General features: G+C 47.9%; 3 protein-coding genes, 1 long non-coding RNA gene and 1 pseudogene across 11 annotated transcripts in view; all 5 read left to right on the top strand.

The window, feature by feature from the left end:
- LOC136337520 (DLA class II histocompatibility antigen, DR-1 beta chain-like) overlaps positions 1-7,104 on the top strand; it is a 17,157-nt gene extending 10,053 nt beyond the window's left edge. Inside the window, exons 3-5 of the mRNA XM_066278801.1 lie at positions 4,291-4,572; positions 5,237-5,347; positions 6,095-7,104. Of these exons, the coding sequence (XP_066134898.1) occupies positions 4,291-4,572; positions 5,237-5,347; positions 6,095-6,108 (407 nt within the window). The 3' untranslated portion in view covers positions 6,109-7,104. The remainder of the gene's footprint in view (positions 1-4,290; positions 4,573-5,236; positions 5,348-6,094) is intronic.
- A 2,969-nt stretch (positions 7,105-10,073) lies between these two features.
- Positions 10,074-18,569, top strand: LOC136337468 (DLA class II histocompatibility antigen, DR-1 beta chain-like; annotated as a pseudogene). The gene is made up of 6 exons (XR_010731839.1): positions 10,074-10,221; positions 14,080-14,349; positions 16,047-16,328; positions 17,001-17,112; positions 17,549-17,572; positions 17,866-18,569. The product of XR_010731839.1 is annotated as a DLA class II histocompatibility antigen, DR-1 beta chain-like (transcript).
- Positions 18,570-20,666: 2,097 nt separating this feature from the next.
- LOC136337560 (DLA class II histocompatibility antigen, DR-1 beta chain-like) lies at positions 20,667-29,603 on the top strand. Of its 2 annotated transcripts, XM_066278944.1 has the most exons (6): positions 20,667-20,827; positions 25,572-25,841; positions 27,549-27,830; positions 28,474-28,584; positions 29,026-29,048; positions 29,340-29,603. In XM_066278944.1, the coding sequence occupies exons 1-6, from the start codon at positions 20,773-20,775 to the stop codon at positions 29,346-29,348; spliced, it is 750 nt and encodes a 249-aa protein (XP_066135041.1). In that variant the 5' UTR covers positions 20,667-20,772; the 3' UTR covers positions 29,349-29,603. The 2 variants fall into 2 exon arrangements, with proteins under 2 accessions (XP_066135041.1, XP_066135133.1); XM_066279036.1 differs by lacking the exon at positions 29,026-29,048.
- A 3,316-nt stretch (positions 29,604-32,919) lies between these two features.
- Positions 32,920-41,641, top strand: LOC136337215 (DLA class II histocompatibility antigen, DR-1 beta chain-like). Of its 2 annotated transcripts, XM_066278605.1 has the most exons (6): positions 32,920-33,060; positions 36,600-36,869; positions 38,781-39,062; positions 39,724-39,834; positions 40,278-40,301; positions 40,605-41,635. In XM_066278605.1, exons 1-6 carry the CDS (start codon positions 32,961-32,963, stop codon positions 40,616-40,618), a joined length of 801 nt encoding a protein of 266 aa, XP_066134702.1. In that variant the 5' UTR covers positions 32,920-32,960; the 3' UTR covers positions 40,619-41,635. The 2 variants fall into 2 exon arrangements, with proteins under 2 accessions (XP_066134702.1, XP_066134712.1); XM_066278615.1 differs by lacking the exon at positions 40,278-40,301 and having other exon boundaries at positions 40,605-41,641.
- A 20,675-nt stretch (positions 41,642-62,316) lies between these two features.
- LOC136319778 (uncharacterized) lies at positions 62,317-65,186 on the top strand. Of its 5 annotated transcripts, none has more exons than XR_010728215.1 (4): positions 62,317-62,414; positions 62,742-62,904; positions 63,350-63,518; positions 64,494-65,186. It is a non-coding gene; the product is annotated as an uncharacterized lncRNA (long non-coding RNA). The 5 variants fall into 5 exon arrangements; XR_010728217.1 differs by lacking the exon at positions 62,317-62,414 and having other exon boundaries at positions 62,680-62,904; positions 64,494-64,608; positions 64,707-65,186; XR_010728216.1 differs by lacking the exon at positions 62,317-62,414 and having other exon boundaries at positions 62,680-62,904; positions 63,429-63,518.
- Positions 65,187-69,797: the final 4,611 nt, after the last annotated feature.

The following is a 69,797-nucleotide window of genomic DNA, read 5'->3' as shown; positions in this document are numbered from 1 at the left end:
TTTGTTTTTATAGTTTCAATTTCCTTGGTAATATATTCTTTGTGTTCATTGAGTTGTTTTCTGATCTCCCTATATTGCCTTTCTGTGTTTTCTTGTATATCTCTGAGTATTTTTAAGATTTCTATTTTAAATTCTCTGTCATTTATCTCCAAGGCTTCCAATATGTTAAGTCTTTTCTCCATCGATTTTTCCACATCTATTTGTGTTACCTCTCTTTCTTTTGTATCCATAATATTCGATTTCCTCTTTCTTATCGGCATCTGAGGGTGGTCTTATTGATAGCACTAATTAGAATTAATAAAGAGTAAAAAGTAAAAAAAGAAAAAAAAAAAAAAAAGGTAAAACACCCCACAAAAAAAACCAGTAATAATTTATTATTTCCCCCTTTTTTTCTCTCTTCTCTTTCCCTCCTCTCCCCTCCTCAGGGAAATATCGTGCCTATAATGGAGGGCCTGATTTGGGGTGAAGAGTTCAAGGGGCAAAAAAAAGGGAGTAGGGACCTACTAAATGCAAAAAAAAAAAAAAAAAAAAATGAAGAAAATCTTAGACAAGCATAAGATGATTTGCTTGTATGTGATGGTCAACTAAGAGATATAATGAGAGGGATAAGAGGGAACCAGAAAAAAGGACCAAAAAAGAATAATAAAGAAGAAAAAATAAAAATAATAAGTAAAAATCTGTTGTATTAAGTGGAGCAAAGACTAAATACAATGGAGACCTTGGGTTGGGAGGACCCAAAATGCCACAAAAATAAACAAACAAGAAAAAAAAAATAAAAACAAAAGCAAAAAAGAGAAATAAAGCCAAAAAAAGCCTTGAGTCCCAAATTAACTAATTTGTTCGTGATTGAGGATTATATGGGAGGAAAGTAAAATGAGAAAAGAAAAAACGAATAGAAAGGAAAAAATAAGAAAAAGAGAAAAACGAAGGAAGAAATAAAATAGGAAGAGAAAAAAAAATAAAGCAAGACAAAAAAAAAAAAAAGGAGAGAGTGAGAGTTAAGTGTTTTGGAGTATAACCTTAAAGGAGGGTGAGGATGAAGAAGAAAAATAAAATGCAACACTCATGGGTAGTGTAGTTCTAGAAAGGGGAAGCATAAGATGGGCAGAGAATAGAAGGACCGAGGTGGAGGAAATAAAGGCAAAAAGATAGAAGAAACAAACAACAACAACAACAACAACAACAACAACAAAAAAAATAGTGGATCAAGTTGTAAAGTCTGGGTTTTTCTTGATTTTGAGAGGTTAACTTCTTCCTTTTTCTTTTCTCTCCCTCTTCCTGGTCGGTGACTCTGTACCCCAGGCTCTGCCCCTGTGTCACTCTTAGGTAGGGATTTGCAGTTGATGGGATTCTATGGCAATGTCATATAATTGGCTTTAGTCTTGCTGGAAGTAAAGGCTTGTTGGCGTTTGCAGGGTCCAACGATGAGAGAGTTTGCTTTCCTGGATTCTCTCTCCTAGTCCCCCCTTTCTGAATTAGCAGCCTGGTGATCCAGCTATAAGGCTGCAACTGCTTCTGCCTGGGGAGTAAGAGGCTCAAAGAGCTGGGAAATCCCCACTCTATCCCCACTCAGTGCAAGGCTTTGGGAAAGGCTCTGAGAGTCAGGTCCTCCAGTGTAATCAGGCGGGGGTGGGAGTCAATTGTTGTCAAGGTGACTGTTCAGCGCCTATCATTTAGTTGGACCTCTCAACCCAGGCTTTCCACACTTTGTAGCCTGTTTTTGCAGGGAAGAAGAGGCACTAGTCTCTGCTTACGACTAGTGTAGTATAGACCTTATTATCTGCCAAGTCCTTCTTGTTAGCGTTTATCCCTAAATATAGAGGCTCTATCAATCAGAAGTTGCCCCCGCCCCTTTAGCGAGAGGCACTAAAAAATATCACGCCTCTTGTCTTCGAACGCTGAATTGAGAGAGATCTTATCAATTAGAACCGAGGGTGCGCAGATTTCATGGGTTAAGCTAATTTCAGTGATTGGGTCGCAGCTGTGCTTCCGAAGGTATTTTAGGCTGCCTGCGCGCGCCCCTCCCCCAACGCTTGATTGTTAGCTTGAATGGCTGGGTGAGGTGCCCCGCCCACGGAGAGAATCTCCCAAGCCTCTCCCGCTCGCCCCGCCGCTGGCGGCTGGACCGCGCCAGGCGCAGGATAATGGAGCCCCCTGGGTGTGCGGGCCAGCAGGGCGCCCTGGGCGCGTGGAATGCCCAAGGCACGCGCACGAATGGGGCGCTCCGGGCACCGGTGGCCGGGGACCCCCACTCGCAGTGTGCGGGCCGCTGGGAACGTCAGCGGTGCTCAACCGGACCGGGCGCGCGCGCGCGGCGGTTCGCAGCGGCCGCTCCGCTCGCGGCGGCGGCTCGCGGGGGCTCGCGGCGGCTCTCGGTGGCAGCTCGTGTTGGCCGCTCGCGGCGGCTCGCGGTTCCCAAGTATATGGGCTGACTCACCACAGGCGCACTTCCTTGCGGTTTGAAAGAACGTCCCTGTGGTAGATTCCTCCACACCCTCGTCTCTCAGATTCAAGTGATAACAGTCCTTTCGCTATCAGGTTGTGTGGAACTCCGGAATGTTCCGAGATTAAATTTTTCTGTTTCTAGTTGATAAATTTGTTGTGATTTAGGGGAGAGCTGTCGGATGCGCTGCTCACGGCGCCATTTCCGTGACGTCACTCCTCGGGAAAGCGCCACGTCTTTTTAGTGGAATAAAAAACTGTTTCATATAGCATGACCCTGACCTAGCTACATTATTTCCAGTAGGCCCCGGTTCTTTCATTCCGACATGTTTGCAATTCCGGGAGACAGTGTATACTCCAAATGTTCTTTAATATTACCAAATACTGAATTGAAATTTTGTTTTTTTTTATTTTTAACTTATACTTCTTTGATTTCTAGGTTTCTTTTATTTATTTATTTTTTTACAGAGACAGAGAGTCAGAGAGAGGGACAGACAGGGACAGATAGACAGGAACGGAGAGAGATGAGAAGCATCAATCATCAGTTTTTTGTTGCGACACCTTAGTTGTTCAGTGATTGCTTTCTCATATGTGCCTTGACCGCGGGCCTTCAGCAGACTATGTAACCCCTTGCTGAAGACAGCGACCTTGGGTCCAAGCTAGTGAGTTTTTTGCTCAAACCAGATGAGCCCGCGCTCAAGCTGGCGACCTCGGGGTCTTGAACCTGGCTTTTTCCGCATCCCTGTCCAACGCTCTATCCACTGCGCCACCACCTGGTCAGGCAGGTTCTTTTTTATTTTAAGTTAGAGGAGGAGAGACAGACAGACTCCCCCATGTGCCCTCGACTGGGATCCAGCCGGCACCACCTGTCTGGGGCTCATGCTGGAACCAGCCAAGCTCTCCTCAGTGTCTGAGGTGGACTTTCGGGCCAATCCAGCCACTGGCTGGGAGAAGGGAAGAGGAAGAGAGGGGGAGAGAGAGGGCAAGAGAAGCAGATGGTTGATTTGTATCTGTGCTTTCACAGGGTATTGAAACCGGGCAGTCCATACGCTGGATTGACTATCCACAGAGCAAACAGGCCAGGGCCTACAAGTATTTCTAATGAATGACTCCCCGGGCTCCTCCCTCTCTCCTTCAGGACTCAGCCTTTCTGGGCTCAGATCTTAGTCAGGGAACCACCTGTCTTTCCTGCTGCCCAGGTGGGACCATGTCTGTGGGGTTCTCAGGTGTGGGTGTCACATTCCCAGGATGTCATACCCTGTGTCCCCATCTTTCCCACACTGTTTCTCAATGTGTCCACACTGCATCAATTAATCTTTTATCGCCAAAGGAACAAAAAATAATAGCTAGCTAACACATATTGGTTGGTGGGTTCCAGGTGCCACTTTACATATTTAGGTCCATTGATCCTCCCATATCCCTAAGAGGGAAGTTAGTATTCCTGTCCCCCTTTATAGGTGAGAGAGCGGAGGCACAGAGGAATGTAAACATTCTCCCAGGAGCAACCAGTAAGAGGCAGAACCAGGATTTGAACCCAGGAAGCCCTGCCCCAGAAATCACACTTTAATACCTACAGGCCTTACAAAGATTTGTAGACACGTCAATAATGAATAACTGTATCAAGATGTGGAAAAATCTCCCAAATCTCTGTAGTATCTGACAACTGTAATGAGCCACAGCTTTAGGGATGGATTCAAGGCTCAGAGCACTTCTGCTGCTGGGCCACAGGACCAGCTCTGAGGGAGCTGCCCACGGACAGAGCCTGGGACTGGGGACTGGAGGCCGACAGGGAGCCAACCAAGGAGCCTCCCTCTGTCTTCCTCACGTTCCCCCCCTTTTCTCTCCCAGCTGCGCCCACAGTGACTGTGTATCCTGCAAAGACGGTGTGCTTGCAGCGCCACAACCTCCTGGTCTGCTCTGTCAGTGGCTTCTATCCAGGCCACGTTGAAGTCCACTGGTTCCGCAACGGCCAGGAAGAGGAGGCTGGGATGATCTCTACAGGCCTGATCCGGAACGGGGACTGGACCTTCCAAATAATAGTGATGCTGGAAATAGTGCCCCAGAGTGGAGAGGTCTACACCTGCCAAGTGCAGCACCCCAGCCTGACGAGCCCTGTCACCGTGGAATGGCGTGAGCAGCTTTCTGACCTCACCCGTGTCTCACTCAGCACAGGGGACCTTGCTTTTCTCTGAGGGTCGGGTTCTCTCCCCACACCGTGTTCTCACCGTGTTTTCTCCTTCAGCACAGGTCCCTGGGGTAGCCCTATGGTAATTCTATAAATAGCTATAGCCCTGGTGGAGGCCATTATTACTGTCCCAGTTCTGAACTTTCACATAATTTCCCAGGTCATAGCTCCCTTGGCCCTGGAAACCAGTCCCCTGCAGTGGCCTAGGCAGATCCTTCCACACTGCTGCTCTGAGTTGTCCTCTGTGATGTGAGAAGAGGCACATCCTCTACAATGTTGGGCCCCCCTGACATCAGGGGAGCAGTCCCTGCTCTGTGTCTATTAGCTCTGTCCCCCTGGACGACGGCTCCACCTCACGGAGTCCCAGGCTCCACATCCGTCAGATCGTGAAGTAGTGGCCTGATGTCAGGGCTATGATGGTTAAATGAGTTCAGTGCCTGAACCTTGTATCTACTCGGTGTGAGTTTTAGGTCTCTTCTCCACAAATGGCCAGTTGTTCTGGTCCTTCTGGGGCTGACTTGTCCCCTTACTCTCAAAGCTCAGTCCCAGAGTTTCAATTAGAAAAGTTGGATTTGGGATCAAAATCACTAAAATAGCTTCTTCTCTCAGGGCCACAGCCTGAATCTGCACAGAGCAAGATGCTGATTGGAATCGGGGGCTTCGTGCTGGGCCTGCTCTTCCTTGAGGTGGGGCTGTTCATCTACTTCAGGGGTCAGAAAGGTAAGGCGCCTGCTGGCAGCTGAGGATCCCCGCAGACTCTATGGGGGAAGAAGTGACTTTGCTTGTTATTTCTCTGTTTTCAATGACCCCGTATAAAGCCCTTCTTTTCCTGGTCGATCTCAAATTTTCCAGAAGTCCGGAAATAAGAGTAGTTATGGTTGAAACATAAGGAATTATGGCCTGAAGAGGAAGAGAAGGGTTAACATGCAGGAGACTTGGGTCACGACCCTGGAGTAAATGAGGAGCAGACACTGGATGTGTGTGAGGGGAGCTTCATAGGTCACTGCTCTCAGTGTCTGCTCCCCTGTCCTCTCCGGTGTTGGGTGAGGTGGGTGGTGGGGTAGAGAAATCTCAGGTGCTCTGGGGCTGGGGACGATGTGTTTGGGGACAGATTTACCTTCATATCTTTGAGTGTGTGTCTTCCTTCTCTTTCCCAGGACACTCTGGACTTTAGCCAAAAGTAATGCTCTTTAATCCTCCTTTAGAGTCACAGTCCCTAGCACAGGATGTGGAGGTGACAGGACAGGGACAGAATAATGGGAGGACTCTGGCTGTGACTTGTGGTCAGGCAGTGTGCACTAAATCCTCTTCTCACCATTTAGGAAAGTCCCACTGTGCAGGAGCTTTGGCTCAGGGTGACATAGGAGCATTTCTCTCCTGACTTCAGAGCTGTGACAAGAGGACCGGGCGGGAGGGAATGAACCTGCCTGTGGCTGGGACTGGACACAGCATCCCCTCTGTCTGCAGGGCTCCTGAGCTGACGTGACCACGCTGACACGGAGGATAAAGAGCCCCTGTCCCAGCGTCATCGCAGCGTGAGGTTTCCTGCTCGGCTCTTATTCCACAGAGAGCGCTTCCTCGGGCTCTGGTTTGTCCTGGGTCAGTGACCCTGCAGAACACGTCCTCCCTGACGGCCTCCTCAGCCTGCAGTTGACCCGGAAGTCCCCATGCTGATAGCAGTACCTGATCTCATGCCTTCCCTGGTCCCTGTGTGGTCACCCTACTGTCCCCTGTGCCCCTGAATCCACCTTCTGCCCACATTTATTGTTATTATTATATCTATTGATTTCAGAGAGAGGAGAGGGAGAGAAAGGCAGAGGAGAGAAGCAGCAGGAAGCAGAGTTTCTTCTCTTGGGTGCCTTGACCAGGCAAGCCGGGGATCTTGAACCAGCAACCTCAGCATCCCAGGTCGCCGCGCTATCCTCTGCACCACCCCAGGTCAGGCTGCCCACATTTCTTTATAAATTTTTTTCAATTAAGTACAGAGTGGCTTTACCTGGATAGCTGTTAGTTAGAACCCTGCCCGGAAGCAGAGTTACTGGTTCAATCCCCAGTCAGGGCACACACAGAGACAGATGAATGTTCTTGTATCTCTCTCCTTTCCTCTCTCTAAAATCAAGAAATAAAAATTTAAAATAAATATATAAACAGTAAATCTAGAGTGAAACTCATTAGCTGCACACAGCTTCCCGGACAGGACTTAGAAAGAAGAGAGAAAGAAGGTGTCATCACTGTACAAGGACACTGTTCACTTCCACGCCTGCATTGTGGCCGCAGGGGGATCTGGAAGGTGTCCTTGTTTCCCTCCGTGCTTTTTCCTGACCTTTCTGGATTCTGTAACCAGGCCCGGCTCCCTGAGCTGGGAGGAGCCTGCACTGAACACAGACATGGTGTCTCCTACGTCTGTGTTTCTCACACACAGACACACGATTCCACTGCCCCGTGGGGACAGAAAGGGGACAACAACAGTATGAAATACAGTCACCTGTAAGGAAGTGGTGTCCTCATGGTTTTTATATCATGTTCCTTCGCTTCCTTTACTCTGATTTTTTAAAATAAAATATAAATCTGAGTATTTCTTGAAGTCCCCTTTTATTAGACTAATGGTGGGCTTCCAGATTTAATCCTTTCCTGTCTCTCAGATACAATCAGTGCCATGCTGACTCCTTGCCCTGAGATGTCCCCTTTCCCATAAACAGGACTCAGAGGCCATCAGGACAGAGCGACAAGTAAATGGCCTCTGGGGTTTCAGGCACAGCACCTCTCTGCATGCGTCTCTTCTTTCCTGTTGTCAAATCCAGAAACCTGACTTTCTAAAGCTTCTCAGAAGCTGGGGGGAAAAGAACGGCACTTGGAAGGAGAAACAAGACAACATTTCCTTTCAGAGACAGTCAGATCCCCGGGCCCCACGGCGACTCCTCAGTAAGAGAAGCAGGGACCGCTGAGGCTCTGAGATAGTCGGCTATGGGCTCAGGCCCTGCCCATGGTCTGGGCAATTCAGCTTGTACAATGAGACAAGAGACTTCAGGTTTCTACGGTGCCTCTTGTCCAATAATTAGTATTACATGGATTCTGAAACACACTTTTAGTTTGTTTTTATTTTTTTTTTGTTGTTGTTGTTTTTGCAGAGACATAGAGAAAGTCAGAGAAAGGGATAGATAGGGACAGACAGACAGGAACAGAGAGAGATGAGAAGCATTAATCATCAGTTTTTTTGTTGTGACACTTTAGTTGTTCATTGATTGCTTTCTCATATATGTCTTGACCGTGGGCCTTCAGCAGACCGAGTAACCCCTTGCTTGAGCCAGCAACTTTGGGTCCAAGCTGGTGAGTTTTGCTCAAATCAGATGAGCCCGCACTCAAGCTGGTGACCTCGGGGTCTCGAACTTGGGTCTTCCGCATCCCAGTCCGATGCTCTATCCACTGCGCCACCACCTCGTCAGGCACACTTTTAGTTTTTTAAGGAAAAGGAATTCATCTAAACAAGTTCTTTGTGAGATGAAATTCTTTTTATTTTATTTTATTTTTTTATTGAGTGAGTAGAGGGGAGGGAGAGAGACATACTCTCACATACACCTTGACCATGAGCCACCCTGCAAGCCCCACTAGAGGGCAATGCTCTGCCATCTGGGGCATTGCTCTGTTGCTCAGCAACCGAGCTCTTCTTAGCACCTGAGGCAGAGGCCATGGAGCCATCCTCAGCACCCAGGGCCAACTCACTCCAATCAAGCCATAGCTGCAGAAGGGGAATATATATAGAGAGAGAAGTGAGAGGGGCAGATGTGGGGAAGTAGATGGGCACTTGTCCTGTGTGCCCTGAGGATCAATCCTGGGACATCCACACACTGGGCTGACACTCTACCACTGAGCCAACTGGCCAGGGCCTAGCTGAAATTCTTAAAGTATCACTTGCAAAGGAAGAGAGGGAAATGTCTATTTCTGAACTGATTCCTAAATACTTTCTCATGTTAGATTATTTGAGGAAGTGCATGGAACCACGAAGGGAAAGTTACCTCATTTCTCCAAAAGACGTTAAAAAATGACAATTCATTTTTAACTTTATTTTTTGTATTGAAGTTGTCAGTGACAAATATAGATATTTTGATAAACTTTTATATATATTTCTAACTTAACACTATTACTTTATTCTTCAAAGAACAAATTACAAATTAAAATAGAGTGTTAAGATACAAATCACTCATTGTTTATTGAGAATAGGACCAATGAGAAAAAGTAAAGACTGAAACAGTGAAGAAAGGTCCCATGTGCAGTGTCTGTTATATGATGTGTGTTCAGATTGGCTAAAGCTCTTGTATCTCTTTGGCTGGCCATGTCTAGCGTAAGATGTGATCCACAGAGATGTGGAACCTGAAAAGGAAATATATAGCAAAGTGATGTAATATTTACCATTCCTTTCTTTTTTTTTCCTTACTGCAATTTTGGGAATTCTATACTGTTTCTGTTCTTCAGTGATCACTCTAGAACAGAGAACATACATCCTTAACTCCTAAGTTAATCAGTCTCTTTACCCAACCCCTGGGTAGCCCACACGGCTCTTACCTTTTATACTGAAGTGTAATCGACATGTGGCCTCATACTAGTTTCAGATACACATCATAATGACTGGACATTGCTGTACACTGTGAAACAATCACCGCAGTAAGTGTAGTTAACGACTCACCACACGCTGTTACAAACATTTTTTTTGTCATGACATTTAAGACCTACCCTCTGAGCTGTCCCTTGCATTCTCCTGACTGACTTATTTTATAATAGAAAGTCTGTACCTTTGACCGTCTCCACCCATTCCACCCATGGAATCGCGGTCACTCTTACGGCAGCATGGGAGGGGTCCCCTCACTGGGAACATGACAGCACGGGTCAGCAGGACTGCGGGTCAGAACCGTGGTGGAGTCAGAATTAGTACAGAACTTTGGGTAGAGAGCTGTCCTCTAACGTCCACTCAGGCTCTGAGCTCTACTCGCATTAAAATGACATGTAATGATTATACAAAGTAGTACCATGTGTGTGAAACCGTATGGTTACAGCCAGAGAGCAATGCCCGTTTCCCCACAGGGCTCCATCTCCTCCACCCTCACTCCTAGCACACACACTCAGACATCTGTCACAGCAGCTCGTGCTCAAGAAAGACAGACGAATGCTCCTAAAAGTCTTCAACTTGTGTGCTTGTCACCGACCTGCACGGAGTGGCTCTCCATAGGGACCCAATTAAATGTTTTCAATACAACCCAGCAAACTTTTAAAGCACTAAATTAAAACAAGTCTTTTAATGCAGGGAAATTTAAGTTTCACAAGACCTTCAGACAAAATCTCTGACCAGCAACTGATGACACTATTTTCTCTGATGCTGATTGGTTCTCAACACTGAAGTCACCCAATCAAGGAACAGAAAACGAGTTCCTTAGTTCATATTATGTGGGATCCTCACAGAGTGGGACTCCCCGCTCTCTGCACCCCTCCTCTCTGTTCCAGCATGGCATGTCTGTGGTTCCTCAGAGGTTCCTGGGTGGCAGCTCTGATGGTGACAGTGACAGTACTGAGCCCTCTCCTGGATGGGGCCAGGGACACACCACGTAAGTGCACCTCCGGGGTGAGCTACTGTGGGTGAGAGAAGGAAGGGATGAGCTTTGTCACTGTGTCCAGGCCATGTCCCTTAGAACACTGTGACATTCTCTTCAGTGACCCCCTGTCTACATCCTGTGGATCCTGATTCTTTCCACAGCAGAAGGAGCGTGGGTGCTCGTCCTACGAGATCCATGTCAGGGCTCCCTGTGTAGAGACCGTTTCTTCTCCACTCTCCTCCAATAAACCTCTCCAGCCTCGTGTCCCATTCCCTCAGGGTCTTCATGGGATTCAGAAATAATATTGTCAAAATAATTCCTTATTAAATGGTTTTATTTATTATATTGAGTTATCCCAAGGAAAAGAAAAGTCTCTGAAGCTTTATGGGGACTCAGAAGGAATTAGAAGGGTCTCTACTAAGAATCCGCTGTGATGTTCTGGACAGCATCTGAGATGTGGTGTCTCTCCCTAATAGGTGAGGATGTATCAAGGGGCCTCCCCACCGCCTCCCTTCCTTCCCCCTGAACCCAGGCCTGGCCCCTGTAACTGCGGTCCCCTGACGGAAGCTGGGTTCAGTGCCCTCCATTCCTCCTGAGGAAAGTCCCCGGGGCTGAAGCAGAGACTCTCAGTACTTAGAGTGACCCCGCAGACAACCAGCATCAATGGGGTCAGTGTCTCTGATGTCTTAGAGAACTCAAAGCTTCTCTGAACACCTGGCCAGGCTCGTGTTCATTGTGAATCTATCTTGAACCTTTCTGTACTATCAGATTCTCCTACATTGCTTCCTTATTATATCATGAGCACTAGGAAGAATCACTATTTGATTCCACACTTAACAATATCCTGGGAGGGACATACTATCATTAAATCCATTTTACAAATAAAGGAAAAATATCCTATGGATGTTAAAATCTGACCTAAGTGGAAGAGTTAACATTAAAATATATATTTTCTAACTCTAGAGCTCGGGCTTCTAACCTCCACTGGTGACAGTGGCTTGGCTGAGTCTGAATTACTGGGGAAGTATCTGATGCTCACATGTGCCAGGGTGTCTTCGGGTCGGGGGTAGGGAGATGCATGGTCTCTTGGTTCCAATATAGGACAGATTTACATTCACATTCATTTGCATTTCTGATTTGAGAAGTCCCGTCTGGACTCACACTAGTGCAGACTGTCGTGGGCACATGAGGAAGAACACAGGAAGTATTAACTATGCTCCTCTGTCTCTGGTCTTGTTAGCGTGGGGCTGGGGCTCCCAGATAAATACAGGATGCCCGACTGAATCTGAATCTCAGAGAAACAACAATAATTTATCTGAAATTCAAATTTAACTGGGCACACTATTTATTTTATTTGAAAACTTTAAATAGGGCCGTGCACGTGGACGGACAGTGCTAACCCCACAGGCTGCAGCAGGTTCACACGTTTTCATTTTTCAACTCTCTCATGTGTCAAGAAGGTTTAGAGAATTTTTGCATAGACCTCATCTGACCATATCCCCAATCTCTGTCATCATTTATAAGTGAAGGTCTCTGTTCAGAGTCTGTGGACCTGCACATTTTGGTGAACTGTCCACATGAAATGTCATCTTACTTTCTCCCTTCTGACGGGACCTGAAATGGGGTCCCACACTGGGCCGAGGCTGCTATGCTGAGGCCGACTGGTCTTACTGGCAGCGGGAGACAGTTAGTGAATTATTTCGAACACTGAACAGGAGTCAAATGGCTGTGCTGCAGTTTCCTCCTGTAGATAATAGGGGACCAGTGGCAGGGAAGGGAAGAGAGAAGACGATGTGAAGGATAAATTGTCTGACTTGGTGATTGGTCAGCAAGGCCAAGAAACAGGTCAACCTTGGTCCTGAACAAATGTATTTTTCTGGAAAAATAGTCTGCACTCAGATGACATTCCTAAAAAACACAAATGTCATGTAGGACCTACATCCTCCACAGGTAGAACTACCTAAGCAATTCTCAGCTGCTCTATAAATATCAATGGCTTTTCACCACAGGTGTTTCAGATGGCTCATACTGCTGGAGCTCACCCTGGGAAGGTCACCACCCCTCCCCCCTTCTTCCCACCCCTGGAACATCTGGCAATATCTAGAGCCAGGTTTGTTGTCACATTGTGGTTTCTTCTGACTAGTGTGTAGAGAGAACAGAGACACTGAGTACAGAACAGCCCACCCACCCCCAACCACAAGGAATTACCTGGTTCCATTGAAGTTGAGAACACTACTCTATACTCACTGTTCCTAAAATTCTAGACTTACACTTTTTACACACACTCGCCTTCCAATTCAGTTCTTTCTGGTTTATTTTAGCTTGTTTTATTACAGACACAAAAATGTCAATTGTACAAATGCACTACTTTCTTGTGTGATCAATTCAATCAACTGAAGTTTAAAATATTCATTTTCTTTTCTTGCCTTATGCATGTTTTTCAAAATTTCATGAGTTCTTAGTCATCACATCTCTATTAACTTTTAACAACTTGTCTTTAAAAAGTCAAGATTATTTTTCAGTAAAGTGTCTTAAGTCTCTGCAATTCTTCTCTCCACACTTGATGACACCAGAAACTTCCATTCATTCATCTCACTTTTAACCACAGGTTTATTCTGGTTTTCTGAGCTTTCTGGATGTGGAAATGCAGAAAGGAGATGCGGCCCTGTTGGGATTGGGGTTTAGTCTCCCTAAAACCCGTCCGTGGTCTCCCGTTACATTTAGAATAAAGTCCCATTCTAATCCCCCCACCAGGCTTTCAGTACCTGCTCCACCTGACCTGCCTGTCCCCTCCCCTCCCCTGTCACTGTCTGTGCCTCAGGGCACTGTCCCCTCTCCTGTCTGGAGGACGCTCATGGTTCTCTCAGGCTTTTGCAGGGGGTGTTACCTTTACCTGAAATGTGTTTTTCTTCCCCAAACACACACACCTGTCTTTTTCCAGCTCACACCAACCAAACTTTCCTGTCACATCTTAAATGTCACCCAGAAGCTGCTTTTTTAATTTTTAATTTATTTATTATATTTTTATTTTTTATTTTATTTTATTTTTTTTTAGTGAGAGAAGGGGAGATAGACTCCAGCATGCACCCGGATGGGGATTCACCCAGCAACCCCATCTGGAACCAATGCTCGACTGAACTGAGCTATCCTCAGTGCCCAGGGCTCGCCAAACCAACGGAGCCTCTAGCTGCCAAAGAGAGAGAGAGAGAAGGGGGAGAGGAGAGGAGGGGAAGCAGAAGGTCGCCTCCATGTGACCCCTGACCAGATGGGAACCAGGACTTCCACAGGCTGGCCACTGCTCTACCCTCTGAGCCAACGGGCCAGGGCCACAGAGGTGGCTTCAAGGCCCCTAATGTAACTTAGATCAGGTTATTCCTCTCTGTTCTGGACTCCACACTTCTCCTCTGACATCTCTCACTCCTGTATGAACTCGGTTCCCCTGGGCTGCGACAGTCACTGTCACTAAACTTTAAGCTCCAGGCAGAGGAGAGAGTCTGTTCTCCTTCTGTGGACGCCCAGGCAGCAGGGCGGCAGGAGGTCCCATCAACCACGTGTTCACAGGAGAAGGAGGTGGTGTTTAAGGAAAGGGGAAGGGGTGGGTAAGAGGAGGGAGGTGGAAGCTTCCAGAAGGAGGTGAAGATGAGGCAAATCCTCATGCAGCTGGGGGTCTCGCAGACCTGCAGGGAAGCCCAGGGGATCCTCAGAGACATAGGCCCCGGGGTCTTCTCTGTCCTCGGGCCCCAGAAGAGAGGGGACCCCGGATGCGGGCAGTCGGGGTGCCCGGGTCCTCGTTTCCCTGCCGGCCTGAGCACCCCGCACTGAGCGGGGTCACCGTCAGTCTCTAACCAGTGTGGCCGGATGTCCCCACAGCACATTACTTGGAACAGCTTAAGGGCGAGTGTCATTTCTACAACGGGACACAGCGGATGCGGTTGCTGATCAGATACGTCTACAACGGGCAGGAGTTCGTGCACTTCGACAGCGACGTGGGGGAGTTCCGCGCGGTGACCGAGCTGGGGCGGCTGGACGCGGAGAGCTGGAACCGGCAGAAGGACATCCTGCAGCGGATGCGGGGCCAGGTGGACACGGTGTGCAGAGTCTGGTACCTGATTTACGAGCCATTCCTGGTGCATCGGCAAAGTGAGCGCGGTGGGGGACGTGGTGTGTGTGTGTGTGTGTGTGTGTGTGTGTGTATGTGGGGTGTGTGTGTGTGTGTGTGTGTATACACGCATGTGTACGTGCGTGCGTGTGTAAGAGGGAGGAGGGAGAGCGAAGGCCCGGGGAGGGCAGCTGTCGGGACACCGTGTGGCCCCGGCCTGCAGAGGGGACATTTCGAGGTTGTGGGGCTGGGGTGGAGGCTCGGGGAGCAGAGGTGACAGAGGTGACTGGATGTGAGCATAGAATCACTGTCTGGTCTGTCCCAGCAAGCCCTCCTTACCCGGGACAGTCACGTGTTTGTGCAGGAGCGTGTTGTGGGTGGGGCTTGTCTGAGGGGCGTGGCTCCCAGGAGCCTCTGCTCTTTCTGAGGCTCCTTCTACGTCGCAGTTTCTTCCTTTCCTTCCCTTACTGTCTGTATTTTTACATAGTTGACGTGATTGTGAAACTAGGTTTATAAGTTATAATTTCGTTACTTGACATTTTGATGTTACTAGTTTTATAATGTTAACAGTATTTAAAAACTAGTTCCATATTATCTTTTTACAGTTGTAACAATTTACCTCACATTACAAATTTTCATCACTATTACCAAATTATCCACTGAAATTTTGTTTTTTATTTTTAACTTATACTTTTTTAACTTCTAGGCTCTTTTTTATTTTCAGTTAGAGGACAGGAGATAGACTCCTCCATGTGCCCAGACTGGGATCCAGCCAGCAACACCTGTCTGGGGCTAATGCGGACCCACCTAAGCTATCCTCAGGGCCTGAGGTGGACTTTCGGGCCAATGGAGCCACTGGCTGGCAGAAGAGTAAAGGGAGAGGAGGGAGGCAGAGTGGGGGAGAGAAGCAGATGGTCCCTTCTCGTGTGTGCCTTGACAGGGTATAGAACCTGGGACTATCCACTGAGCCAACAGGCCAAGGCCTACAAGTATTTCTAATGAATGACTCCTTCTTTCTTAAGGACTGATGCCTTTCAGAGACTCAGCCCTCAGAGTCAGGGACCCACCTGTCTTTCCTGCTGCCCAGGTGGGACCATGTCTGTGGGGTTCTCAGGTGTGGGTGTCACGTTCCCAGGATGTCATACCCTGTGTCCCCATTTTCCGTACGCTGTTTCTCAATTTGCTCACACTGCTTTCAATTATATTTTCTCTCCAAATGAACAAGGATAGTAGCTAGCTAACACGTATTGCTGCTAAGTTCAAGCCATTGTTTTACCTATTTAGACCCATTGATCCTCCCATATCCCTAAGAGGTAAGTAACTATTACTATCCCCCTTTATAGGTGACAGAGCTGAGACACAGAGGAATGTAAAATTCTGCCAGAAGCAACCAGTAAGAGGCAGAACCGGGATTTGAACTCAGGAAGCCCAGCCCCAGAAATGATGCTTTAATACCCTATATGCCATGCAAAGATTTGTAAACACGTCAATAACAAATAACTGTTTCAAGATATGAAAAAGTCTCCCAAAACTCTGCAGTATCTGTCAACTCTAGTAAGCCACAGCTTTAGGGATAGATTCAAGGCTCAGGGCACTCACTTCCGCTGGGCCACAGGGCCAGCTCTGAGGGACGCTGCCCAAGGACAGAGCCTGGGACTGGAGACTGGAGGCTGACAGGAAGCCAACCAAGGAGCCTCCCTCTGTCTTCCTCATGTTCCCCCCCCCTTTTCTCTCCCAGCTGCGCCCACAGTGACTGTGTATCCTGCAAAGACCGAGCGCCTGCAGCACCACAACCTCCTGGTCTGCTCTGTCACTGGCTTCTATCCAGGACACGTTGAAATCCGCTGGTTCCGCAACGGCCAGGAAGAGGAGGCTGGGGTCAGCTCCACAGGCCTGATCCGGAACGGAGACTGGACCTTCCAGATGCTGGTGATGCTGGAAACAGTGCCCCAGAGTGGAGAGGTCTACACCTGCCAAGTGCGGCACCCAAGCCTGACGAGCCCTGTCACCGTGGAATGGAGTGAGAAGCTTTCTGACCTCACCCGTGTCTCTCCCAGCACAGGGGACCTTGCTTCTCCCTGAGAGTGGGGTTCTCCCTCCCCACACCGTGTTCTCATTTGTTCATGTCCCTCCTTCAGCACAGGTCCCTGGCGTAGTCCTGTGGTAATTCTATAGACAGCTATAGCCCTGGTGAAGGCCATTATACTGTCTCTGTTTTGAACTTTCACATAATTTCCCAGATCGTGGCCCCTTGGCCCTGGGTACCACCAGTCCCCTGCGACGGCTGAGCTTGTCCTTCCACACTGCTCTCTGAGTTGTCCACTGTGATCTGAGCAGAGGCGCATCCTCTACAATGTGGGGGCCTCTGACATGAGGGGAGCAGTCCCTGCTCTGCGTCTGTAAGCTCTGTCCCCCTTGACGAGGGCTCAGCCTCATTGAGTCCCAGGTTCCGTATTCGTCAGATCATGAAGTAGGGGCCTGATGTCAGGGCTGTGATGTTTCAATGAGTCCAGTGCCTGAACCTTCTACCGTATCCACTCAGTGTATGTTTTAAGTTCCTTTTCCAGAGATGGCCAGTTGTTCTGATCCTTCTGGGGCTAACTCCTCCCCTTACCCTCAAAGCTCAGTCCCAGAGTCTCGATTAGAGAAGCAGGATTTGGGATCAAAATCACCAAATTGTTTCTTCTCTCAGGGGCACAGTCTGAATCTGCACAGAGCAAGATGCTGAGTGGAGTCGGGGGCTTGGTGCTGGGCCTGCTCTTCCTTGGGGGCGGGGCTGTTTGTCTACTTCAGGGGTCAGAAAGGTAAGGCGCCTGCTGGCAGCTGAGGATCCCCATAGACTTTATGGGGGAAGAAATGACTTTGGTAGAGTTAGTTCTCTGTTATCAGTGGCCCTGTATAAAGCCGCTGGTTAATCTCAAATGTCCTGAAATTCAGAAATAATACTTCATGGTGCTTATGGTCGAGACATAAAGAATTATGGCCTGAAGAGGAAGAGAAGGGTTAACATGCAGGAGACTTGGGTCACGACCCTGGAGTAGATGAGGAGCAGACACTGGATGTGTGTGAGGGGAGCTTCACAGGTCACTGCTCTCAGTGTCTGCTCCCCTGTCCTCTCCGGTGTCGGGTGAGGTGGGTTGTGGGGTAGAGAAATCTCAGGTGCTCTGGGGCTGGGATGATGTGTTTGGGGACAGATTTACCTTCATATCTTTGAGTGAGTGTCTTCCTTCTCTTTCCCAGGACACTCTGGACTTCTGCCAACAGGTAATGCTCTTTGATATTTTTTTAGAGACACAGTCCCTAGCACAGGATGCACAGGTGACAAGACAGGGACAGAATAATAAGAGGATTTTGGCTGTGACTTGTGGTCAGGCAGTGTGCACTAAAGCCTCCTCTGTCCACTTAGGACAGGCCCGCTCTATAGTAACTTTGGCTCGGGGTGATACAGGAGCATTTCTCCTTCTGACGTCAGAACTGTAACAGGAGGACCTGGTGTGTGGGCGGGGGGCGAAGCTGCCTGTGGCTGGGACTGGACACAGCGTCCCCTCTGTCTGCAGGGCTCCTGAGCTGACGTGACCACGCTGACATGGAGGATAAAGAGCCCCTGTTCCAGCGTCATCACAGGATGAGGTCTCCTGCTCGGCTCTTATTCCACAGAGAGCACTTCCTCGGGCTCTGGTTTGTCCCCGGGTCAGTGACCCTGCAGAACACGTTCTCCCTGATGGCCTCCTCAGCCCACACTTGACCCGGAAGTCCCCACACTGATAGCAGTACCTGATCTCATGCCTTCCCTGGTCCCTGTGTAGTCACCCTACTGTCCCCTGTACCCCTGAATCCACCTTCTGCCCAAATTTCTTTATAAATCTTTCTTTATTATATATGGAGTGGAACTCATCACCTTCACACAGTTTCCAGGAAAAAAATTAGAAAGAAAAGAGAAAGAGGGTGTCATCACTGTACAAGGACACTGTTCACTTCCACGCCTGCATTGTGGCTGCAGGGGGATCTGGAAGGTGTCCTTGTTTCCCTCTGTGCTTTTTCCTGACGTTTCTGGATTCTGTAACCAGGCCCGGATCCCTGCGCTGGGAGGAGCCTGCAGTGAACTAGACATGGTGTCTCCTACGTCTTTGTTTCTCACACACAGACACACGGTCCTCTGCCCCGTGGGGACAGAAAGGGGACAACAACTGTATGAAATACAGTCACCTGTAAGGAAGTGGTGCCCTCACAGTTATATTTATATCATGTATTTTTGCCTCCATTAGTCTGATTTTTAAAAATAAAATATAAACCTGGTTACTTCTTGAAGTCCCCTTTTATTAGACTAATGGTGGGCTTCCAGATTTAATCCTTTCTTAAGGAAAAGGAATTAATCTAAACAAGTTGGTTGTGAGATGAAACTCCTCTTTCTATTTATGTTTTATTCAATGAGAGAGGAGGAGGAGGAAAGACAAACGCCCACATATGCCCCAACCAGGATCCTCCCATCAAGTCCACTGAAGGGCAATGCTCTGCACATTTAGGGTGTTGCTCTGATGTTCAACAACCAAGCTCTTCTTAGCACCTGAGGCAGAAGCCATGGAGACATTTTCAGCTTCCCGGGCCAACTCACACAAATAGAGCCAAGGCTGCAAGAGGGGAAGAGAGAGAAAGAGAGAGAGAAGAGAGATGGGGAAAGGGTGGAGAAGCAGATGGGCGCTTCTCCTGTGTCCTGGCCAGGAATCGAAAATAAGACATTCACATGTTGGGCAGACACTCTACCACTGAGCCAACTGGTCAGGGCCTAGCTGAAATTCTTAAAGAATCAGTTGCAAAAGAGAAAGGGAAATGTCTACTTCTGAACTGATTCCTAAATACTTTGTCAAGTAAGATTATTTTTAAAAGTGCATGGAACCACGAAGGGAGAGTTACCTCATTTCCTCAAAAGAGTTTAAAAAGGGCGATGAGATTAACACTTTATTTTTTTGTTTTGAAATGGTCAGTCACAACTATAACTATTTTGATAAACTTTTATGTTTTTCTAACTTTACATGTTCACTAAATTCTACAAAAAAACATATTATAAATGATAATAGAGTGCTAAGATACATATTTACTCATCTTCTATTGAGAGTAGGGACCACTGGGCAAAAGTAAAGACTGAAACAGTGCAGAAAAGTTCCCACGTGTAGCATCTGTTCTGGGATGGGTGTTAGGTTGGCTAAAGCCACTGGATCCCTCTGGCTGGACATGTCCAATGTAAGGTGTGGTCCACAGAGATGTGGAGTCTGACAGGAAATATAGACCTGAGTGACGTGAATATTTATCACTTCTTTATTTTTTCCCTTACTGTAAGTTTGAAAATTCTACACTGTTTCTGTTATTCAGTGATCATTCTAGAACAGACAACATACATCCCTAAGTTCGTAGTGAATCAGTCTCTTTACCCAACTCCTGGGTAGCCCACACGGCTCTTACCTTTTATACTGAGATCTAATCAACATGTGGCATCATATTAGTTTCAGATACACAACATAATGACTGGACATTGCTGTACACTGTGAAACGGTCACCACAGTAAGTGTAGTTAACGTCTCACCACACACAGTTTCAACAATTTTTCTTGTCATGACATTTAAGACCTACCCTCTGAGCTGTCCCTTGCATTCTCGTGACTTACTTATTTTATAACAGAAAGTCTGTACCTTTGACCGTCTCCACCCATTCCACCCACAGAATCATGGTCACTCTTACGGCAGCATGGGAGGGGTCCCGTCACTGGGAACGTGACAGCACGGGTCAGCAGGACTGCGGGTCAGAACCGTGGTGGAGTCAGAATTAGTACAGAACTTTGGGTAGAGAGCTGTCCTCTAACGTCCACTTGGGCTCTGAGCTCTGCTCGCATTTAAATGACCTGTAATGATTATACAAAGTAGCACCATGTGTGTGAAACCGTATGGTTACAGCCAGAGAGCAATGCCCGTTTCCCCACAGGGCTCCATCTCCTCCACCCTCACTCCTAGCACACGCACTCGGACATCTGTCAAAGCAGCTCGTGCTCAAGCAAGACAGACGAATGCTCCTAAAAGTCTCCAACTTGCGTGCTTGTCACCAACCTGCACGGAGTGGCTTTCCATAGGGGCCCAATTAAATTTTTTCGATACAACCCGGCAAACTTTTAAAGCACTAAATTAAAACAAGTTGTTTAATGCAGGGAAATTTAAGTTTTACAAGAGGACTCTGAGAAAATCTCTGACCAGCAATTGATGATGCTATTTGTCTCCTCTGATGCTGATTGGTTCTCAACACTAAATTCACCCAATCAGAGGACAAAGAAATGAATTCCTTAGTTGGTATTATGTGGGATGTGGATGAGGAAGGGTCATAATCACCAATGAGTGAAACTCCCTGCTCTCTGCATCCGTCCTCTCTGTTCCAGCACGGTGTGTCTGTGGTTCCCTGGAGGCTCCTGGGTGGCAGCTCTGATGGTGACAGTGACAGTACTGAGCCCTCTCCTGGATGGGGCCAGGGACACACCACGTAAGTGCACCTCGGGGGTGAGCTACTGTGGGTGAGAGAAGGAAGGGATGAGCTTTGTCACTGTATTCAAGCCATGTTCCTTAGAACACTGTGACATTGTCCTCAGTGACCACCTGTTTTTATCCTGTGGATCCCAATTCTTTCCACAGCAGAAGGAGCCTGGGTGCTCGCCCTACGAGAGCCGTGTCAGGGGCTCCCTGTGTAGAGACCATTTCTTCTCCTCTCTCCTCCAATAAACCTCTCCAGCCTCCTGTCCTATTCCCTAGGGGTCTTCATGGGATTCAGAAATAATAATGTCAAAATAAATCCTTATCAAATGGTTCCATTTATTACATTGAGTAATCCCAAGAAAAAGAAAAGTTCTCTGAAGTCTATGGGAAATCAAAAGGGATTAGAAAGGTCTTTCTGAAGAAATTCTCTGTGATGTTCTCGACAGCATCTGTGATGTGGTGTCTCTCCCTAATACTCGAGGATGTATCAAGGGGCCTCCCCACTGTCTCCCTTCTTCTCTCCTGAACCCAGTGTTCATAAGGCCCGGTCCCTGTAACGGAGGTCCCCTGACAGAAGCTGGGTCAGTGCCCTCCATTCCTCCTGTGGAAAGTCCCTGGGGTTGAAGCAGAGACTCTCTGTAATTAGAGTGAACTCGCAGACAAGCAGAATCTATGAGGTTAATAATGTCTCTGATGCCTTAGAGAACTCAAAGTATCTTGAACACCTAGCCAGGCTCGTGTTCATTGTGAATCTGTCTTGGACCTTTCTGTACTATCAGCTTCTCCTACATTGCCTCCTTATTATATGATGAGCTCTAGGAAGAATCACTATTTAATTCCACACTTAACAATGTCCTGTGAGGAATATACTATCATTAAATCCATTTTATAAATAAAGGAAAGAGGACCCATGGATGTTAAAGTCTGACTAAAGTAGAATACCTATTGTTCAAATGTAGATTTTCCAACTCTAGAGCTCGGGCTTCTGACCTCCACCAGGACGGAGGCCGCTTGGGTCTGAATTACTGGGGAAGTATCTGATGCTGACATGTGTCACTTTGTCTTAGGGTTGGAGGTGGGGAGATGCAAGGGCTGCTAGTTCCAGTACAGGGGAGATTCACATTCCTTTGCATTTATGATTTGCAAAGTCCTGTACGGACTCACACTAGTACAGACTGTCGTGGGCACATGAGGAAGAACACAGGAAGTATGAACTATGCTCCTCTGTCTCCGGTCTTGTCAACGTGGACTACGGCTGCCGGAGAAACACAGGATGTCCGACTGAATCTGAATCTCAGAGAAACAACAATAATTTGTATGTAATCCAGATTTAACTGGCACACTATTCAGCATATTTGGAAACCTTAAATTGAGCCATGAACGTGGACCGACAGTGCTAACCCTGCAGGGTACAGCAGCTTCACACATTTTTATTTTTCAACTTTCTCATGTGTCAAGAAGGTTTAGAGAATTTGTGATGAGACCTGATATGACCATAGTCCCCTCGTCTCTGCCATCATTTGTAAGAGAAGGTCTCTGCTCAGAGTCTGGGGACCGGCTCGTTTTGGTGAACTGTCCACATGAGAATGTCATCTTGTTAGTTTCTCCCCTCTGAGGGGACCTGACTATAGAAATGGGAGTTCCGCTCTGACCGAGGCTGGTATTCTGAGGCCGACTGGTCTTACTGGCAGCGGGAGACACAGCTAGACGGTGAATTATTTCAGGCACTGAACAGGAGTCAGACGGCTGTGCTGCAGTTTCCTCCTGTAGATAATAGGGGACCAGTGGCAGGGAAGGTAACAGAGAAGACGATGTGAAGGATAAATTGTCTGACTTGGTGATTGGTCAGCAAGGCCAAGAAACAGGTCAACCTTGGTCCTGAACAAATGTATTTTTTTGGAAAAATAGTCTGCACTCAGATGACATTCCTAAAGAACACAAATTTCATGTAGGACCTACATCCTCCACAGGTAGAACTACCTATGCAATTCTCAGCTGCTCTATAAATATCAATGGCCTTTTCACCACAGGTGTTTCAGATGGTTCATTCTGCTGGAGCTCACCCTGGGAAGGTCACCACCCCTCCCCCTTCTTCCCACCACTGGATCATCTGGCAATATCTAGAGCCAGGTTCGTTGTCACATTGTGGTTTCTTCTGACTAGTGTGTAGAGAGAACAGAGACACTGAGTACAGAACAGCCCACCCACCCCCAACCACAAGGAATTACCTGGTTCCGTTGTCAACAGTGTTGAGGTTGAGAACACTGCTTTCCACTGGCTGTTCCTAAAATTCTAGACTCACACTTGGTACACACACTCACCTTCCATCTCAGTTCTTTCTGGTTTATTTTAGCTTGTTTTGTTACAACAACAAAAGAGTCAGTTGTACAAACTCACCACTTTTTTGTGGAATCCATTCAATCAATTGAAGTTTAAGAAATTCATTTTTTTTTTTTTCTTTTCATTTTTCTGAAGCTGGAAATAGGGAGAGACAGTCAGACAGACTCCCGCATGCGCCCGACCGGGATCCACCCGGCACGCCCACCAGGGGCGAAGCTCTGCCCATCAGGGGGCGATGCTCTGCCCATCCTGGGCGTCGCCATGTTGCGACCAGAGCCACTCTAGCGCCTGGGGCAGAGGCCACAGAGCCATCCCCAGCGCCCGGGCCATCTTTGCTCCTATGGAGCCTTGGCTGCGGGAGGGGATGAGAGAGACAGAGAGGAAAGCGCGGTGGAGGGGTGGAGAAGCAAATGGGCGCTTCTCCTGTGTGCCCTGGCCGGGAATCGAACCCGGGTCCTCCGCACGCTAGGCCGACGCTCTACCGCTGAGCCAACCGGCCAGGGCCAGAAATTCATTTTTATTTTTTGCTTTATGTAATGTTTTTTAAAATTTCATGAGTTCTTGGTCATCACATCTCTATTAACTTTTAACAACTCGTCTTTTTAAGTCACAATTATTTTTCAGTTTCTGCCGTAATTCCCTTCACACTCTTGATGATTCCAGGAACTTCCTTTTATTCATCTCACTTTTTTTTTTTTTTTTTTTTTTTCTTTTTTCTGAAGCTGGAAACAGGGAGAGACAGTCAGACAGACTCCCGCATGCGCCCGACCGGGATCCACCCGGCACGCCCACCAGGGGCGGTGCTCTGCCCACCAGGGGGCGGTGCTCTGCCCATCCTGGGCGTCGCCATGTTGCGACCAGAGCCACTCTAGCGCCTGAGGCAGAGGCCACAGAGCCATGCCCAGCGCCCGGGCCATCTTTGCTCCAATGGAGCCTTGGCTGCAGGAGGGGAAGAGAGAGACAGAGAGGAAAGCGCGGCGGAGGGGTGGAGAAGCAAACGGGCGCTTCTCCTATGTGCCCTGGCCGGGAATCGAACCCGAGTCCTCCGCACGCTAGGCCGACGCTCTACCGCTGAGCCAACCGGCCAGGGCCGGGAATCGAACCCGGGTCCTCCGCACGCTAGGCCGACGCTCTACCGCTGAGCCAACCGGCCAGGGCCTCATCTCACTTTTAACCACAAGCTTATTCTTCTGCTTTCCTGAGCTTTCTGGATGCAGAAATGCAGAAAGGAGATGTGGTCCTGTTGGGATTGAGGTTTAGTCTCTCTAAAACTCGTCCATAGTCTCCCGTTACATTAGAATAAGGTCCCATCCTAACCCCCCACCCACCCCGGCGTTCAGCACGGGCTCCCCCTGACCTGTCTGGTCCCATCTCCCCTCCCCTGTCACTGTCTGTGCCTCGGAGTGCTGTTCCCTCTCGTGTCTGGAAGGTGTTCATGATTCTCCTAGGTTTTTGCAGGTGGTATTACCTGTACCTGAAATGTGCTTTTCTTTCCCCAAACACATACAACACCTGTATTCTTCCAGCTCACACCAACTAAACCTTCCTGTCACATCTTCAATGTCACCCAGAAGCCGCTTTTTTAATTTTATTTTAGTGAGAGAAGGGGAGATAGACTTCATTATGCACCCAGATAGAGATTCACCCAGCAACCCCATCTGGAACAAGTCTCTCCTCAACTGAGCTATCCTCAGTGCCCAGGGCACACCAAACCAACGGAGCCACTATTTGCGAGAGAAAGAGAGAAGAGGGAGAGGAGAGGACGGGAAGCAGAAGGTCGCCTCTCATGTGAGCCCTGACCAGATGGGAACCGGGACTTCCACAAGCTGGCCACCGCTCTACCCTCGAGCCAACAGGCCAGGGCCACAGAGGCGGCTTCTTGGCCCCGAATGTAACTTAGATCCTGTTATTCCTCTCTGTTCTGGATGCCACACTTCTCCTCTGACATCTCTCACTCCTGTATGAACTCTGTGCCCCTGGGCTGCGACAGTCACTGTCACTAAACTTTAAGCTCCAGGCAGAGGGGAGTCTGTTCTCCTTCTGTGGACACCCAAGGCAGCAGGGCGGCAGGAGGTCCCACCATCCATGTGCTCACAGGAGGAGGAGGATGTGTTTAAGGAAAGGGGAAGAGGTGGTGAGAGGAGGGCAGTGGAAGCTTCCAGAAGGAGGTGGACATTATAGAAATCTACTGCAACTGGGGGTCTCGCAGCCCCACAGGGAAGCCCAGGGGATTCGCAGTGACTTAGGACCCGAGTGGCCTCTGCTGCCCTCCAGCCGCAGACGAGAGGGGACCCCTGGGTGCAGGTAGTCGGGGTTCCCGGGTCCTCGTGTCCCCTCCGGCCTGAACACCCCACACTGGGTGGGATCACCGTCTGTCTCTAACCAGTGTGACCGGATGGTCCCTGTCCCCACAGCACATTTCTTGGAGCAGCATAAGGCCAAGTGTCATTTCTACAAGGGGACGCAGCGGACGTGGTTGCTGAGCAGATACATCTACAACCGGGAGGAGCACGTGCGCTTCGACAGCGATGAGGGGAAGTTCCGCGCGGTGACCGAGCTGGGGCGGCCGAGTGCCAAGTACTGGAACCGGCAGGAGGACATCCTGGAGGACGAGGGGGCCGCAGTGGACACGTTCTGCAGACACAACCACAGGGTGTATGATGGGTTCTTGGTGCATCGGCAAAGTGAGCGCGGCGGGGGGCGTGTGTGTGTGCACGTGTGTCCGTGCAAGTGCGTGCCTACATGTGTAAGGGGGAAAGGGAGAGGAAACCGGGGCCGAGGGAGAGCGAGGGCCCTGTGAGGGCGACTGTTGGGACACCATGCAGTCCTGCCCCGCGGAGGGGACATTTCCGGGGCTGTCGGGCTGGGGTGGAGGCTGCAGGAACAGAGGTGACAGAGATGACTGATGTGAGCATAGAGTCACTGTCCCGGCAAACCCTCCTTACCAGGGACAGTCACGTGTTTGTGCCACGAGTGTTCTGAGTGGAGCTGGTGTCGGGGGCGTGGCAGGTGTCTGGGGCAGGGCTCCCAGGAGCCTCTGCTCTTTCCCAGGCGCCTTCTAGGTCTGAGCCTCCTCCTCTCCTTCCCTTACTGTTCGTATTTTTACATAGCTGAAGTGAATGTGAAACCAGGCTTATAAATTATAATTTTGTTGCTTCATATTTTGATGTTACTATTTTTAGAACGTTAATAGTATTTAAAAGCTACTTTCATATAATCTTTTAATAGTTGTAACCAACTACCTCACATTCCAAATGTTCTTCAGTTTTACCAAATGCTCAAATGAAATTTTGTTTTTTATTTTTAACTTATACTTCTTTGATTTATAGGTTCTTTATTATTTTAAGTTAGAGGAGGAGAGATAGACAGACTCCCCCATGTGCCCTCGACTGGGATCCAGCCGGCACCACCTGTCTGGGGCTGATGCTGGAACCAGCCAAGCTATCCTCAGAGCTTGAGGTGGATTTTCGGGCCAATCTAGCCACTGGCTACAAGAAGGGAAGAGGGACAGAAAGGGGAGAGAAAAGGGAAGAGAAGCAGATGGCCCCTTCTCATCTGTGCCTTCACAGGGTATTGAAACCGGGCTGTCCATACGTGGATTGACTATCCACTGAGCCAACAGGCCAGGGCCTACAAGTATTTCTAATGAATGACTCCCGGGCTCCTCCCCCTCTCCTTCAGGACTCAGCCTTTCTGGGGCTCAGCTCTTAGTCAGGGAACCACCTGTCTTTCCTGCTTCCCAGGTGGGACCATGTCTGTGGGGTTCACAGGTGTGGGTGTCACATTCCCAGGATGTCATACCCTGTGTCCCCATCTTTCCCACACTGTTTCTCAATGTGTTCACACTGCATCAATTAATCATTTCTCGCCGAAGGAACAAAAAATAATAACTAGCTAACATTTTGCTGGCTGGGTTCCAGGTGCCACTTTACATATTTAGGTCCATTGATCCTCCCATATCCCTAAGAGGGAAGTTAGTATTACTGTCCCCCTTTATAGGTGAGAGAGTGGAGACACAGAGGAATGTAAATATTCTCCCAGGAGCAACCAGTAAGAGGCAGAACCAGGATTTGAACCCAGGAAGCCCTGGCCTAGAAATCACACTTTAATACCTACAGGCCTTGCAAAAATTTGTAAATATGTCAATAATGAATAACCATTGCAAAATGTGAAAAAGTCCCCAAAATCTTCATAGTATCTGACAACTCTAATGAGCCACTACTTTAGGGATGGATTCAAGGCTCAGGGCGCTAACTCCTATTGGGCCAGAGGGCCAGCTCTGAGGGAACTGCCCACGGACAGAGCCTGGGACTGGGGACTGGAGGCTGACAGGGAGCCAACCAAGGAGCCTCCCTCTGTCTTCCTCACGTTCCCCCCCTTTTCTCTCCCAGCTGCGCCCACAGTGACTGTGTATCCTGCAAAGACCGAGCGTCTGCAGCACCACAACCTCCTGGTCTGCTCTGTCAATGGCTTCTATCCAGGCCACATTGAAGTTCGCTGGTTCCGCAACGGCCAGGAAGAGGAGGCTGGGGTCAGCTCCACAGGCCTGATCCGGAACGGGGACTGGACCTTCCAGATGCTGGTGATGCTGGAAACAGTGCCCCAGAGTGGAGAGGTCTACACCTGCCAAGTGCGGCACCCAAGCCTGACGAGCCCTGTCACCGTGGAATGGAGTGAGAAGCTTTCTGACCTCACACGTGTCTCACTCAGCACAGGGGACCTTGCTTTCCCCTGAGGGTCGGGTTCTCTCCCCACACCGTGTTCTCTCCTTCAGCACAGGTCCCTGGGGTAGTTCTGTGATAATTCTATAAACCGCTATAGCCCCAGCAGAGGCCATTATTACTGTCCCTGTTTTGAGCTTCTCCACGATGTCACAGGTCATAGTCCCCTGGGCCCTGGACACCAGTCCCCTGCCACTGCAGTGGTCTAGGATGGTCCTTCCACACTGCTGCTCTGAGTTGTCCTCTGTGATGTGAGAAGAGGCACATCCTCTACAGTGTGGGGTCTCCCGACATGAGGGGAGCAGTCCCTGCTCTGTGTCTATTAGCTCTGTCCTCCTGGACGACGGCTCAACCCCATTGAGTCCCAGGCTCTGCATCCGTCAGATCGTGAAGTAGTGGCCTGATGGTTAAATGAGTTCAGTGCCTGAACCGTGTATCTACTCAGTGTGAGTTTTAGGTCTCTTCTCCACAAATGGCCGATTGTTCTGATCCTTCTGGGGCTGACTTGTCCCCTTACTCTCAAAGCTCAGTCCCAGAGTTTCAATTAGAAAAGCTGGATTTGGGATCAAAATCACTAAATAGCTTCTTCTCTCAGCGGCACAGTCTGAATCTGCACAGAGCAAGATGCTGAGTGGAGTTGGGGGCTTTGTGCTGGGCCTGCTCTTCCTGGGGGCGGGGCTGTTTGTCTACTTCAGGGGTCAGAAAGGTAAGGCGCCTGCTGGCAGCTGAGGATCCCCACAGACTCTATGGGGGAAGAAGTGACTTTGTTCCTTAGTTCTCTGCTACCAATGACTTCATATAAAGTCCTTCTTTCCCTGAATCTCAAATTTCCAGAAAATCTGAAAATAATAGTTCACAGTACTTATGGTTGAAACGTAAGGAACTATGGCTTGAAGAGGAAGAGAAGGGTTAGCATGCAGGAGACTTGGGTCACGACCCTGGAGTAAATGAGGAGCAGACACTGGATGTGTGTGAGGGGAGCTTCATAGGTCACTGCTCTCAGTGTCTGTTCCCCTGTCCTCTCCAGTGTCAGGTGAGGTGGGTTGTGGGGTAGAGAAATCTCAGGTGCTCTGGGGCTGGGGACGATGTGTTTGGAGACAGATTTACCTTCATATCTTTGAGTGAGTGTCTTCCTTCTCTTTCCCAGGACACTCTGGACTTCAGCAACAAGTAACACTCTTTAATCCTCCTTTAGAGACACAGTCCCTAGCACAGGATGTGGAGGTGACAGGACAGGGACAGAATAATAAGAGGATTTTGGCTGTGACTTGTGGTCAGGCAGTTTGCACGAAAGCCCCTTCTCACCACTTAGAAAAGGCTCACTCACTCTGCAGTGGCTTTGGCTTGGGTTGAGAAAGGAGCATTTCTTTTCTGACGTCAGAGCTGTAACAAGAGGACCAGGGGGCAGGGAATGAACCTGCCTGTGGCTGGGACTGGACACAGCGTCCCCTCTGTCTGCAGGGCTCCTGAGCTGACGTGACCACGCTGACACAGAGGATAAAGAGCCCCTGTCCCAGCGTCATCGCAGCGTGAGGTTTCCTGCTCGGCTCTTATTCCACAGAGAGCGCTTCCTCGGGCTCTGGTTTGGCCCCGGATCAGTGACCCTGCAGAACACGTCCTCCCTGGCAGCCTCCTCAGCCTGCACTTGACCCGAAAGTCCCCATGCTGATAGCAGTACCTGATCTCATGCCTTCCCTGGTCCCTGTGTGGTCACCCTACTGTCCCCTGTGCTGAGTCCACCTTCTGCCCACATTTATTATTATTATTATTATCGTATCTATTGATTTCAGAGAGAGGAGAGGGAGAGAAAGGCAGAGGAGAGAAGGAGCAGGAAGCAGCGTTTCTTCTCTTGGGTGCCTTGACCGGGCAAGCCGGGGATCTTGAACCGGCAACCTCAGCATCGCTGGTCGCCGCGCTATCCTCTGCACCACCCCAGGTCAGGCTGCCCACATTTCTTTATAAATTTTTTCCAATTACATACAGAGTGGCTTTACCTGGATAGCTGTTAGTTAGATCCCTGCCCAGAAGCACAGAGGTTGCTGGTTCAATCCCCAGTCAGGGCACACACAGAAACAGATGAATGTTCTTGTTTCTCTCTCCCTTCCTCTCTCTAAAATCAATAAATAAAATATATAAATAAATAAATAAACAGTAAATCGGGTGAAACTCATCATCTTCACAGTTTCTGGACAAGAATTAGAAACAAAGAGAAAGAGAATCTCATCACTGTACAAGGACACTGTTCACTTATGCACCTGCATTGTGGCCGCAGGGGGATCTGGAAGGTGTCCTTGTTTCCCTCTGTGCTTTTTCCTGATGTTTCTGGATTCTATAACCAGGTCCGGCTCCCTGAGCTGGGAGGAGCCTGCACTGAACACAGACACGGTGTCTCCTACGTCTGTGTTTCTCACACACAGACACATGGTCCACTGTCCCGTGGGGACAGAAAGGGGACAACAACAGTATAAAATGCAGTCACCTGTAAGGAAGTGGTGTCCTTGTGGTTTTTATATCATGTTCCTTTGCCTCCTTTACTCTTATTTTTAAAAATAAAATATAAACCTGGTTACTTTTTGAAGTCCCCTTTTATTAGACTAATGGTGGGCTTCCAAATTTAATCCTTTCCTGTCTCTCAGATACAATCAGTGCCATGCTGACTCCTTGCCCTGAGATGTCCCCTTTCCCATAAGTAGGACTCAGAGGCCATCAGGACAGAGCGACAAGTAAATGGCCTCGGAGGTTTCAGGCACAGCACCTCTCTGCATGCGTCTCTTCTTTCCTGTTGTCAAATCCAGAAACCTGACTTTCTAAAGTTTCTCAGAAGCTGGGGGGAAAGGAAGGGCACTTGGAAGGAGAAACAAGACAACATTTCCTTTCAGAGACAGTCAGATCCCGGGGCCCCACGGAGACTCCTCAGTAAGCGAAGCAGGGACCGCTGAGGCTCTGAGATAGTCGGCTATGGGCTCAAGCCCTGCCCGTGGTCTGGGCAATTCAGCTCTGTACAATGACACAAGAGACTTCACGTTTCCTTAATGCCTCTGTCAATTAATTGGTATTAAATGAATTCTGAAACACACTTTTAGTTTTTTAAGAAAATGAAATTCACCTAAACAAGTTCTTTGTGAGATGAAATTCCTTTTTTATTTTATTTTTTATTCAGTGAGAAGAGGGGAGGCAGAGAAACAGACTCCCACATATGCCCTGACCATGATTCACCCTGCAAGCCCATTACAAGGCAATGCTCTGCCCATCTGGGGCATTGCTTCGTTGCTCAGCAACTGAGCTCTTCTTAGCACCTGAGGCAGAGGCCATGGAGCCATCCTCAGCACCTAGGGCCAACTAGCTATGGCTCCAATAGAGCCAGAGCTACAGAAGGGGAAAATATATAAAGGGAGAGAGGCGAGATGGGTAGATGTGGGGAAGCAGATGGGCACTTGTCCTGTGTGCCCTGAGGATCAATCCTGGGACATCCACACACTGGGCTGACACTCTACCACTGAACTGGCCGGGGCCTAGCTGAAATTCTTAAAGTATCACTTGCAAAGGAAGAGAGGGAAATGTCTATTTCTGAACTGATTCCTAAATACTTTCGCATGTTAGATTATTTGAGGAAGTGCATGGAACCACGAAGGGAAAGTTACCTCACTTCTCCAAAGATGCTAAAAAACGACAATTCATTTTTAAGTTTATTTTTTGTATTGAAGTTGTCAGTGACATAGATATTTTTATAAACTTTTATATATTTCTAAGTAAATGCTATTTATTCCTCAAAGAACAAATTACAAATTAAAAGAGAGTGTTAAGATATAAATCTACTTATCGTTTAGCGTCTGTTATATGATGGGTGTTCAGATTGGCTATAGCCACTGGATCCCTTTGGCTGGACATGTCTAGCGTAAGGTGTGGTCCACAAAGATGTGGTATCTGAACAGGAAATATATAGTGGAGTGATGTAAATATTTATCATTCCTTTATTTTTTCCCTTACTGCAAGTTTGGAAGTTCTACACTGTTTCTGTTATTCGGTGATCACTCTAGAACAGAGAACATACATCCCTAAGTCCATAGTGAATCAGTCTCTTTACCCAAGTCCTGGGGAGCCCACACGGCTCTAACCTTTTATACTGAGGTATAATCGACATGTGGCATCATACTAGTTTCAGATACACAACATAATGACTGGACATTGCTGTACACTGTGAAATGATCACCGCAGTAAGTCTAGTTAACATCTCACCACACACAGTTACAACAATTTTTCTTGTCATGACAACATTTAAGACCTATGCTCTGAGCTGTCCCTTGCATTCTCGTGACTTACTTATTTTATAACAGAAAGTCTGTACCTTTGACCGTCTCCACCCATTCCACCCACAGAATCATGGTCACTCTTACGGCAGCATGGGAGGGGTCCCGTCACTGGGAACGTGACAGCACGGGCCAGCAGGACTGCGGGTCAGAACCGTGGTGGAGTCAGAATTAGTACAGAACTTTGGGTAGAGAGCTGTCCTCTAACGTCCACTCGGGCTCTGAGCTCTGCTCGCATTTAAATGACCTGTAATGATTATACAAAGTAGCACCATGTGTGTGTAAAACCGTATGGTTACAGCGCAGAGAGCAATGTCCGTTTCCCCACAGGGCTCCATCTCCTCCACCCTCACTCCTAGCACACACACTCAGACATCTGTCACAGCAGCTCGTGCTCAAGAAAGACAGACGAATGCTCCTAAAAGTCTCAAACTTGTGTGCTTGTCACCAACCCGCACGGAGTGGCTTTCCATAGGGGCCCAATTAAATGTTTTCGATACAACCCAGCAAACCTTTAAAGCACTAAATTAAAACAAGCCTTTTAATGAAGGGAAATTTAAGTTTCACAAGAGGACCTTCAGACAAAATCTCTGATCGGCAACTGATGACACTATTTTTCTCTGACGCTGATTGGTTCTCAACACTGAAATCACCCAATCAAGGAACAGAAAATGAGTTTTCTTAGTTCACATTATGCGGGATGTGGGTGAGGAAGGCTTATGATCCTTACTGGGTGGGACTCCCCGCTATTTGCACCTGTCCTTTCTGCTCCAGCATGGTGTGTCTGTGGTTCCCCGGAGGCTCCTGGGTGGCAGCTCTGACGGTGACAGTGATGGTACTGAGCCCTCTCCTGGATGGGGCCAGGGACACACCACGTAAGTGCACCTCGGGGGTGAGCTACTGTGGGTGAGAGAAGGAAGGGATTAGCTTTGTCACTGTGTCCAGGTCATGTCCCTTAGAAAACTGTGACATTCTCTTCAGTGACCCCCTGTCTTCATCCTGTGGATCCCGATTCTTTCCACAGCAGAAGGAGCCTGGGTGCTCGCCCTACGAGAGCCGTGTCAGGAGCTCCCTCTGTAGAGACCGTTTCTTCTCCACTCTCCTCCAATAAACCTCTCCAGCCTCATGTCCCATTCCCTCAGGGTCTTCATGGGATTCAGAAATAATAATGTCAAAATAATTCCTTATTAAATGGTTCTATTTATTATATTGAGTTATCCCAAGAAAAGGAAAAGTTCTCTGAAGTTTTATGAGGAGTCAAAAGAAATTGGAAGGGTCTCTACTAAGAAATCCGCTGTGATGTCCTTGACAGCATCTGAAATGTGGTGTCTCTCCCTAAAAGGCAAGGAGGTACCAAGGGGCCTCACTTCTGTCTCCCTTCCTTCCCCCCTGAACCCAGTAGCGGAAGTCCCCTGACAGAGCTGGGGTCAGTGCTCTCCATTCCTCCTGTGGAAAGTCCCCCGGGGCTGAAGCAGAGACTCTCAGTACTTAAAGTGAACCCGCTGACAAGCAGCATCTATGGGGTCAGTGTCTGTGATGCCTTAGAGAACTCAAAGCTTCTCTGAACACCTGGCCAGGTTCCTGTTCATTATAAATTCATCCTGTACTATCAGATTCTCCTACTTTGCATCCTTATTATTTGGTGAGCACTAGAAAGAATCACTATTTGATTCCACACTTAACAATATCCTGTGAAAAATATATTATCATTAAATCAATTTTACAAATAAAGGAAATTGGGCCCCTGGATGTTAAAACCTGACCTAAGTGGAAGAGCTGACATTAAAATGTAGATTTTCTAACTCTAGAGCTCGGGCTTCTAACCTCCACTGGTGACAGTGGCTTGGCTGAGTCTGAATTACTGGGGAAGTATCTGATGCTCACATGTGCCAGGGTGTCTTAGGGTTGGGGGTAGGGAGATGCGTGGTCTCCTAGTTCCAATATAGGAGAGATTCACATTCACATTCATTCGCATTTATAATTTGAAAAGTCCTGTCTGGACTCACACTAGTGCAGACTGTCGTGAGCACGTGAGGAAGAACACAGGAAGTGTGAACTATGCTCCTGCGTCTCAGGTCTTGTTAGTGTGGGGCTGGGGCTCCCAGAGAAACACAGGATGCCCGACTGAATCTGAATCTCAGAGAAACAACAATATTTTGTCTGAAATCCAAATTTAACTGGGCACACTATTCATTATATTTGAAAACTTTAAATAGGGCCGTGCACATGGACGGACAGTGCTAACCCCACAGGCTACAGTGGCTTCACACGTTTTCATTTTTCAATTTTGTCACATGTCAAGACGGTTAGATCATTTGTGAACAGACCTGATCTGACCATAGTCCCCTCGTCTCTGCCATCATTTCTAAGTGAAGGTCTCTACTCAGAGTCTGGGGACCGGCTCGTTTTTGTAAACTGTCCACATGAGAATGTCATCTTCTTAGTTTCTTCCCTCTGAGGGACCTGATTATAGAAATGGGAGTTCCACTCTGGCCGAGGCTGGTATTCTGATGCAGCAGGAGACACAGCTAGACAGTGAACTATTTGGGACACTGAACAGGAACCAGACGGCTGTGCTGCAGTTTCCTCCTGTAGATAAGCGGGGGACCTGGCAGAAAAGGTAAGAGAGAAGATGATGTGAGGAATAAATTATCTGACTTGGTGACTGGTCGACAAGGCAAAGAAACAGGTAAGCCTTGGTCCCGAACAAATTTATTCTTCTGGAATAATAGTCTGCATTCAGATGATATTCCTAAAAAGTACAAATTTCATGTAGGACCTACATTTTCAGTAGGTAGAACTACCTATGCAATTCTCAGCTGCTGTATAAATATCAATGGCTTTTTCACCACAGGTGTTTCAGATGGCTTATACTAGTGAGCTCACCCTGGGAAGGTCACCATCCCTTCCCCTCTCTTTCCACCCCTGGAACATCTGGCAATATCTAGAGCCAAGTTGGGTGTCACATCGTGGTTTCTTATGCAATGTTTTTTCAAAATTTCATGAGTTCTTGGTCATCACATCTCTATTAACTCTTAACAACTCATCTTTTTAAGTCACAATTATTTTTCAGTAAAGTGTCTCAAGTTTCTGCAGTAATTTTCCTCTCCACACTATTGATGACACCAGAAGCTTCTTTCTATTCATCTCACTTTTAACCACAGGCTTGGTCTCTGGTTTTCTGAGCTTTCTGGATGTGGAAATGCGGAAAAGAGATGCGGCCCTGTTGGGATTGCAGTTTAGTCTCCCTAAAACCCGTCCGTGGTTTCCATTACATTTAGAAAAAGGTCCCATCCTAACCCCACCCCCCAGGTTTTCAACAAGGGCTCCACTTGACCTGTCCTGTCCCCTCCCCTCCTCTGTCACTGTCCGTGCCTCAGGGCACTGTTGCCTCTCCTGTCTGGAGGACGTTCATGGTTCTCTCAGACTTTTGCAGGTGATGTTACCTTTACCTAAAATGTGCTTTTCTTTCCCCAAACACACACACCTGTCTTCTGCCAGCTCACACCAACTAAACCTTCCTGTCACATTTTCAATGTCACCCAGAAGCCGCTTTTTTTTTTTTTCTTTTTTTTGGTGTGAGAAGGGGAGATAGATTACAGCATGCACCCCGACGGGGATTCACCCAGCAACCCCATCTGGGATGGATGCTTGACTCAACTGAGCCATCCTCAGTGCCCAGGGCACACCAAACCAACGGAGCCACTGGCTGTGAGAAAAAGAGAGCGAGGAAGGGGAAGAGAAGGGGAGAGAAGGGGAGAGAAGGGGAGAGAAGCAGAAGGTCGCCTCTCATGTGAGCCCTGACCAAAAAGGAACCAGGACTTCCACAGGCTGGCCACCGCTCTATCCTCTGACCAACGGGCCAGGGCCACAGAGGCGGCTTCTTGGCACTCTGCTGTAACTTAGATCACGTTATTCCTCTATGTTCTGGACGCCACACTTCTCCTCTGACATCTCTCACTCCTGTATGAACTCTGTGCCCCTGGGCTGCGACAGTCACTGTCACTAAACGTTAAGCTCCAGGCAGAGGAGAGAGTCTGTTCTCCTTCTGTGGACGCCCAGGGCAGCAGGAGGTCCCACCAACCACGTGCTCACAGAAGGAGGAGGACATGTTTAAGGAAAGGGGAAGAGGTGGTGAGAGGAGGGCGGTGGAAGCTTCCAGAAGGAGGTGGAGTTGAGACAAATCCTCAAGCAGCTGGGGGTCCAGCAGCCCTGCAGTTAAGCCCAAGGGGATCCCCAGTGACTTAGGACCTGAAGGGACTCCCTTGACCCCGGGTCCCAGACGAGACAGGACCCTGGGTGCAGGCAGTTGGGGTGCTGGTGTTCACGTATCCACTTGGGCCTGAGTGCCCCGCACTGGGTGGCGCCACCATCTGTCTCTACCCAGTGTGCCCACACTGTCCTGTCCCCACAGCACATTATCTGATGGAGTATAAGGGTGAGTGTTACTTCTACAACGGGACGGAGCGCGTGCGGCATGTGGAGAGATACATCTACAACGGGCAGGAGTACGTGCGCTTCGACAGCGACGTGGGGGAGTTCCGCGCGGTGACCGAGCTGGGGCGGCCGGACGCCGAGTACTGGAACCGGCAGAAGAATATTCTGGAGGACTCTAGGGCAGATGTGGACACGTTCTGCAGAGTCTGGTACCGGATTGCTGAGCCATTCCTGGTGCATCGGCAAAGTTAGCGCTGCCGGGGTGTGTGTGTGTGTGTGTGTGTGTGTGTGTGTGTATACACGTGTGTCCGTGTCCGTGAGTGTGTGAATGTATGTCTGCGTGCATGTGTGCGTGCCTGTGCGTGCATGTACATGTACGTACGTCCATGTGTTCGTGTGCGTAGGATGGGGAGAGGAAGAGGACCATCAAGGGGCGCGGGAGCGCGAGGCCCTGAGGGCGGCTGTCGGGACACAGGACACCGTGCAGTCCTGTCCTGCGGAGGAAACGTGTTTCCGGGGCTGGTGGGCTGGGGTGGAGGCTCTCGGGAAGCAGAGGTGAGGGAGGTGATCGAGTGTGAGCAGAGTCACGACTGCCCCGGGCAAACCCTCCGTACCCGGGCCAGGACAGTCACGGGCTTGCACATAGCGAGTCCATTACTAGAGAGGCGGTGCTGGTGTCGGGTGGCGTGGCTGGTGTCGTGGGGCGTGGCTGGTGTCGGAGGGTGGGGCTGGTGTCAGGGGCGGGGCTGGTGTCGGGGGGCGGGGCTGGTGTTGGAGGGGAGGGGCTCCCAGGTGCCTCTGCTCTTTCTGAGGCTCCAACTAGGTCTCAGCTTCTTACTTTTCTTCCCTTAGTGTCTGTATTTTTAAATAGTGGAAGTGATTTTAAAACAGCTTTATAAATTATAATTTTGCTACTTCACATTTTGATGTTACTATTTTTATAATGTTAAATGTATTTTAAAACTAGTTCCATATTATCTTTTTATAGTTGTAACAATTTATCTCACATTCCAAATGTTCTTTAATATTACCAGTCAATTGAAATTTTTTTTTATTTTTAACTTACACTTTTTTGATTTCTAGATTCTTTTTTATTTTAAATGAGAGCACAGGAGATAGACTCCCCCATGCGTCCCAACAGGGATCCAGACAGCAATACCCATCTGGGGCTGATGCTGGAACCAGCTAAGCTATCCTCAGTGCCTGAGGTGGACTTTTGGGCCAATCCAGCCACTGGCTGGGAGAAGAGTAGAGGGAGAGGAGGGAGGGAGAGTGGGGGAGAGGAAGAGGGAGAGAAGCATGTGTTTGCTTCTTATCTGTGCCTTCACAGGGTATTGAACCTGGGATGTCCATACGTCAATTGACTATCCACTGAGCCAACAGGCCAGGGCCTACAAGTATTTCTAATGAATAACTCCCCGGGCTCCTCCCCCTCTCCTCAGGACTCAGTCTTTCTGGGGCTCAGTTCTTAGAGTCAGGGAACCACCTGTCTTTCCTGCTTCCCAGGTGGGACCATGTTAGTGGGGTTCTCAGGTGTGGGTGTCATATTCCCAGGATTTCATACTCTATATCCCATTTTCTCCACGCTGTTTCTCAATTTGTCCACACTGCTTTGAATTATCTTTTCTCTCTGAAGGAGCAAGGATAATAGCTAGCTAAAATATATTGCTCAGTGGGTTCCAGGCACGGCTTTACATATTTAGATCCATTGATCCTACCATATCCCAAAAAGGTAAGTTAGTATTACTATCCTCCTTTATAGGTGAGAGAGCTGAGGCACAGAGGAATGTAAACATTCTCCCAGAAGCAACCATTAAGAGGCAGAACCAAGATTTGAACTCAGGAAACCCTGGCCTAGAAATCACACTTTAATACCTACAGGCCTTGCAAAGATTTGTAAACACATCAATTAATGAATAACTGTTTCAGGATATGGAAATGTCCCCCAAATCTCCACAGTATCTGTCAACTCTAGAAAGCCACAGATTTAGGGATAGATTCAAGGCTCAGGGCGCTAACTCCCGCTGGGCCACAGGACCAGCTCTGAGGGAGCTGCCCAAGGACAGAGTCTGGGACTGGGGACTGGAGGCCGACAGGGAGCCAACCAAGAAGCCTCCCTCTGTCTTCCTCATGTTCCTCTCCCCCCTTTCTCTCCCAGCTGCGCCCACAGTGACTGTGTATCCTGCAAAGACCGAGCGCCTGCAGCACCACAACCTCCTGGTCTGCTCTGTCAGTGGCTTCTATCCAGGCCACATTGAAGTTCGCTGGTTCCGCAACGGCCAGGAAGAGGAGGCTGGGGTCAGCTCCACAGGCCTGATCCGGAACGGAGACTGGACCTTCCAGATGCTGGTGATGCTGGAAACAGTGCCCCAGAGTGGAGAGGTCTACACCTGCCAAGTGCAGCACCCAAGCCTGACGAGCCCTCACATTGCAAAATGGAGTGAGAAGCTTTCTGATCTCACCCATGTCTCACTCAGCACAGGGGACCTTGCTTCTCCCTGAGGGCTGGGTTCTCCCTCCCCACACCGTGTTCTCACTGTGTTTTCTCCTTCAGCACAGGTCACTGGATAGTTGTGTGATAGTTCTATGAAAAGCTATAACCCTGGCAGAGGCCATTATTTTTGTCCCTGTTTTGAACTTCCCCATGATGTCATAAGTCATAGCTCTCTTGGCTCTGGGTACCAGTCCTCTGTGTCGGGCTGTGCTGGTCCTTCCACACTGCTGCTCTGAGTTGTCCACTGTGATCTGAGAAGCGCATCCTCTACAATGTGGGGGCCTCCCGACATGAGGGGAGCAGTCCCTGCTCTGTGTCTATTAGCTCTGTCCCCTTGGAGGAGGGCTCCACCTCATTGAATTTCAGATTCCAAATCCTTTAGATCACGAAGCAGTGGTCTGATGTCAGGGCTGTGATGTTTAAATGAGTTCAGTGCCTGAACCGTGTATCGACTCAGTGTGAGTTTTAAGTTCTTTTTCCAGAAATGACCAGTTGTTCTGGTCCTTCTGGGTCTGCCTTCCCCCCTTACTCTCAAAGCTCAGTCCCCGAATCTCAATTAAAGAGCTGGATTTGGGATCAATATCACTAAAATAGCTTCTTCTCTCAGGGGCACAGTCTGAATCTGCACAGAGCAAGATGCTGAGTGGAGTAGGGGGTTTCATGCTGGGCCTGCTCTTCCTGGGGGCGGGGCTGTTCGTCTACTTCAGGGGTCAGAAAGGTAAGGCGCCTGCTGTCAGCTGAGGATCCCCACAGACTCTATGGGGGAAGAAGTGACTTTGCTCCTTAGTTCTCTGTTATCAATGGCACCATATAAACCCTTCTTTCCCTGGTCAATCTCAAATTTCCTGGAAATCCAGAAATAATAACTAATGGTGCTTACAGTTGAAACATAAGGAATTATAGCCTGAAGAGGAAGAGAAGGGTTAACATGCAGGAGTCTTGGGTCACGACCCTGGAGTAAATGAGGAGCAGACACTGGATGTGTGTGAGGGGAGCTTCACAGGTCACTGCTCTCAGTGTCTGCTCCCCTGTCCTCTCCGGTGTCGGGTGAGGTGGGTTGTGGGGTAGAGAAATCTCAGGTGCTCTGGGGCTGGGGACGATGTGTTTGGAGACAGATTTACCTTCCTATCTTTGAGTGTGTGTCTTCCTTCTCTTTCCCAGGACACTCTGGACTTCAGCCAACAGGTAATGCTCTTTAATCCTCCTTTAGAGACACAGTCCCTAGCACAGGATGTGGAGGTGACAGGACAGGGACAGAATAATGGGAGGACTGTGGCTGTGACTTGTGGTCAGGCAGTGTGCACTAAAGCCCCTTCTCACCACTTAGGACAGGCCAGCTCTGCAGGAGCTTTGGCTCCAGGAGACGTATGAGTATTTCTCTTCTGACTATTTCTCTTCTGACTTCAGAGCTGTAACAAGAGGACCAGGTGGGGAGGGAACGAACCTGCCTGTGGCTGGGACTGGACACAACGTCCCCTCTGTCTGCAGGGCTCCTGAGCTGACGTGACCACGCTGACACGGAGGATAAAGAGCCCCTGTTCCAGCGTCATCGCAGCATGAGGTTTCCTGCTTGGCTCTTATTCCACAGAGAGCGCTTCCTCGGGCTCTGGTTTGTCCCCGGGTCAGTGACCCTGTAGAACACGTCCTCCCTGATGGCCTCCTTGGCCCACACTTGACCCGGAAGTCCCCATGCTGATAGCAGTACCTTATCTCATGCCTTCCCTGGTCCCTGTGTGGTCACTCTACTGTCCCCTGTGCCCCTGAGTCCACCTTCTGCCCACATTTATTATTATTGTTATTATTATTATTATATCTATTGATTTCAGAGAGAGGAGAGGGAGAGAAAGGCAGAGGAGAGAAGCAGCAGGAAGCAGAGTTTCTTCTCATGGGTGCCTTGACCGGGCAAGCCGGTGATCTTGAACCGGCAACCTCAGCATCGCTGGTTGCCGCACTGTCCTCTGCACCACCCCAGGTCAGGCGGCCCACATTTCTTTATAAAATAATTGCCAGTTAAATGTGGAGCGGCCCTACCTGGATATCTCAGTTGGTTATAACACTTCCCGGAAGTGCAGAGGTTGCTAGCTCAATCCTCAGTCAGGACACATACTGGAATAGATGAATGTCCCTGTTTCTTTCTCCCTTCTTCTCTCTAAAATCAATAGATAACATTTAAAAATAAATAAATAAACAGCAAATCAGGAGTGAAACTCATCAGCTTCACACAGCTTCCAGAACAAGAATTAGAAGAAAGAGAGGAAGAGGGTGTCATCACTGTACAAGGACACTGTTCACTTTTGCACCTGCATTTTGGCCACAGAGGGATCTGAAAGGTGTCCTTGTTTCCCTCTGTGCTTTTCCCTGACCTTTCTGGATTCTATAACCCGGCCTGGCTCCCTGCGCTGGGAGGAGCCTGCAGTGAACCAGACATGGTGTTTCCTACGTCTTTGTTTCTCACACACAGACACACGGTTCCTCTGCCCCGTGGGGACAGAAAGGGGACAACAACTGTATGAAATGCAGTCACCCGTAAGGAAGTGGTGTCCTCACAGTTATATTTATATCACGTTTCTTTGCCTCCTTTACTCTGATATTTAAAAATAAAAGATAAACCTGGTTACTTCTTGAAGTCCCCTTTTATTTGACTAATGGTGGGCTTTCAGATTTAATCCTTTCCTGTCTCTCAGATACAATCAGTGCCATGCTGACTCTTTGCCTTGAGTTATCCTCTCTGCTAATAAATAGGTCTCAGAGGCCATCAGGACAAAGTGACAACTCTAGTGGAAAGGATGCATTTCTCAGGCTCCCCTGCCTGTGTGACAAACTCAATATGTGTCACCGGAAAATCCTGGATGGTTCTTTACCTCAGCATCAGTCAGAGAGAATGCTGGAAAGAAAAGGGAATGTATGTATCCACTGATGTGCATCAAACAAAGAAATACTCTGTAGTGGAAGAAAATAAATGAGAATACTCTGCTATGGGGTAGTCTCCAAAATGTGTTTGGAGCAAGGAACGGGAGAGTTTGTACATAACACATTTGTTTAATAAGGTGGAGAAAAAGAATAAGAATATATAGCTGAACCCATTTATTCTATCTATTTATCGACCTAGTTGTCATCTATCTGTGCATCATCACCATCTATCTATATTTATTTGTCATCTATCTACTTATAGTTATAAATAGAAACAGTGGAAGGATTTTTTTAATGGTTGACTATAGGACAAAATGAGGGACTAAAGGAAACTGGATTTTTCTGAATAAATATATTAAATAAAATTTTTTAACTTGAGGGACATTGAAATATATAATAAAAAAATGAAATCAAAAGTTTTTAAAGGGCCTGACCGGGTGGTGGTGCAGTGGATAGAGCATCAGACTGGGATGTGGAGGACCCAGGTTCGAGACCCTGAGATCACCAGCTTGAGCGCGGGCTCATCTGGTTTGAGCAAAAGCTCACCAGCTTGAGCCCAAGATCGCTGGCTTGAGCAAGATGTTACTCAGTCTGCTCAAGGCCCGTGGTCAAGGCACATATGAGAGAGCAATCAATGAACAACTAAGGTGACACAACGAAAAACTGATGATTGATGCTTCTCATCTCTCTCCATTCCTGTCTGTCTGTCCCTGTCTATCCCTCTCTCTGACTCTCTGTCTCTGTAAAAAAAAAAAAAAAAAAAAAGTTTTTAAAGGCAATACATAAAAACAACTATAACACTAACAACAGTGACAAGAAGTATATGATTGGAAATGAGCTAAAAAATCAATCAATCAAAGGTTTCTAGTCTAAGATGACAATGTAGGAAACCATGAACTCACCTCTACCCTGCCATATTAAATTTACACCTACAGACAGCAGTTCCTCTGAAGAAGAAATAAGGCCTGACTGAACAACTTCTGCACAACAAACAAAAGGAACTGCTTAGAAAAAGGAGAGACAGAGACATGGTACCATGAGAACCCATTCCCAGTGTGCTGACTTGCATTAGGGAGCTTATGTGAAGATCTGCCCATTGTGGCACAAAGTAAAACAAACAAAAAACAGTGGTTTAAAGGGCTCCTGCCCTATATAGAAAGAAAATCGATTTGCTAACCCCAGAGCACATGCCAACTGGGACAAGGATTGGAAGAACGGTCTGTGGTGTCAGAGGCACTGGAGAGAGCCATTCAGTGACTCTCACCGTCCCCATTCATCTCATGGACAAGACAATATTCAGGCACTTTAGCCAGCTGGCCTTGGTTCTTAGAGTGCACACTAGGCCCCAGGCACACACCAGTTCTGTGGTTTGTCTCCAGGACTCCCCACAGCCTACATCCACTCCAAATACAACTCAGAATCCCTTAGTCCCAGGTGCCCTTGTAGCCCACTCCCACCCCAACTCCAGCTGGCATGCCAAAGACACCTTGCATACACAGTCTGCCAAGGGGAAGCTCCTGAATAAGTCTGCTCCCTCAAGACTGAGAGAGGTTGCTGTTTCACCTAATTTACAGAAACAAACAGAGACAGCCAAAATGAGGAGACAGAAGTACGTAGCAAATAAAAGAAGGAAAAGAACTAAATAAAATAGACATAAGCAATATACCAGATAAAGAGTTAAACACTGGTCATAAGGCTGCTCAATGAACTAGAGAGAGGAATAGGTGAAGTCAGTGAGAACTTCAAAAAAGAGGAAAATATTTAAAAGAATCAATCAGAACTGAAGAATACAATAATTGAAATGAAAACAAAAAAAAACTCTAGAGGGACTCAACAGCACATTAGTTGATGCTGAAGAATGTGTGAGCAAGCTGGAAGACAAGGTAGTGAAAAATCACTCAATCAGAACAGCAAAAAAGAAAGACGAGAATTTTTAAAGAATAAGCACAGTTTAAGGGACTTCTAGGACAACTTCAAGTGCACAAACATTTGAATCATAGGGGTCCCAGAAGGAGAAGGGAGAGAGAAAAGTACAGAAAACCTAACTAAAAAAATAATAGCTGAAACTTCCCCATCCTGGTGAAAAAAAAAATAGACATGCAAATCTAGAAAACACAGTGAGTCCCAAACAAGATGAACCCCAACAGACCCACACCAAGACACAGCATATTTGAAATCTCAGAATTTTAAAGAATTTTAATAGCAGCAAGAGAAAAGCAGCTAGTTATGTACAAAAGAATCTTTATAAGACTATCAGTTTATTTTTCAGTAGATACTTTTCAGGCCAGAAGACAATGGCACAAATTGTACAAAGTGATGAAAGGCAAAAACTTACAACCAAGAATACTCTACCCAGAAAAATTAGCATTCAGGATTAAAGAAGAGAGAAAGAGTTTCCCAGACAAGTAAAAGTTAAAAGAGTTTATCACCACTACACAAGCATTAAAAGAAATGTTAAAGGAGCTTCTTCAAATGGAAAAGAAAAAACCAAAACTAAAAATAAGAAAATATTGGAAAAAAACCTTTCACTGATAAAGGGAAACATTTGTAAATGTAATGGATCAACCAATTATAAAGCAAGTCTAAAGATTAAAACATAAAAGTAGTAAAAACATGTGTAACTACAATAATAAATTAAAGGATACAAACATAAAAGAAGATGTATAATATGATGTTAAAAGCATAAATGTGGGGAATGAATAAATATATAGTAGTTTTAAAATGTATTTCAGCAGCAACTTCAAATATCCTGCTATAATCATACCTTGTTATACATGAATGTTATGGTAAAACCACAAACCAGAAACCTATAATAGATACATTTAAAAATGAAAAAAAGAGCCCAAACAAACACTAAGAAAGTCACCAATGTACAAAAAGAGAAAACAAGGGAAGGTACAGAGAAGTGCTATAAAAGCAACAAAAAAAGTTAATAAAATGGCAATAAGTACATATCTATCAATAATTATTTTAAATGTAAATAGACTAAATACTCCACTGATAACACTGGGGAACAATTTTTTTTGTTTGTTTTCTGTTGTATAAGGTTTTAGAACTTTCTCTATATATTTCTGCATCGCTGATTCCAAATCTAAAATCTGTTTTTTGGTGCATGCTCTAGTTTTTATGCAATTTTAATTTCTTTTTGTTACAGTTAATGGCATGCATTGGTTTTTAAATTGGAGTTAAAAGGCAATGACTCTTGGATTGAACATAACCACAAGGCAATTAATGTTTTACAAACATTATTTTTACATAATTGTAGTTGTTTTTAAATGTAAAAAACTATTATCTGATAAAAACACCCTCTTATTTTGTTTTAAGATTGAATCATGGCTTCTTCGAGTAGGCGTAAATGTAAGAATAGTCCTGACACCTTCTCTTATATATGTGGCTGTTACACACTTCAACATCAAAGGTGCAATATTTCATCATTTGTGACACGTGCATATATTGCCTATTTTCAAGTTCCCCTTGGTGATCAAGATAAGAATTGGGTTCCTCATATTGTGTGTCATAATTGTGAGGAAATGCTTCGTGACTGGACAAAAAGAAAATGCAAAGGAATGCCTTTTAGTATTCCCATGGTTTGGCGTGAACCTAAGGACCACAGCAGTGACTGTTATTTCTGTCTGATCCATACTAAAGGCATCAGCAAGAAAAAACGGTATATGATCACATATACTAATATTCCTTCAGCAACACTACCCATCCCACACTCTGAGACACTGCCGGTTCCAGTTTTCAATGGTTTTATTTCTTCTAAGGATGAAGTGAACATGGTAATCAAGTGTATTTTGATAAGATGCATGAGGAAATGGTTATAGAATCTGAAGGGTCTTCTTCTGATGCCAAGCAGTCATTAACCCCTCAGCAGTTTAGCCAACCCGAATTGAATGACTTAATAAGAGATTTGGGTCTATCAAAAAAAGCAGCTGAGTTATTAGCCTCTAGGCTTCAAGAAGAGAATGTATCGATACTTCACCGGTCACCTAAAGTATCCTATTTCAGGAAGCACGAGCAAATTTTTGTGGACTTTTTTTCCAAAGACAAACACTTTGTTTACTGTCACGATATCAGTAGTCTTCCCAGCCAGCTAGGTGTTACCACTTACAGTCCAACAGAATGGCGGCTATTTCTTGAAAGCTCTTAACTGAGTCTGAAATGTGTTCTCCCACACAACGGTAATGTTTATGCAGTGGTTCCAATTGGTTATTCAACTCATCTGCGAGAAGAATATAATGACATAAAAATTGTCCTCAACTTTCTGAAATATGAGGAGCATAACTGGATCATTTGTGTGGATCTTAAAATGGTAAATTTCCTGCTAGGACTACAGAGAGGTTTCACGAAGTATCCTTGCTTCTGTGTTTGTGGGACAGCCGAGCTCGGGAGAAACACTGGACACAGAAGGAGTGGCCGAAATGTGAAGCTCTGGAAGTAGGGATGCAAAATATTGTGAATGAACCTGTAGTTAATCGAGACAGGATCATTTTCCTCCCACTTCACATCAAACTTGGCTTAATAAAGCAGTTTGTTCAGGCTTTGAATAGAGAAAGTGAATGCTTTCAACATATTCTTTCTGCTTTTCCTGCCTTGTCTTTCGAGAAGATAAAAGCAGGTGTATTCGATGGACCTCAAATTCGAACCCTCATACGTGATGAAGAATTTGTCAGGAAGATGAATAAGGAGGAGAAAGCAGCATGGCATTCTTTTGAGGCAGTTACAAAGAACATCCTTGGCAACAAAAAAGCAGACAACTATGAACTTCTGGTTCAAAGGATGCTGTTGGCTTTCTGCGACATTGGATGTAACATGAGCGTTAAGATTCACTTCCTGAACAGTCACCTTGATAAGTTTCCCGAAAATCTTGGAGTTGTTAGTGATGAGCAGACTACTGCTGGAGCATCAAATGAGATTGTCCTCAACAAGTACACAACACAAGAGCTACAAATGCAAATTTTTGCCTGAATAGAATTTAAATAAGTTTTGCACAAATTTTATGATTAAAATAAGTGTTTTAATATGTTCTATTTCAAAATTGTAGACAAATTCTGATGCAATACCTTTTAATGTATTAGTGTATTTACTGCAGTATATAAATTATTATATTTTCACAAAGATGATGCCCAAGAAGACATTCTACTTCATTATGTTAAACTAAATGTTGAAAATTTTACAATAAGATGAAAACCTAAAATCTTGAACTGCAAAAAAAAACTTTAGCTTACAGAGAAAAACTAATGTCAGATTTGAAATCAGCACACTCGAATTAGGTAAGGACAAGTGTTTTGTGGATGCAACAAAAATTTTGTTCCCCAGTGTAATACAGGGTGACTAAATAGATTTAAAAGTAAGACCTGGCCCTGGACAGTTGGCTCAGTGGATAGAGCATCAGCCCAATGTGCGGATGTCCCAGGTTTGATGTCCCATCAGGGCACACACAAGAAGCAACCATCTGCTTCTCTTCCTCTCCCTCTCCCCCTTCTCTCTCTCTTCTCCTCCCATAGCCAGTGGCTCCATTGGTTGGAGTGTTGGCCCAGGAGCTGAGGGTAACTTGGTTGGCCCAGGAGTCAACCTCAGGTGCTGAGGATAGCTCAGCTGATTCAAGCATTGGCTCCAGATGGAGGTTGCTGGGTAAACCCCGGCTGGGGTACAAGAAAGAGTCCGTCTCTTTAGCTCCCCTCCTCTCACTTAAAAAAACAAAAACAAAAAAACAAAAAACAAACAAAGAAAACCCAAGACCTGTGCATATGCAGCCTACAGGGGACTCTTCAGATTAAAAGACACATACAGACAAAAAATGAAAGGACGGGAAATGGTCTTTGATGCAAATAGAAATAAAAATAAAGCTGCAGTAGCAATATCAGACAAAACAGACTTTAAAACAAAGACTATAACAAGAGAAAATGAGGGCATTACATAATGATAAATGGATAGATCATTATGACAGAAAACCAACAAGGAAACAATGGTCTTAAACGATACACTAAACAGATGCACTTAACAGATGCTTACAGAGCATTCCACCCAAAATAATTGACATTCTTTTCAAGTATTCATGCAGCACTTTCCAAGATAGACCACATGTTAAGCCACAAAACAAGTCTCAGTAAATTTAAAAAGATTGAAATTATGTCAAACATCTCCAATCACAATAATATAAAATTAGAAATCAATTACAAGAAAAGAATTGGGGAGAAAAAACACAAACAGGTGAAGGCTAAACATTTAATGGGCTAATAAAGAAATCAAGGAGTAGGCCTGACCAGGCGGTGGCGCAGTGGATAGAGCATCGGACTAGGATGCGGAAGACCCAGGTTCGAGGCCCCTGAGGTCACCAGCTTGAGCACAGGCTCATCTGGTTTGAGCAAAAGCTCACCAGCTTGAATCCAGGGTCGCTGGCTTGAGCAAAGGGTTACTCGGTCTGCTGAAGGCCTGCGGTCAAGGCACATATGACCGCAGATGAACATCAATGAACAACTAAGATGTCACAATGAAAAACTGATGATTGATGCTTCTCATTTCTCTCCATTCCCATCTGTCTGTCCCTATCTATCCCTCTCTCTGACTCTTTCTCTGTCTCTGTAAAAATAAAATAAAAAAAATAAAAAAAATCAAGGAGTACATAAAAAAATTTTTGAGACAAATGAAAACGGAATCACAGCAATCCAAAATCTTTGAGACACAGCAAAAGTTGTTCTAAGAGGGAAATTCATAATGTTACAAGCCTGCCTCAAGAAATAAGAAAAACCTCAAATAAACAATGCAAACTTACACCTAATGTAACTGGAAAAAGAAGAACAAACAAAACCCAAAATGAGTAGGAGGAAAGAAATAATAAAGATTAGAGTAGAAATAAATGAACTAGAAACCAAAAAGACACTAGACAAAATGAAAAAAATTAAGAGCTGGTTCTTTGAAAAGATAAATAGGAAAAAATTTAGCTGGGTTCAAGAAAATAAAAAAGAGATAGAAGGCTCAAATAAATAAAATCAGAAATAAAAAAGGAGAAGTGACAAGCAACACCATAGAAATACAAAGGATTATGAGAAAAGACTCTAAAAATTATACGCCAACAAATTAGACAGCCTAAGAAAAATGAATAAATTCCTAGAAACATATAATCTTCCAAGACTGAATCAGGGAGAAACAGAAACTCTGAACAGACTGATTATTAGGAACAAAATTGAATCAGGAAAGAAAGAAAGAAAGAAAGAAAGAAAGAAAGAAAGAAAGAAAGAAAGAAAGAAAGAAAGAAGGAAGGAAGGAAGGAAGGAAGGAAGGAAGGAAGGAAGGAAGGAAGGAAGGAAGGAAGGAAGGAAGGAAGGAGAAAGAAAGAAAGAAAGAAAGAAAGAAAGAAAGAAAGAAAGAAAGAAAGAAAGAAAGAGAAAGAAGGAAGGAAGGAAGGAAGGAAGGAAGGAAGGAAGGAAGGAAGGAAGGAAGGAAGAGAACTAACAAACAAAAGTCAAAAGTTCATGGCTAGATGGCTTCACAGGAAACTCTAACAAGCATTCAGAAAAGAACTGATAACTATCCTTCTTAAACTGTTCCAAAAAGTTGAAGATGAAGGGAATCTTCTAAATACATGAGACCAGCATTACCCTCATATAAAAACCTGACAAAGACAATACCAAAGAAGAAGAAGAAGGAGAAGAAAGAGAAGGAGGAGGAGAAAAGGAATAGAGAAGGAAGAGGAGGAGAGGAGGCTAAGAAAATTATAGGCCCATATCCCAGATGAACATAGTTGCAAAAATCCTTAACAAAATATTAGCAAGTGAATTCAGAAATACATTAAAAATATCATACACCATGATCAAGTGGGATTTATTCCTAGAATGCAAGGATGGTTCAATATCTGCAAATCAATTAACACAATATACCATATAAATAAATTTTTTAAAGTCATGATCATATTAATAGATATAGGGAAAGTATTTGACAAAATCTATCATTCATTTATGATAAAAAACTCTCAGCAAAGTGGGTGTAGACTGTAGAGGGTACATACCTCAATATATTAAAAGCCATATATGAAAAACACAGCTATAATCATAGTCAACAGTGAAACACTGAAAGCTTTTTCTCTAAGATCAGGAACAAGACAAGAATGCTCACTCTCACCACTCTCAACGTAGTATTAGAAGTCTTAACCACAGCAATGGGACAAGAAAAAGAAACAAGAGGTATCCAAATAAGAAAGAAAGAAGTGAAATTGTTACTATTTGCAGAAGCCATAATACTGCATATAAAAATCCATAGACTCCACAAAAAACAAACAAACAAAAAAACTATTAGAACTAATAAGTAAATTCAGTAAAGTTGCAAGATACAAAATTAATATTTAGAAATCTGTTGTTTCTATTCACAAATAAACTATCAGAAAGAGAAATTAATACAACAATCCCATTTACAATTGCATCAAAAAGAATAAAAACGTGCCTGACAAGGCGGTGGCTCAGTGGATAGAGCGTCGGACTGGGATGCGGAAGACCCAGGTTCGAGACCCCGAGGTCACCAGCTTGAGCGCGGGCTCATCTGGCTTGAGCAAAAGCCCACCAGCATGAACCCAAAGTCGCTGGCTCCAGCAAGGGGCTACTCAGTCTGCTGAAGGCCGGCGGTCAAGGCACATAGGAGAAAGCAATCAATGAACAACTAAGGTGTTGCAACGCGCAATGAAAAACTAATGATTGATGCTTCTCATCTCTCTCCATTCCTGTCTGTCTGTCCCTGTCTATCCCTCTCTCTGACTCATTCTCTGTCTCTGTAAAAAATAAAAAAATAAAATAAAAAAAACACGTAGGAATAAATTTAACCAATAAAGTAAAAAACCTGTACTCAGAAAACTATAAGACATTGATGAAAGAAATTGAACAAGACACAAATAAATGGAAAGATATGTCCTGCTCATGGATAGGAAGAATTAACATATTTAAAATGTCCATACTATCTAAAGCAATCTACAGTTCAGTGCAATCCCTATTAAAATACCAATGACATCTTTCACAGAACGAGAACAAACAGTTCTAAAAGTTATATGAAACCATAAAAGATCTCAAATAGCCAAAGAAATCTTGAGAAAGATGAACAAAGTTGGAGGTATTATGCTCCCTGATTTCAAACTATACTACAAAACTATGTAATCAAAACAACACAAAAACAGACACATAGATCAATGGAACAGAATAGAGAGCCAAGAAATAAAGCCAAACTTATGAGTTCAATTAATCTATAACAAAGGAGGCAAGAATATATGATATGGAAAAGATAGACTCTTTAATGAATGGCATTGAGAAAACTGGACAGATGCATGCAAAAAAAATGAAACTAGATCATTTTCTTACAACATATACAAAAATAAACTTAAAATAGATTAAAGACTTAAATATAAGACTTGAAACCATAAAACTCCTAGAAGAAAACATAGAAATATATATATTTTGGATACATCTCCTTGAGCAGAGGCAACAAAAGCAAAAAGGGGAGAGGGACTCCATCAAACTAAAAAGCTTTTGTCCATTGTAGGAAACCATCAACAGGATGAGAGGGCGAGTTCCTGAACGTAAGAAGATACCTGCAGTAATACCTCCCATTAAAGGGCTAATATCCAAAATATATAAAGAATTCATACAACTCAGCATTAAAAACAAACAATCCAATTTAAAAATGGGCGGAGGACCTGAATGGACATTTTTTTCAGAGAGGACATACAGATAAGCAACAGACACACAAAAATACAATATCGTCAAAACACAATAAGGAGTGTTGAAGAGGATGTGGAGGAAAGGGAACCCTCATGCACTGTGGGTGAGAATGTGAATTGGTGCGGCCACAATGGAAAACAGTATGGAGATTCCTCAAAAAATAAAAATAAAAAATGAAACTACCGTAAGCCCCAGCCATTCCACTTCTGGGTATTTATCCAAAGAAAATGAAAACGCTTCATTTAAAAAGTTCTATAAATCCGTATGTTCGTTGCAGCATTATTTACAATAGCCAAGATGACACTCAACCCAGGTGTCCATAGATAGATGAGTGGATAAAGCTGTAGTGCATATATACAGTGGAAGATTACTCAGATATTTAAATATATATATATATATATATATATATATATATCGCCATTGAAGATAATACAGATGGAGAATATTATACTAAGTGAAATAAACTGTACAAAGAAAAGCAAATGCCATATGATTTCACTTCCATGTAAAATCTGAAAAACAAGACAAAACAGGAACAAACTCGGATACAGGGAACAAATTAATGATCACAAGAAGGGAGGTGTAGGGAAGGGATGGAAAAGGGAAAGGGACTACATACAAACCGCCAGGTTTTCTGTTGTTGAGAGAGAATGAGAGAGGAAAGGCGAGGGTGAGAAGCATCAACTCGGAGTTGCTTTCATTTGAGTTGCGCCTTGTTTCTCCTAGTGCCTTGACCCCTTGCTCAAGCCAGCGACCTTGGGCTTTTCATGCCAGTGACCTTTGGGCTCAAGCTGGCGATCTTTGGCATCATGTGGATGATTCCCTGGCTCAAGCCAGCAATCTCACACTGATGAGCCCCTGCTCAGAGCCAGCGACCTCAGGGTTTCACACCACGACTTCAGCACTCCAGGTCCACGCCTTATCCACTTGACCACCCCCCACCCCCACCCCGGTCAGGCAAAACTGCCCATTCTAGAATAATCATGAGGATGTAAAAGCACAGCATAGGGAATATAGTCAATAATATCCTAATGACCATATATGGTGCCCAAGAGACCTATTGTGGTGATCGCTTTGTGAGGTATATATTTAAGTCACTATGTTGCACGCCTGAAATTAACATAATACTTTATGTCAATGAGTATTAAAAAATAAATTAATTCTAAAAATAAAGTAAAATAGCTGCTGCTATTATACTCTTTAAAAAAAGAAAAGAGTAAATGGCCACCGCCATTGGAGTGGGGGCCGTCCCCCTCACCCCCTCACCTCATGGTTTGAGGGAGACGGAGCCCTGGAGGCCGGCCAGGAATGAGCGTCGCGGGAGGGTGCGGGACGCGGGAGCAGCCGCAGTGCCCCGGCTGGACTCTCACGGCCTGGAGGCTGAGCTGGCCGGAGGATGACGCTGGAACCCTGGCAAGGAGACATCATGTACAGTATCACCAGGCAGAGCCAGTTCTGTGGTACCGGGTCATCACACCAGGGACCGGGTCCAGGGAGCGCTGGAAGTGCAGAGCAGCAGGCCTGATGCCCGGGGGGCGCGGTGGGCAGGGGGCAGTGAAGACGAGATGAAGCAAGAGCCCCCAGCAGCGTCCTCCCACCAGAAGCTTCTCAGCTCAAGACATACTGACAGCCATGGTGGAGTTGCAAGAGGCCCACTGGAGAAAAGCAGGGATGGGGGTATTCCAGCACCGGAGGGGGGGAAGGGTCGGCCTCCCACAGAAGAGGGTGACACCCTTGTTGCCATGGCCTCGTATAACTAGAACCTCCCTGCCCCGCCCCAGCCCTGCTCCAGCCCCTCCGCTTCCCAGACCCTCAGGCAGTGGGTTGTAAATTCTTCCAGGAGCTGTTTTACTGTCTATTTCTCTGAATTTAAAAAAACAAAACAAAACCCCCCAAAAATTCTCAAAACCTTTTTAAAAATTTTTTTCATTTATTGGTTTTAGAGGGAAAAAAGGGGGAGAGGAGCGGGAAGCATCAACTCGTAGTTGCTCCCTGTATGTGTCTTGAGTGGGTAAGCCCCGGGCTTCGAACCTGCAACCTCCACATTCCAGGTTGACACTCCCTCCACTGTGCCACTCCAGGTCAGGCAAAACTCAAAAACTTTAAAAACTGTTTTATAGGCCCTGGCCAGTTGGCTCAGTGGTAGACCCTGGTGTGTGGAAGTCCTGGGTTCGATTCCCAGCCAGGGCACACAGGAGAAGCACCCATCTGTTTCTCCACCCTCCCCTCCTCTCCTTTCTCTCTGTCTCTCTCTTCCTCTCCTGCAGCCAAGGCTCCATTGGAGCAAAGTTGGCCCTGGTGCTGAGGATGGCTCCATAGCCTCTGCCTCAGGTGCTAGAAAGGCTCCGGTTTCAATGGAGCAATGGGCAGAGCATTGCCCCCTGGTGGGCATGCTGGGTGGATTTCAATCGGGCTCATGCAGGAGTTTGTCTCCCTGCCATCCTATTTCTCACTTCAGCAAAAGAGAAAAAAACAATAAAAGTGTTTTATAAAACAAAATGTGGAATGAGGTAGCAGTAACATCTTTTTTATGTAATTATACCTTTTTTTTAATTTTTAGAAGTAACAGGTTGACTGTTACTACTTCATCAAGAAAACCATTTCTTTGCTGAGTTCAGGCAATGAGCCACACCCTCAAAACAGAACGCACCACAAACAAACCCACAGAAATGTCTTCAATAAACTCCTTACACAAAGTCTCAGTTTCCTGCCCCTTTGCACACAAGCATCTGGGTTGAGTTGAGTTGTAATTGTTTTTTGTATTTGGAGACAGTGCGATTATTGAACATGAAATCTTTTTTTTTTTTTTAAAAAGAGTATTACTCTATATACTAAAAAGATGTGGTTAAGAATCTTGAGGGAAGAAGCACATCCTGGGTTACCTGGGAGGACCCTAACTGCCATCACAGGCATCCTTAACAGAGAGACCAGACACACAGAGGGGACGGTGACCAAGGAGAAAGATGCAGCCACAAGGCGGGAAGTGCTGAACGTCCCCAGAAGCTGTCAGAGGCAGGGAACCAATGGTGCGACTCAAATACACTGCTCACAAAAATTAGGGGATCGGGGAACGTGCAGAGATACTTTCAGCCTTTTGTGTAGCGCATTTTCACAATGAAATAAAAGTTGGTTTTCCATCTCATTTGCATAATCAGACAACTTTCTTTGACTTGTCATTTGCTTTTCTGATGTTCTTGTTTAATAAAAAAAATCAAATGCTTCTTTTTTTTTTAATCACTTCATATTCATTTTGAAATATCCCCGAATTTTTGTGAGCAGTATAATTTAACGATTGGTTCTCTGCCCTAATGACTGTTCTAAGTATAGAAAACGATATATCGAAAGGTAGTTTATTATTTCATGCATTTATTATTTAAATAAGAACAATCAAAGAGGTACACAAAACTAGATTATGTTATAAGAAAGAGTTTTAAAATATTAATGAAAAAATAGAAAATAATACCTGACCAAAAAAAAAAACCACAATAAATCTGTTATTGAAGATATTTCCATATTGCTTCTTGATTGGCGTCCTCACTTGCAATTTTCTTCGTTTTTATCCGAGTATCATTGGCTGTGTGATTTATCCTTAACCATCTCTTCACTGTAGCAGTAGGATCCCATTCCTTCACCTATGGACAGAATGAATATGACTATGGGCATTTAGAATACGCTGTTGTGCACATTAAAAAAGAGGAAGGACTGTAAATTTGTGATTTCCACATGGGACGGCTGCCCAGGTGTTCACCTTAGAGAGAACCCTGATGACAAGAGCCATTTTAACAACCGGTTCACCGGACTCAAAAATTTAGATGTCAGTGCTGCCAAACCGGTGTGAAGCGGCTGAATCCCACCACTGCAGGGAGTGTATTTTTCCCAGAGCCACTGGAGGAGGGAGTGTGGTCTGCCCGCAGCTTGGTTTCAGACTCTGTCCCTCGGAACAGTGACGGAATGCACTCTGTTGTCTGAAGGCACCCAGTGTGGTGTAATCTGTGGCAGACCACAACGGGGGCCTGGAGCTTCTGGGAGCCACCACGCCCCACCGGCCCTGAGGAGGGGGCACCCGTGGAGAAGATGACTTGGAGGGAAGCAGAGGTGAGGGTGGAGGGGAAGGGGCGAGGGTGGGGGTGGGGTGGCAGAGATCTGAGGGCGTTAGATAACCCTGGGAGGTAACCTTCCTTCCCTGGCCTTTTCAATAACACAAACCAACACGTGCAACCTTCTTACTTAAACCAGTTGGAACTGGTTTTCTGTTGCTTGCAACCCAAAGGTTCCAGCTAACACTTTCACTCAGTAATTACTAGAGCCTTCAAAATCGCTCAAATCTTTGACCCAGTAATTTCAGTTTTCTGCCCGAAGGAATTAATTTGTATGAGGACAGTCAGTGCAATGTGAGAAATATAGAAACCTATATGTGTAACCACCTATGTGTTCATAAATTACATAGATTACAGTGCATCCCTTTTGGGGGGAGGGGTGCCATGCAGCCATTAAAATCATGTTTTCATGCTCATAACATGTTAAGTGAACAACGAGATATTCAAAACATATGACGGAAACAACCCAAGTGCCTGTTGATGAATGACTACATAAAGAAAACATTGTGTACACACACACACACACACACACACACACACATTATTCAGCCATTAAAGAATAAAATCTTGCCACCGTGACAGCATGGATGGAACTCGAAGACATGAGGCTAACTGAAGTCAGATGGAGAAAGACAAACACCGTACGATCTGACTTATATATGACGTCTAAAAAATAAAACCAAAAAAGCTCGGAGATACAGAGAACAGACTGGTGATTGGCAGAGGTAGAGGGTGGGGTGGGGCTGGGCAGAGCGAGCAGAGGGCCGTGAAAGGCACAAACTTCCAGTTGTAAGATGAATCAGTCCGAGCGATGCAGTGTACAGCATGGTGAGTGCAGTTCATGCTGCTGTATTGTATATTTGAAAGTTGCTAAGAGACTAGAACTTTAAAGTCTTCATCACAGGGGAAAAAAATGTGTAATTGTGTGTGGTGGTGGATATTAACTAGACTTAGTGTAGTGATCATGTCACAATATCTAAAAATATTGAATTATTTGTTGTACACCTGAAACTAATATAATGTTATATGCCAAGTATACTTCAATAAAATATTTATACATGCACAGGAAAAGCACACAAATACACAACACACACACACACACACAGAATAGCCCCATTTTAGCTTCTGTTGCTTTAGGCCACCGTTGAAGAAATAAAGCTTCGCGCATGCTGGTGGAATCCCTTGTGTACTTCCCCCCACTCCCTCGCGTAGCCCCTCCCCATCCAAAGGCAGCCACTCTAAGTTAGTATCTTCGCCCTGCATGGCTTAAAACATTTATTACCTACACGCGTATGCCTAAGTAACATAATATTTGTACGTTTTCACATTTTAATAAATAGTATGAGACTTGCTGCAACTTGCTTTTTTAACCAACACTATTTTTATGCACTTAATCCATCTGGATAACAGGTGAAATTACTTCTTTTTTTTTTAAGTGAGAGGAGGGGTGGGGATAGACAGACTCCAGCATGCACCCCATCTGGGATCTACCTGGCAACCCCCGTCTGGGGCCCATGCTAGAATCAACCCAGCTATCCTCAGCGCCAGGGCTGATACTCAAACCAACCGAGCCCCTGGCTGCGAGAGGGGAAGAGGGAGACGAGGGGCAGAGGGAAAGGGGAGAAGCAGACGATCACTTTTCATGTGCACCACCTTGACAGCGGGTAGAGCCCAGGACATCCGCATGCTGAGCTGACACTATCCACTGAGCCAACCAGTGACAGGGCCCATGTGACATTAGTAATTTTAATTGCTGTCACGAATTCCATTTCTGAGTATCCCAGATTTTATTTATCGTTCCTAAAAACGCTGACATTAGTTGCAATATATTTTTCCCATAAATGCCACAGCTCCTCGCGCACACGAGCGAAGCCCTCTCCAGGGACTGACACCCGCCGTGCGGTGCCTGGTCACAGGCACACTCAGCACATCTTGACCAGGTGCTGCTGACGTGTGCCCCTAACTCGCCGTGCCAAGAGTGAGTGGCAGTCCTCGCTTCCTGCATCCCTGACAGAGACGGTTTTATTTGCGTCACTGCAGCCGGGAGGATTGTGGTCTTATGCGGTCATCGTCTGTTTGTGTCCCACCCAGTGTCCTCTTCTGAAAGTGCCTTCGTCCACTCCCCCACTGCGGTGTTTGCCTTCTGAGCCGGACATGCTGATATATTTAAGCCTTACTCATTTTTATTTTATTTTTATTTATTTATTCATTTTCGAGAGGAGAGGGAGAGACAGAGAGAGAGAAGGGGGGGAGGAGCTGGAAGCATCAACTCCCATATGTGCCTTGACCAGGCAAGCCCAGGGTTTCGAACCGGCGACCTCAGCATTTCTAGGTCGACGCTTTATCCACTGCGCCACCACAGGTCAGGCAAGCCTTACTCATTTTTAAATCTTAGGTACAAGTGCCTCTCTTCCCCGAAGGCCTTTGTAATCACCCAGCCTAAAGCCCTGCCCAGCTGCTATCAGGGCACCGTGGGAAGCTGGTCAGCGATCGGCTCCTCCCCAGGACAGGGTCCCGAAGGAGATGAGGAGTGAAAGGGGCCCAGGCGCAGCTCTGGATTCTACCAAATGGCACCAACGTGGGCAGTTGGGCCAGAAATCTCCCCTCCTAGCCGAGGGGTGGGTGTCAGCCTCCTGCAGGGCGACCAGCAGGCTCTGGCTGGCCCAGGGTCGGAGGAGACCGCGCAGGCTCTGGCCCTGCAGACGGAGGCTATGGAGAAGGCTGCTTCTGGCGCTGGGGCAGCAAGACGGACAAGTTCCACCTGGGCTTCTGCCGACCTGGGGGAGATGCTTGCCCCGGTGTCCCTCAGCACCTGCTCCTGCCCCCCCCACCACCACTGGCTCACATCTCCCCTTCTCTCCGAGTCTAGAGGCTTAACGGGAGAAGCATGTTCCAAAAGATACAGCTTATGGGAAAACTTAAGCCAAATCAATTAATGATAAAAACCCTTGAGCAAACACAGCTACTTTTTATCATTTTAGAATGTTGTGATTTGAGCAGCAGAAAATATTAAATTAAAAAACGCGGAGACTCTGGGTCAGAGCCCCAGCCACTCTCACTGGTTTCTAATCTCCTGGTAAACGATTTATCTTCTGATGGCTTTTGTCAGCTTATTCAATGTAATAGCCCAGGACATGTGGCCCACTGACCCCCTCGTTCCCTCCACGGGGCTGAGGGAGCCAGGCCAGCCGACACGCTTAAAGTGGGGCTGGGCAGGTGGACCATGGTCAGGGGGTGACAAGGGGCTGCCCAGGACCTCGGGAGACTGGATGTCACCAGGGCTGTGGAAGCAGAGGGCAGGACTGTGAGGTGCCCTAGGCCACCCATCTAGCCCCTCACATTACAGCTCAGGTACCCAGAGCCCAGAAAACTAAAATTTCCCCAAGTCACACTGAGTCAAGATGGAAATGCAGGTGCTCCGACACCTGGCCCAGGGCTCACTCTGTGGGAGCGCCCACGCAGGTCATCCCGGAAGGGGCTGGTGCCGGCTGTGTGCTTCCCAGCTCCCCGCCTTCTCTCCGGGTTTATGGATCCCAATCTGGGAGACAAAGTAAGAAGGAGGCCTGTCCCATCTTGGGGAGATTTTGGCCTGATGGGAGAGGCCGTTTCCACGCTTGGGAACCTCCCCGACTAATGATGGGGACACGACCTTACTCTTGGGAAGCTCCCAGGCTGATGGGGACACAAGCAAATACAGAGAGTCAAGCCTACAAGTAAGTCGTCTTGGTGAGAACACATCACGACAAGAAAGAATGGCTTGGGCCCTGGCCGGTTGGCTCAGTGGTAGAGTGTCGGCCTGGCGTGCAGGAGTCCCTGGTTCGATTCCCCGCCAGGGCACACAGGAGAAGCGCCCATCTGCTTCTCCACCCCTCCCCCTCTCCTTCCTCTCTGTCTCTCTCTTCCCCTCCCGCAGCCAGGGCTCCATTGGAGCAAAGTTTGCCCTGGCGCTGGGGATGGCTCTGTGGCCTCTGCCTCAGGCGCTAGAATGGCTCTGATTGCGGCAGAGCGTCGCCCCATGATGGGCAGAGCATTGCCCCCTGGTGGGCGTGCTGGGTGGATCCCAGTCGGGCACACGCAGGAGTCTGTCTGACTGCCTCCCCGTTTCCAACTTCGGAAAAATACCAAAAAAGAAAGAAAGAAAGAAAGGAAGAGAGAGAGAGAGAGAGAGAGAGAAAGAAAGAAAGAAAGAAAGAAAGAAAGAAAGAAAGAAAGAAAGAAAGAAAGAAAGAAAGAAAGAAAGAAAGGAAGGCTTGGAATTTGTGTTGGCTTCACCAAGGAAGTCTTCCTGGAGGAGGCTGAGACATAAGGAGAAGCAGGCAGCTGATGTTGACACAGCTCAGGCAGAGGCTCTGAGGGAAAGGGAGGCTGGAGCTGGCGAGGGAGGTGGCACACAGGGTGAGTGGCCTCCATGAGTTGTCTGTATGCGCACGGGCACACCGGTGAACACATGGGCCTGTCTGCACACACACCTACCCGCTCACACTCATCCAAGCACACTCCTAACCACGTGCTATGTGCCAGGTACAAGCCCACATAAGCATTTCCATACCTCCGTGCACACACATGGATTGCACGCATGCGTTCATGCAGTCGTATACAGACCTACACAGTGTCCAACGTGGCCTTTTATGTAGTTCGAATACACTTTCCTCTGCACATAGGAAGGGGGCCTGCACTGCCCCCCGTCACAGGGGAGCTCCCCCAGCAGGTATCACCTATCAACTATCCCTGCGCCCACCACCTGGGCTCCACCTGCATCCCCTGCCGCTGCCATTGTCCTCGTATCTGCTGCCACCTCTGACTCTGGGTGGGCAGGGAGCTGGGGTGACCTGGAGCGCATGCCCAGGGCAGCCCTCGGAGCTCCCTCCTGCCTCAGAGGACCCACAGCCTGGGAAGGGTCTCCTGGGGTTTCTTGGCCACCCTCCAGCCTCTGGTGCCCCAGCAGGGCGCTTTACCCATTGAGCCACCCGGCCACAGTGGTTACATTTTTTTTTTTTTTTACAGAGACAGAGAGAGAGTCAGAGAGAGGGATAGACAGGGACAGACAGACAGGAATGGAGAGATGAGAAGCATCAATGTTTTTCGTTGCACATTGCGACACCTTAGTTGTTCATTGATTGCTCTCTCACATGTGCCTCAACCACAGGCCTTCAGCAGACCGAGCAACCCCTTGCTTGAGCCAGTGACCTTGGGTCCAAGCTGGTGAATTTTTGCTCAAACCAGATGAGCCCACGCTCAAGCTGGCGACCTCGGGATCTCGAACCTGGGTCTTCCGCATCCCAGTCCAACGCTCTATCCACTGCGCCACTGCCTGGTCAGGCTACAGTGGTTACATTTAAATGAACGGTATCTTAGGTGGGCTGAGGTCAGTTCTTTGCACCCACCTGAAGGGGACGCCCCTCTCCGCCAGAGGCAGGGGCTGCAGGGGACTGACGCTGACAATCTCCTAGCACCTCCTGCATTAGGTTTTTGCCCCCAGCATCAGGATTGAGGTCCTCCCACGGCCTCCGGCCCAGGCAGATGAAACAGAACCTGGTTCTGGAGTCAAACGGGAGATTGTTTTCAGAGGCTCGGGGCCGAGATCGGCTTCCAGCGCCCTGCAGACCTCATCTGCCGGCTGCCACAACCATGCCTCGGAAGTCTAAGTGTTAAAAGGAGCTGATGTTACTCAGCCTTAAAGAAATAAGAAAACCCTGCCATTTGCAACAGCGTGGACGGCCCTTGAAGGCCTTATGCTAAGAGAAATAAGTCAGAGAAAGACAAACACTAGATGATCTCACTTAAATGTGGAATCTTAAAAAAAAAAATTAATAGAAAAAGAGATCAGACTTGTGGTTCCCAGCGGTGGAGGGTGGGAGGAGGGGGAATTGGAGGAAGGTGGTCAAAGGTACAAACCCCCAGGTGTAAGATGAGTCAGTGCTGGGCGGGTAGTGTACCACGTGATGCCTACAGTGGGCACAGCTGCCGGAAAAACAGCGAAGCTGGTGAGAATAAATCCTACTCATTCTCATCACAAGGAGTGCATTTTCTTTTCTTTTCTTTCTTTTGTTTTCACTGTAGCTGAGGAGACGGATGTCAGCTGAACCTATAGTGGGCGTGGTTAGGTCTCCAAACGGGGGACGCACAAGGCCTGGTCAGTTTTATAAGCAGTGTGTTCATGCGCCTGCGAACAGAGGAGCTGAGACCCTGGTGGCGTCCACGCCGAGTGTCTGGGGCTTCGGGCGTGTGTAAGGTTAGAGCCAGTGGTGGGAGTCAAGTAATGTAACAGCCGGTCCTCTGCCCTCATGACTGTCTCGTATATAAAAATGATATACTGAAAGGTAGTTTATTATTTCGTGCATTTAATACTTAAATAAGAACAATCAAAGAGGTACACTTAACTAAATTATGTTATAAGAGTTTTAAAGTATTAATGAAAAGATATTAAATAACACCTGACCAAAAATACAATTAAAACTGTTATTGAAGGTATTTCCAAATTGCTTCTTGATTGGCATCCTCACGTGCAATTTTTTCACCTATGGACGGGATGAACATGACTCCAGGCGCTTAGAATATGCTGTTGTGCAGGTGGACGTTAAAAAAGAGTAAGGAGTGTAAATTTGTGATTTCCACACTGGGCGGCTGCCCAGGCGCCCACCTTAGACAGAACCCTGATGATGAGTGTCATTTTAACAACCAGTCGCCTAACTCAGCCGGTGCGAACTGACTGAATCCCACCGCTGGTTAGTGCCCAGTATTAGCCGGGTGGCTAGCTTTGATGGGGAGCCCTGGGCGAGGCGATGTTGGTCACTAAGCAACAGTGTGTTTGGATACCGGATGGGAGCAGAGCTATGGGAACTGCCTGGGAGCCAAATCACTTCAAGTTTCTCCTTGATGACTGGTGGGCTGTTTTTGTTTTTAATTATATTTAGGCATTTTTAGAGAGAGAGGAGAGAAAGGCAGGTGGAGGACACAGTGGGAAGCACCAACTCGTAGTAGTTGCTTCTCACGTGTGCCTTGATGTGGCAAGCCCGGGGTCTCGAACCAGCAACCTCAGAGTTCCAGGTCAGCGCTCTATCCACCGTGCCACCACAGGTCAGCCAACTGAGGTTTTGATAAGGGGCCCTGAATCCGAGCCCAACAGTCGCCATTTCACAATATATGAAATTTAGCCACCGTGCTGTAAACTTCCACAGTGATGTATGTGAGTTATTTCTCAATAAAACTGCGGGGCGGGGGAGCGGTGAGCAAGGAGGATGTCAGAGATGCAAACGTGGGACTCTCCAGGGAAGAGGCACGGCTGCGGTCCCAAGTGGGGCCTGGGAGAGTGTCGCTGGGCCCGGCACGGTCTCCCGGTGAGAGGATGCCACCTGGAGGTTAGGGGAGAAAGAGTGCTGGGGCTCGGAGGGGCGGGGCGGGGCTGGGGCTCTGAGGGGCGGGGTGGGGCGGGGCTGGGGCTCGGAGGGGCGGGGCGGGGGCTCGGAGGGGCGGGGCTAGGGCGGGGCTGAGCTCCCCGTGGAGGAGCATAGCCCCCCCCCAGACCTCTGCGTGGGGCTCACTAGGGTCCCTGGCCTGGTCTCACTCTGCACCCAGCCTCTCGCTCTTGCTGGTCCCCACAGCCTTGGTGAACATCCAAATGGCCATCTGAGCAGACTCCTGTGGGGGAGGTGGCAGGAGAATGACGCGGAGAGCTGAGCCTAGACAACCAGGTGAGATGTCAACACGCAGCAGAGCTCGGAGAAAGCCGCTCCAGGCGCAGGGGCAGGTGTGAGCGAGGCCTGAGGCTGCTGCGTGCTGAGGAGGCTGGAGGACCCCAGGGCAGCGTGTCCTGGAGCCCCACTGTACTCCCTCCCTTGCCTGGAGCCGGAAGCCCACAGCAGGTGCAGGAGAAAGGGGCGAGGGCTCCCTCAGAGCACTGGCAGCGCCCAGGCCCGCAGGGCTCCCGGCCAGCGCGGGTCGGTGACGCAGGTCGGCGGCGCTTACTCCACAGATCGGTATGGAGCACCCATTGCAGGCCGGATGCTGAGCTGGGTGCCAGGTAGTCAAGGAGTCTGTGTTCTGGCCAGGAGAGCGAGATAACACAGTGAACAGATAGAGTGTAGGGGCAAAGTGCCACGGGAAAATGTACAGTCACAGAGGAGCGGTTTGGGGAGGGATAGAAATGCTGCTTTCTCAGGGAAGTTGCTCTGCAAAGATTTGACTGGAGATCTAAATGAAATGAGGGAGTGCGCTAGCAGGATATCTACAGGCAGTGTGCTGCAGGCTCCATGAGCAGGTGCAAAGGCCCTGGGGCAGAAGTATGTAAACTTACAAGGCCAGTGTCTCCCATGGAGGAAGCCAAGGAGAGAGGAGGTGTAGGCGAGGACAGGAAGGTAAATGGCATCAGATCCTGCAGAACAGTTGAGTGAGTCGGGAAGCCCGCTAAAGTTTGAGCAGAAGGTGTGATTAGACTTGGGTTTTAGCAGGAGAACAGACTGCAGCAGGCAAGGAGCCAGCCAGAGGCAGGGAGATCCATTAGGCCATCGTTGTCTTCCAAGCAGGAGATGATGGAGGTTGGATTCGGGATATATTTAGCAGGCAGAGCTGAGATCTGCTGACAGATTGGGTTCAGGGTATCTCTTGCTACACCGCAAACCACCCCCAACACTTGGTAGCTTAAAACAATGACAGTCCTTTTGTTTTAGCTCCCGAGTCTGCGGTTTGGCAGGGCTTGGCAGGAAAGCTCATCTCCATATGGCATCGGCCGGGGAGGCTTGGCTGGAGCTACTGGAGCCACTTCCCGACGACTCCTTCACAGAGGTGTGTGTGTGAGGGCGGCCGGGAGCTCAGCCTGGGCTGGTGGCGGAGGTCCTGGGCCTCTTCACACAGGCTGTCCTGGGGCTCCCTGGTCATCTCAGAACATGGCAGCTGGGTGACAAGAACAAGACATCCAGGGAACCAAGGTGGAAGCTGCGAGGCTCACGGTGGAGCCTCAAGTCCCAGAACTTCATGTTTATTGCCTTCGACTGTCAATCGGGTTGCCAAGCCTAGCCCCAGTCAACGGGTAGGGAGTGGGGGGGGGGGATTAGATGCCACCCCTACCTTTCAGTGGGAGGAGCTGCATTAAACTGCCACAGGAGGTAAGAGAAGAGGTGAGTGGGGAAGGTGAAAGAGGTGAGACCAGGATTTGGGGGCTGAGCACTTACATCCTGTTTGAAATGTCGCCCTGGCCAGTTGGCTCAGCTGTAGAGTGCCAGTCAGCGTGTGGAAGTTCCGGGTTTGATTCCCAGCCAGGGCACACAGGAGAAGCACCCACCTGCTTCTCCACCCCTCCCCCTCTCCTTTCTCTCTGTCTCTCTTCCCCTCCCACAGCCAAGGCTCCATTGGAGCAAAGTTGGCCCTGGGTGCTGAGGATGGCTCCATGGCCTCCACCCCAGGTGCTAGAATGGCTCTGGGTGCAATGGAGCAACACCCCAGATGGGCAGAGCATTGCCCCCTGGTGGGCATGCCTGGTGGATCCCGGTCTGGTGCATGAGTGAGTCTGTCTGTCTGCTGGCCTCCCTTCCCCCCCACTTCGGAAGAGTACAAAAAAAAAAAAAATCCATGTACACCTCAATTATCTGGCCCTCCAGAGATGAAGCTCTGCGACCTTAGCTAAGTCTCTGCCCCTCGCGGGACCTGTTTCTTCCTGTCAAATGAAGGATTTGGATGAGAAGACAACTGCCCCTTCCAGCCCTCGTGTCCCGACCTCAGGGCCTGGGAGCAGTCCTCCCCGCGGGCTCCCGGGAGACAAACGACCTCTCCTTCCAGGTCTGCTCCCAGACCTCAGCCGGGGCCTGGGACTAGGGCTGGGGCAGCTGGCACTGGGAGGCAGCACGAAGCAGGATGCCCCTGTCAGCTGTCCCCCTGGCATCCTGCCTCAGCTTCGGGCCTGACCCCGGCCAGGGCTGCCCGAGAGGGGCTCAGTCAGGAAGGAGGGGGAAGGGCCCAGCCCCCAGCGCCGGCTCATGGTCTCCATGGTCTCCAGGCATCTCCAAGCCCTTAATTAGTAAGGCAGGATCAACCTCAGGGGACTCAGAGGCAATCAGCTGAGCCCTGCCCTCTGCTGCCCCCTCTGGCCAGGCAGCACGGTGGGGACTCTGACTTGCTTTCCCTGGTGCAAGAAAAGGGACAGCTGTGGTGGCTGTCGGCACACACCCCCGATGACTGCGGGGCGCACAGTTCCCCCTCCCAGAGGCAAGACTGGAAGGATGGGGACCCTCCCCCAGAAACACCCCAACACAGACTCAAGTGCCCATGAACCTCCCAGGGGATATTGCTGAAATACTGTGGGGCCTGAGGCTCTTTCTAACCGGCCCTCAGGGGACATTGATCCTGCTGGTCCACAGAGCAAGGCTTTGGTCTAGCCAGACCCACAGCTTCCCAGGTGGACACTGAAGCATGGACAGCCTGGCCGGAGGGACCCTCCCCAGCCCCTCGGCTACAGGTGACGCAACCAGTGGCCATAGTGCACTGAGCGCCCACAATGTCACTGCCCACCCAGAGGGACAAGCCAGGCAACCTCGGACAGGTTCTTTCTCCTGGGTCTGTTCGCTCATCTGCAACATGGGGAGAGGTCTGGAAAATGGGGGGGGGGAGAGGGGAAAGGGAATATTAGCACAGGAGAGAGGAGGGAAGGGCTGAAAGGAGAGGGGAGGGGAGGGGAGGGCTGAGTAAAGGGGCGGAGCCAAGGAATCCTTAAGACAAGTGACTGGCTGGGGGTTGGTGCTGAGAAAGCCAGAATGAGGGGGGATCAGGGGCTGGGGGAAGGTTCCCAGGGGAGGGTGGGCCCGAGGGAGGGCAGTATGTCACCCCACCCCAGGCTCTGAGGCACCAGGGAGCAATGAGCTCGAGCTGCACCCCTTCTGGGAAACATCTGCCTTTCTTTTAGGAAGAAAGAGTAGAAAAATGATCAGGAGAGGCAACACTACCGGCTTTGGTTTGGGGGTTGTCTTTTTTTTAAGCAACGACAGAGAAAAATGTCACCACCGGAAGCACGAAGCCCATCAGGGTGGGTAGCGGGTGGCTTGGCTGCCTGCCTCAGGCCGGCCGCACACAGCCTCCCCCTCCCTGGGCCTTCTGGCAGCCCAGGGCACGGGGGCCAGGCTTGCCCGGAGCCCCGTCACCAGCTGCAGGACGGCGGCAATGACCCACCACCGGTCACCTCGATGGCCAGCCAGACCCTTGTGAGGCCAGATCCAGAACGCACAAGGCCTGGACTGCCCCAGCCCCATTCCACAGCGCAACTGCAAGTGGGGAAACTGAGGCACGGGACTACTCCCGACCCCTTTCTGGACCATCAGACCCCCCGTATGGCACTGGCTTTTCCCACCACTCAGGGACCTGCAGGGGACCAGAGTTGTCCTTAGGCTCATGAGATGACAGTTTTGGGGTCCCCTTGAAGAAATGAGAAATGGAGAGCTGTGTCTTCCTGCAGCTCAGCCCCCTGATAAAAACGATCTCTTTGGATTTTTACCAGAAGCAGTTCTTTGTTGGGTGAGGCTGGGAGTCAGGAGGGGAGGGGGGAGGGTCAGAGGAAACAAAGGGATACTGTCACCGCACTGCCGGGGGTAGAGGGTGGCATCACCGGCCTCTACAAGGTGCCAGGGCAGCGCGGGCTCAGCTTTTGTACAGGGTATAATTAGCAAGGGCTCTGGGCCAGCAACGCCTGCCAAGGCCGGGCTTTGGGTAGAAGGGGGCCCTGGGGCAGTCCATCCCCTCCCGCACGGGAGGGGAGAGAGGAGGGCTGGGGTGGTCTGGCGGCCCCCTGCCACATCTCGGCTCCCACTGTACCTCAGCCTGGAGTGCCCTCTCCTTCCTGTGCAGTTGTGAGTTACTCATCCTTCAAGTCCGAGCCCAGGCGCCACCTCCTCTAGGAAGCCCTCCAGCCTCCTGACTCCTGCCTCCCCCGACCTGCCTGAAGCCAGCTCAGAAACAGTATTCTGTCAGTGCAGCCATCACAAAGGGCCTCCAGCCAATCTTGTTTCTTTCTCTAAACACACCAGAAGCCCCTGCCTCACAGTGAAGAACGTTTGAAAATTCCCTCTTCCTGTTGCTGGTCCTGACCACGCACGTGCTCCAGGCCCTGGTGTCCTGGCTCTGGGCTCTGAGAGCCCTCCAACCTGGCCCACCCTGCCCTGTTTTATTCCTCCTCCCTGTCTGACACGTCATGTATCTTACTTCTTTGTTTATTATCTATTTCTCCAGATAGAATGTAACTTCATTAGCATGGCTATATTTTTTCTGTTTTCTTTACTGCTGTACCCTGGGGTCTGCAGCAGTGTCTGGTACATAGTAGGTACTGAATAAATGTTTGTTATATCCTGTTCTTACAAGGAGTGAATTTAAGCAGTAGAGTATTTCTTTTCCGTGACCCAAAAACCAGGGCAGCCGACGGCAGGGGTGTGTTCTGAGGAAACGCAGGGGAGAAGTGAGTCCTTTCAGGCCCTTCCAGATCTCGCCTCCCCCCTTGAAGATCTGGAAACTGGTGGCATCTCACATCTAAAATTCCCTTCATCTGGATCACGAGGCATTGGAGGGCTCAAAACACAGATTTTTTTTTTAAATTTGTGTATTTTGCTTTGACACGTTGGAGAATCTTTAGAGATGGGAGAGGTAGGTCCTGCCAGTTGGCTCAGTCGTAGAGCATTGGCCCGACATGTGGAAGTCCCAGGTTCTGATTCCCGGTCAGGGCACACAGGAGAAGTGCCCATCTGCTTCTCTACCCCTCCCACTCTTGCTTCTGTCTTTTTCACCCCACCCCTGTCTTCACCTCCTGCAGCCATGGTTCGATTGAAGTGAGTTGGCCCTTGGTGCTGAGGATGGCTCCATGGCCTCCACCTCAGGTGCTAAGAGAAGCTTGGTTGCTGAGCAACGGGGCAGCGCCCCAGATGAGCAGAGCACGGCCCTCTAGTGGGCTTGTTGGGTGGATCCTGGTCGGGACACATGCAGAAGTCTGTCTCTGCCTCCCCGCTTCTCACTGAATTAAAAAAAAGAGACAGAGAGAGAGAAAGAGATGAGAGAAGTATAGCAATTTGCATTATGTCACACAGCAAGCCGGCGGCCTAGTCAGAGCCCCATCTCCCCACCGCACCCCATCTTGACCCCAGACCAGGGCACGGGCCACCAGCCCACACTGGCTCCATTCTGCTCCCACTGAGGCTAAAAGAGGCAAAAGACAAAGAAGTTAGGCTGAGCTTGAGGTTTGGCTCCAGAATAAAGCATGAGGGCCTGTGATGGAGGCTGTGCCTGCCACTGCCCCCACCCCCACCGCCTTCCCCCACTCCTGGCGATCAGGGTCTCCGGGAACAGCCCTGGGCCCAGGGCTGCAGCACCAGTGGAGCTGGGTCCCGGGCTGGGCTTCCTCCAGTGGTTCTCATCTGGAGGCCAGGCCGGGCGGGGTCCTGAGCGCAGATCAGCGGGTCTGCCCGGGAGTCGGAGCCTGCCTTCCGGTCAGAGGCCGCGATGCTGGGAGAGGCATCAGCTTGGAGAACCGCTGGCCAAGAGGACGGACGTCGCTGCTCACAGTCTTAGGCGGGGAGCTCGGTGGGGCGGGAGACAGGAGTGGGGACTCTCGCTTTCCACTTATCCACTTCGGTGTGGTGATGAGTGTGTAAAAGCTCATAATGATGAATGAATTTTCAAAGTTCTAAAGGAAAACGAGCAATTAAAGGAAAACGAGCAATCCACGCACGGTGTGAATAGCAAGTACCCGTTCGACTGAACAAGCGTGGATTGTGTGCCTGCTGTGTGCAGGGCAAAATCTTAAATGCGTCACACCTGGTCCCCATGGTCTGGACACTGAGCCACGGCAGAGCACGAGCCAGATAAAATAACACTAATTGAAAGAAGGGGGGACCACGTCGAGGTGTTTACAGGTACAGTGGGAGCACAGGTGGCAATTAATTCCGCCTGAGGAGTCAGGGAAGCCTGCCAGAGCGAAGTGGCATTTTCACTCGGCCTGGAAGGAC

This window comes from Saccopteryx bilineata, chromosome 1, assembly GCF_036850765.1.
Source record: "Saccopteryx bilineata isolate mSacBil1 chromosome 1, mSacBil1_pri_phased_curated, whole genome shotgun sequence".
Taxonomy (NCBI): Eukaryota; Metazoa; Chordata; class Mammalia; order Chiroptera; family Emballonuridae; genus Saccopteryx; species Saccopteryx bilineata.
Note: the sequence above shows the minus strand (reverse complement) of the source record. Positions and strands in the feature narration are given on the sequence as shown.

Bases quoted from the DNA above. Each gene is read 5' to 3' on its own strand.
- LOC136337560 (XM_066278944.1), top strand. From the start codon at position 20,773: ATGGTGACAGTGACAGTACTGAGCCCTCTCCTGGATGGGGCCAGGGAC. The intron at 27,831-28,473 runs GTGAGAAGCTTT...TTCTTCTCTCAG, and splicing joins CCCTGTCACCGTGGAATGGA to CGGCACAGTCTGAATCTGCA. The intron at 28,585-29,025 runs GTAAGGCGCCTG...TCTCTTTCCCAG, and splicing joins CTACTTCAGGGGTCAGAAAG to GACACTCTGGACTTCAGCAA.
- LOC136337215 (XM_066278605.1), top strand. From the start codon at position 32,961: ATGGTGTGTCTGTGGTTCCCCGGAGGCTCCTGGGTGGCAGCTCTGACG. The intron at 39,063-39,723 runs GTGAGAAGCTTT...TTCTTCTCTCAG, and splicing joins CCCTCACATTGCAAAATGGA to GGGCACAGTCTGAATCTGCA. The intron at 39,835-40,277 runs GTAAGGCGCCTG...TCTCTTTCCCAG, and splicing joins CTACTTCAGGGGTCAGAAAG to GACACTCTGGACTTCAGCCA.